This window comes from Buteo buteo, chromosome 1 (assembly GCF_964188355.1).
Source record: "Buteo buteo chromosome 1, bButBut1.hap1.1, whole genome shotgun sequence".
Lineage (NCBI taxonomy): Eukaryota > Metazoa > Chordata > Aves > Accipitriformes > Accipitridae > Buteo > Buteo buteo.
In genome coordinates, this window is record NC_134171.1 from 57350040 (window position 1) to 57421904 (window position 71865).

General features: G+C 48.2%; 1 protein-coding gene across 1 annotated transcript; it reads right to left on the reverse strand.

The window, feature by feature from the left end:
- Positions 1-22671: 22671 nt before the first annotated feature.
- On the reverse strand, positions 22672-60261 carry CXXC4 (CXXC finger protein 4). Its single transcript, XM_075058251.1, has 3 exons — positions 59447-60261; positions 59182-59365; positions 22672-23679 (listed from the first exon to the last, which is right to left on the reverse strand). Exons 1-3 carry the CDS (start codon positions 60259-60261, stop codon positions 23518-23520), a joined length of 1161 nt encoding a protein of 386 aa, XP_074914352.1. The 3' UTR covers positions 22672-23517.
- Between the last annotated feature and the right edge of the window lie 11604 nt (positions 60262-71865).

The following is a 71865-nucleotide window of genomic DNA, read 5'->3' on the forward strand; positions in this document are numbered from 1 at the left end:
GGGAGCTTTACATCCTGCAAATGCCTTCTTACCATGATGTGAAACCATGATGGTACATTGCAGTCCAACATGCACCATCACTGCCACATCAGCATAATGTGTTGCAGCAGTCACAGCCACTTGCGTGCTCTGGGGCAAAAAGGAACAAGGACCTTCTGGATACCAGGACTACTGCAGGGATTTCAACAATCCCACTAGCCATGGGCATATGCTGGATTTAAGGTGGCTGGGAATATGTCTGTCTTTGAAGATGGGTGGTGAGCTCATACAGCAGGTTTCTCTACACAAGGGATTCCTATTTATTCTCCTGAAGCCTCCAGTGCCACTGCTGCCAGAGACGATGCTCTGGACTAGATGGACAGCTGGTGGTGCTTCCACATCCCTTGGTATATCCCCTCCTTTACCTCCTCTATTTCTGTATTCCAGGTCTAAGTGTTTTAAGACACCTAGGGACGGAAACCACAAGGCTAGAAACAGCATTTCAGCCAGCTCTCAAATATTGTGAGGTTTTACCTGGCAGGTTCTGGTGGCCACCCTCCCACCCATGCTCGCCCTGGCCATGCCCAGGGTGCTTGAGCCATACAGCAGGTACCCATGGTCCCAGCAGCCAGAATCAGCCCCACAACTCATCATAATTCACCCTGAAATGCTAACAAGCAGAGAGCAGCAGTGCTAAAAGCCAGGATGAAAGCAAGGACGGTCTCTTGGTGTGTTCAGTCCTTGAAAGAAGGAAACATTTGTATTGCATTTTTGAGCTAATGAGCTAATGACAGAAAACTTTTCCCATTGAGATGAAAAATAAATAAATAAATAAATAAATAAATAAAAGGACTGTGGCCTACAACACTCATATCCTACAGCTTCAGGCATCCTATTCCTCTGTCTGTCACTTTTATATATGCATATATAAAGAGTGTGATAGCCTGCCACTTTCTACATATAAAAATTTTATAGCGGGCACCAGTGGCGACCACTATATTTTAGTGCACAAAAACGATTTCAATGAGGACACTGCCTTGATTTTGCCTTCTCATAGTTTCCCAGAACATTATGTTTAGGGATTAAGAGGTTGGTGCTTGTTCTCTAAGTGACGGTTAAGGGACAGAGGAGAGTGCTTTCTTCAAAGCAAAATTATTTCAGCTCTCTTTTTCCATACATGAACGAAAGAGGCTTTTTCCTCCATTATTTATAAGAAGGGTTTCATATTCTTACAGAGAGCTACTGTGTTTGGTTGGGTTATTTTTTTCTTTTTATTTTGAAACAAAAGCAGGTTTGATTTATAGGGATGCAATAAATTAAACTTGCATACTGAGGATAAGCCAAGGAGTTTTCTTCATCTGTTCTTGAGCAAGCATCTCTAAGAGCACTATAGCACATTCAGGTAGGAGCTAGAGCAATACTAAACTACTATGAGCTCAGAAAGCATACAGCAAAGGGCTTGTAAGGCCTCTCAGTAAAGCATTATTGGGGTCTCCTCCCCTTTCTTTTGTTTCATTAGCAGCAACAGGATTAACAGAGGTTTTTGTTGAAATCTAAAGAGAGGATCAAGGGAACACCAAAGAAAAGCCACCCATGACTGCTTCAGTAGCACTCCACCGCTATCTTCTTGAACAGCTCGGGGCAAGCCAAGCAATCCACACCTGAACTTCTCCCCATGAGACTGGGGGATGCTGTGCCTGTCCCATAAGCTCAGGGTGGACTGCTCTGGCAAATCTGGGCATGTTTGTGGGGTACAGCGGGTGTAACCATGCTGACCATTCAGCCATACAGGAGCTGTGAATGACTAGCAATGTTTGGGGTTTGACTTCCTTGTGAGAGGGTTTTTCCTCCTCAATGTATGTTACAGACCATTTAGGATGAGACAGTACTGAAACATCTATGTATTCTGTGACATGAGGGAAGGAATAGCACTGCTGAGAAAATAAATGCCCCCAAAGTAGGGTAATAATTAAAAAAAAAACAAAAAAAAAACCCTCTACAAAAGCCAGCACCTTCTTCCACTTCCCCAGAATTTCAGGTTTCGGCCCATCTATTTTATCCCCTTTACTCTCCCCATTGACAGTACAGAGCACTGCAGCTGGTACTGTAGAGTACAACTACCCGTAAGGTTGTTTTCCAGCTGCAGTCCAGACTGATTCCTTCCTTCCTTTTTGGAGTCTGTCATTCTCATCACAGATAAAGCAAAAGTGTGTGATTTTCAGAGACCTTCTGTGAGCTGACGGAGTTCCCCATCCTTGAAAAATCAGATTTATTTCTACGTAGGAAGTGCACGGGGTAGGCCAGCGTGGAAGATGAGCCTACTGTATGCTCATAACCTACTTATTACTGCTTATCTATTAATGAATAAGGCCTCAGGATGTCAGGTTTAAAACAAAAACAAAATTGATAGCTAGAAGAAATGAAAAAGAAAGTGAATTTTCAAAAGCACTTAGCATCGACTTCTAATGAGCACATTGATTTCCAACACTGTTTCCAGTGAAATAGCTCCAGTATATGAAATAGGCCATAAATATAGTGAAGATCTAATACTAAATTATGAGTACCTCATACCCCAGTCTTTAGACCAAGGCTGGAGCATGTGACTAAGTATTTGGAGAACCTTCTTCTTTAGGACTCAGCTTGAGGCACTTTGCATTTTCACAAATTGCTCATAATTTGGCAGCTAAGGTGGCCAGAAACGCCGGCTCCTAAAAGTTTGCAGACATTTCAGAAAAATCCTGGTGTTCAGACAAAACTGCCTGAGAAGACGGGCCATCCTAGATGGCAAAGGCAAGAATGCTGGCCGTCTTAGATGGCAAAGGCAAGAAGCTGGAAGATAAAAATCCTGCTCAACAGCAACACGCAGAAAACAAAGTCAGTAAGTACCGAAATAATTGTAAAAGGTCAGTGGTGTAGGAAGCAGACACTGAAAAGGAGAAAAAAATCTAAATAAATGTAAATCCATTCAGTTTTTCCTCCTACAAGACATTAAATATTTTCCAGCAGTGCTGCGTTAGCTGCTCTGTGTACCTGGGCTCCAAGGAGTATTTCTGCCTGCTCACATGGCAGCCGCTGTGGGACAGCAAACGGCCCCAAGCCAGGGATTTCCGAAAGGCAGCATCTTGCCGACCTCTCATGGTGCCGCCAACTATTCCTTTTTTGTCCCCAGCTAAACTGGGGTTGTGGTTTAGGTTGGTTTTTTTCCCCAGTGTCCCTTGGCTCTGAAATGAATTCCTCTGGGATTTGAAAGCACCAAGATGCCCTGACCTCTAGCTTGCACTCTCCAGTCAGACTGTCTTCATGGTGTGTTGCCAAGGTGTTGGCACAAAAGGCTCAGGATGGCCCAGAGCGAGGGGTTTGGGCTAATTTTAGGGAGGGTGGCATTGTGTCAATTGGATGGGTTTGTGTTTTCAGGGTATTATCTTAATTTGATATACTTAAGGCGTCTATTAAGGCACGCTGAGCCATCAAGACTGGGCTTAAAGCACTTTACCTAAAGCGATGCCAATTGAGAAGAGCAGAGAAAAATAAAGGTGACGGTCAGAGCTTGGCGTTCATAGAGGTTATGTGCAGGGACTGGGCATGCAGTATGCAAATGAGCCTGCTCCAAAATTCACCTTCCCCAGCACCCACATCCCCAGTGTGGGGGGCAATGCTGGCCAATTTACTCTGGCTTCTGCGAGTTTCTCTTTTGTGCCTGCAGGTACTGATGGATGGGACATTTAAAATCACTGGAAAATTAATAAATATTTGACTTTTTTTTTTTATACCTTTTTGTTCAGCATTTTCAGGCTTCACTTAACGGCTGGAATAGGTAGTTTATCAATTTTGCTTGCTTTACATCTCTTTACTTGGGTATCAAAAGAAATGTAGAGGAAACAATGGAAGGTGTGGGGATTTTGGGAGGCCACACAATAGAAGATGCTGATAATCAAGCTAGAGGGCGATGCCTGCTTTCTGCCTTCAAACAGTCCAAAGTATCTGCTCAGCTGGTTGGTTGAGCCCAGTTTCTCTCGAGGGAAAAAAGTTCCTTTTTTGTGGATGGGGCTGGGCCTGCTCTTGTGAAACATCTGCAAACAGCCCTGGCCCACGCGCCTACGCTTGCGGAAAAAATCCCCCAGGAAAACGAGGAAAAGAATGGATGTTTTCTGTCCTTTCAGGCAAAGATTGAAAGATAAATCAAAAAAACATAGCAGCAGCCACACCGAACATCTTTCTCCAGTCTTCTCTATCCATAAGAGGAGCTCTGAGGGTGGTCCCCCATGGGCGAAGCGCTGCCAGAGCGAGGTGTAGAGCATCCATCTGTGCTTTGGAGGCCCACAGGGGAGCCTCTGGAAGAAACCTGGGTGGGACGGAGGAAAGGGGGCCCGGTAATGAGTCACAGTGTGAATTCAGCTGTTGCCCATGAAAAGCGTGGCTGAGAACCTAATTTTTGGTGTTACTTTGCAACACTTTGGTGAAATACCACTTCCCTTGATGAAAACAGGCAGCGTCTCTGGACCGGCAGCAGCAGCCTCACGTGTTGCAGATTTACACAGATGAGGAGATCAGCTCAGCATGAGCACAGCGGGACCGGCCACGGGGAAAGTGCCCGCGCACCTCCTTGGCAACAAAAGCAGCTTCTGCCAGGTTAATTTTTAGCCACGGTGTATACTCACACGCTGGGCATATGGTGCCCTTCCCTGCTATTTTACCATCCTCAGCAAGCAAACATACCCTGGGCCAAATTCAGCCCCGGTGAATGGAGTTGCACCGGGGTGGAGCAGGACGTGGCCATGGAAAGGTTGTTTTAAGAGGCCGCTGAAGCAGGATGCAGCATGTTAAAGAGGGAAAGCGGGGCTAGCGGGACCAAAAGGCGGGGAAGGAGGGTGCAATAGCTCTATCGAGGCCACGTCAGCAGGAGAGAGGAGCATAAACAGCCGTGGAGGAAAATGAAGGCAACACATTTAAAGCCGGTGTGTATTTTCAAGGCAGAGCGAGAGACATCTACCGGTCCATGCATCCCCACTGCCAGGGCCCCCTCCCACTAATTACGGCAAGGATTCCTCTCCTTTCAGCTGACAGCCGGGAAGCGTAATTAGAGTCTAATAAAACCCTGAAAAGTCACAAATGCAAAAACGGGCTAAACAATAAACACTGCGGGCCGAGGAGGGGCAGGAGCATGACGGCCGGGTAATGCCTTGGCTAAACGGTGTGCGCATTGACACTGTCATGCTCCCGGCAGCCCCGAGCGCGCCGACAGCCCGCTGCAGACAGACAGCTCGAATTAATCCCAGGAGGTGTGCGTGACAGGCGAGCCAGGCAGACAATTAGAGTGAAGGAGGAAATTGGAAATGGCAAAGGTGTGAACATATGTCAAATTACAACTAAATGATAAATTACAATTCTGTCATTGAAATAAGCGGTAATTAAGAAAGATTTCAGCTTGCCCTCTTGGAGGAAAAAGAGGAGGAAGAGGAGAAAGCAGATTTTTCTCTTCCTCCTCCCCCCTTTTTTTAAAATAATATAGTTTGGATGTATCGGGTGTATTGTTTCCATCCATCGCGTACATGGGGGCTGGTTCAGCCTGCTTCTTTCTGACTGCGTTCGTGTACTTAAAATATAATACCTTTCTTCCTGCTCCCCCTCCCCCCTCCCCATCCCCCCACCTGGCAGAGTGATGGTGTCAGAAATGAGCAGGGAGCTGATAGCAACCGATAAAAACCCATACGGAGGGATTAAAAAAAAAAAAAAGCCTACCCCAACCCGCCCACCCCCCCGGTCTGTTTAAGCCGCCGCACTCTAATTATTTTAAACAAGCCCAGCGCAGCACAGCTGACAATTAGGAAACCCTGCTTGCTGGCTCGGGGGATTCATGCGAACCCTCCTCATCATCGCCGGCTCCACGTCCTTCCCATTTCGGCAGCCGCGATGGATGCAGGCAGGCGGGGCTGCCTGCCCTCGCAGCCCGCTCAGCCACGATTCAAACCAGCCAGGGAATCGCGGCTTTGGAAGGCGGCAGCCCAGCCCAGTTCGGGGGCCACGGTACCTGGGGCCCCTCTGGCCTCTGGGCACATCTGTGGCGAGCTTTTTTTGGAAATGGGATTTCTCCGCTACGCAACTGCTATTCCCCAGCCAGTGTTATCTGCGGAGAGCCCGTGTCAGTAGTTGACGGCGCTTCTCCCCACAGAAGGAGAAAGCACGCCCGGGTAATGATGAATGTTTAGCTTTGTGGTAGCACATTTGTCATGTGAAATTAAAATGATATTGTGTAAACAGCAGCTTTCGGCCAAAGATCTGGAGGTGCTGTGTAAATACAAGTAAGGTGGGGGTCTTCAATTATCCGCTATATACATAGGTAGACTTTGTCCCTCAATATGACCTCTTTATACATAAAACAGTTATTGCAGAAATTTATCTATTGACAATAATTGTTTAAAATCCACTAACGCCAGATTAGCATACAAATCAATACCAAATCTCTACAAAGCGATCAGCTCTCTTTGCGTTTCATTACATCTATTAGGTTTAATTAATCTGCAAAAGCAGTGACATAAAGATTTAAAAAAAAAGCAAGATAGGCTAATTACAGGTCAAAGGCTTTTTATATGCATCCTTATCGTTTCTTATCTATACGGCCATTATACACAAATGGGTAAGAGACGGCCTATAGACACATTTGCACATTTACCTTCTAGCTTCGAAATGTAAGTTTTTGCCCCAGACCTCTATACTTAAACAGGAGAGGAGAAGGGATAAAATAATTCGAAGAGTTAAATGCATCAGTGTGCTTCCCTGACAGCGAGGTTGGCGCTAGTGACCATCATCAGGGGATAAATCATTTTGCAGCCACTGCAGCCAGAAAGTGAAGTTCAGATCCTGGAGAGCTTAATTAGGAAGCATGTTAAAAGTGAAAGGGTGAGAGTCATGTTAATTATGTGGGGTTCCTCTTGGAGCAAACCCAGGCAGCAACTGTGCTGTAAGGCTAACATAGCATCATGTTATCCCCTGAATTAATCAACGCGCATTACTGGTATAACACAGTTGCTTATACAAAAACGCCATCCAAATGCAATTGCAAATTGCAGGTGGAAGCTTGGATTTGATTGTACTATGCTCCAAATGGTATTTCAGACACCAAGTGGTGTTTTATAAGAGCTCTCCAGTCTTGCCATGAACATGCAGCCCAAAGCTTATGACCAGACCCTGAGGACTGTTGGGGTTTTTTTTTCCACCCTTAGAATGGTCCATGGAATTGAAGCCCTATTCTTCGTTATCACATGCTAGAGAGCTTTTGATATGAGGCCCCAATGGCTTTATAGATGAGGAGCCCAATGAAATCTGCTTTGTCCTCTTGTTCAGGGCTTAAATCTTGTTAAAATTTTAATTGTGGGGTACATACATGTAACCTCTACAGGGCCTGCCTCAAAATTAATGATGATGATGATGATAATGATGATGATGATAATAATAATAATAAAGTTTAGCTAAAGTAATCCATCACTGATGGTAATTAGGATCATGGTGAAACTTCTAGCCGTGAAGACGTAGCTGCTGCTCCCTGAAGCCCTTCAGTTCCCCCACTTTGCCCCTCTGGAATAACCACCACCCTTGAGAGATCCTGAATTTCTGGAAATCTCTTCGTCAGGATAACCTGTTTTCAGACACTCACCCCCAAACATGTGTGGCTCTCTGTCAATTTTTCCTTTGGGAAGAAAACCAACAACCTACCAGGAGAGGGCACAGACTGGTTTCCCAACAGGTGCCCTCTCTGGAGTTTGAAGCGGTGCAGTTCCCCCTTACAGGTGTTTCCATGGTCATGCATTGATCTTCCTCAGGCAGCAAAAGGAGAGCTTTGAACATGGAGGCTTTTTCTATAGTGCTGGAGAACCCCATACCAGCACCTGTAAAAGTCCTAGACAGTATACTTGTGCACTGTCAAATCTTTTCTAGTGACAAAGATCGCAATGATATGTTTTCCCTACACACTCTTGGTTCAGATAGGGAAAAACCCTGTTTTTTTCATTCTTCTGTGGGCTAGTCCCACAAAATCCCTGCCCTATTAGTATTACTTACTACTCAAAAATTTTCATAAGTCACAGTTTTCAGCTGTGATATTAGTCCATCAACATCTGAGGTGCAATCAATAAAGTTTTACTAAGCAGTCCTTATAAATGATGTATTAGAGCAGTTCATGAAGGAGGTCTGAAACACTTCATCCTTTCCATAATGTTAAGTGTCAAAGAAATTAGAGAAACCAGTGGTATCAGCAGGGAAATGGTTGATTTGACTGGCGATGATGCCATGCCCTCTTGCTCTCTTTCTCCATCCACTCACCCCCATATGCCTGAAGGGTACGAAGGTCAGCCTGCACTTATGTTTCAAAAACACCACTTGGAAATTGACATACAGCTGATGTAGTTTCCAAGGTTTTCTCTTGGTTTATGCTTTAAGGGCTTCAAAATCTAAAATTCTGCCAGGAGATCTCAACCCACTGGGAATGCATGGAGTAGGTGCCAGGACAGGACTTCCGCAGACATTTCCACAAGAACCAACATCTCCTGATGGGTTTCTGCCTTAACCCCACCAACATTTGGTATTGCGTCACCAATCCTGAGACAAAAAATAAAAATCTACCTCTGCCCTTGTCTGCCTGCTGTTTGACGTGGGGGGAAGAATAGGAGGCAGGTAGCATCTTATGCATGTATTGGCCCGCTAGACGTATTAAAATGCATCATCAGACACCATCATTAGCTACTCCAAACACTGAGTTATGGCAAGGAAAGCAGAGCTTATATGCACAATGAAGGGAAAAACAGCATTTAAAGCCAGGAATATATTTGGCACTGATAGTACTCCGAAATCATTTGGCATGAGAATGCCACCCATTACATGGATGCGTCGAGTATGTTGTTCAACCCTTTTGCAGCCGTAGGTCTACAATTGGGTGTGATTATCACACATGGAAAATGGATTTGCAGAAAAGATGGCCTGTGACAAATATTAGACAATCATTAACTAATTGAGGCTGTTCCTTGTAGATTCAAAGCAAAAAGGATAAGAGCAACGCACTAATAATTCAAGCTATTTTGAGAATCTCTGAAGATATATTCCAAAATTAACTGCATATAAGGTAAAAAAATAAAGGAAACTGCAGCAAGAGACAGACCAACTATAGTTTACAAAATATTCTTTCCATGGTTTAAAAAAAAAACATTTTCTCTTTGTAAATACTTTATCTCAGCAATCTGTGACACTATTACTAATGATTTTCTACCCTGACAAAAGCCCAGCATTGCGGCCTTCAGGAATCTTGTATTAGATCACAGCTGTTTTTAGCATTTTAGAAAACCAAGTTTAGCTTCCATTTGAGATTAAAAGAACATAAAACTAGTAGTTTTACTGCTGCCATGCACATTAAATCACGTTCTAATAAGAAGCAGCTGACTGCAACAAACAAAGCGGATTCGGACAACTACAACCTCCTTCACTTTGCATTACTTTTAGAGATTGGAAACAGGCGGGAGCACATCAAGTTGGCAAATGTCAGGCACCGCATATATGTTTGAATTCATGAAAATGGCAGGCTAACTTGGAATATTGTTTTATGGATTCATTTCCTCCCTGTCCTTCCCCCAAACCTCTGCACCTTCAGGAAACCTCCTGTGATAGTGGCCGCCTAACTTTTACCATGCCTCTCCAGTCAAGCTGTTCTGGCCCTGACTCAGCTGTCTGCAGCTGCTGCAAATAGATTTATCTCCCTACTGGAGTTGCAGAAGATGACCAAAACACCAGAGTAATTTAGGATTTGTGGTCATCTGTATAATCTGATCCCCCCCCCCCCCTTATTTTTTTATTTTCAAAACTTACAGACATTTTACTAACCAAAGTAATGCTTCAGTCTATCTTCTTCCCACCAGTGTTCTTTGAACTTCATTTCATAACCATAATGCTATGGTAGCAAAAAACATCTGAAAAGGATACAGCAATTCGCAGCAAATTAAAAAAGCATGTCCCAGAGTCTACGCAAAAATTTATAGTCAGCAAATGAGTACGGAGAAGGCAGTACACAAATCATAGTCCTGATTCAGCAAATATTTGGCAGGTATCCTGATGTGCCCCGCAAGCACAGAATGAAATAGGATGGGGAAAAAAGCTGAAGGAGGAGATAAGCCGGGAGCTGTGCTGTTTGGGAAAGAAGCAAGACCATCTCCCATCACCTTTTTGAGAAAGAAGGAGGGCGCTGCAGACCAGTGGCGGATCTATGGTATGTCCATCAACGACAGCGGCTGCAATGTTCACCAGCGACAGCACCTTCAGCCCCGCTCTCCCCTCACACCCCTCAACCCAAAGCTGTTGTGCGGGGCCTGAAGACACCCTTAGGCATGACCACACTGTACCACCCATACAAGGGTGGGATCTGAGGTTCGGCTTTAAGGAGCCGGCTCTCCTCCAGCTGGGTCCCCCTCCACTGGGGAGACTGGCATGGAGCTGCAGAGCACGGAGAAGCTCCCACCCAGGGCAGCTGCATCAGCACCAGGTGGTGGGCAAAAGTGATGGGAGACCCCGTGGGACCCCCACTGCGACCCTGAGCTCATCACTCTGGCCCTGGGGTGCGTTCCTAGCCCCCTTCTCCTCGCTGGTTTGGGTCCCTTGGGCCAGGACCGCATGCAGAGCCCAGCACAGGGGAGTCTCCCCCTCTCTTGAGCCCACAGGTACCACACCAACACAGACACCAAGGGGTGATGAAAGCATCCAGAGTACCGGGCTCATCCATAACACTGCCGCTTCCCAAACTCGCAGGCAAAAGGGACTATCATTATCCACTCTTAACGAGGCCCTTAATGATGATCCTGTTGCTCGGTGACTGGCGCATTTCCAAGAGGTGCATATAACAATACATATCCGGAGCTGCTTATAAATCGGTGACCTATTCTAACTTATACTTGCTGAGGACCTGACCCAAAATATTTATTCCCTCGTGGAAAACAGGCACTCCAGGTCTCCTAATGGTCTCCCATGTTCCCAGCTGACCCAGTTTGGAGCGTGAGCTACACTCAGCCCCATTTCAGTGCTGAACTAGTTCCATCAGAAATGGTTTCCTTTAAAACTGCTGCTACCAAATGACACACTATGAAATGTTTAAATTTTTTTTGAGAAAGAGAGAGAGAGAAAGCGAGTGGAACTAATCAGAAAACATATACTGGGTAAACCGAAACGGGCATTACGTAACATCAATAGAGCTCCTAATTAATTCAGATTCATTCAGATTTTACAATCCTCTCCAGAACCAACATTTCTTTTCAGATGGAGGGGAGAAAACTATAAGATAATACAAAAATACATGTAACCACAGCTTCTGAGCATATTAATGAACAGAAAAGTAGAAAAGGCAGGATTTTTTCGGAAGAGCAGAATAGCATCTACAGTGATAGATGCAGGGTACAGCAAAATAGGTCAGTAAAGGGAAATATGTGTAATGAATTATATAGAGCTGTATGTATAAAAATGAATGTATTGATGAAAAGTGATTTTAAAATGAAGGCTCAGATACAAATCATTAGTCCTATGGCCAAGACTAATATGTATTCTGCTGTAATAAGCGATGTCATTACAAGTGAATAACAATGCTGTAATGGCCGAGGAGCCTTGCTGGGGGAGGGGATTGATTATCAAGCAGTTAGGAAACCTTTTCTCAATTATTCACGTAGTTTTAGTCACCTCGGGTGCTGGCAGAGGCCATTTCCAAAAGGCAGCGGCGATGCTGAGCAACACGAGGTGGAATTTCAAAGTTTGGAGCAGTGATGGGGACGCCTCTGCAAGGACTCCGGCAGGGTCTGGCCCACTGGAGCTGCAGGGGAATGCTACTGCATTGGGTGAGCTTGGGGAGCAAAAGAAATCACCCTACTCTTTGCTGGGCAACCAGAAAGGATCACTGAGCGGTCGAGGACAGACCATGTGGGAGAACCTCCGGCTCCATCCCCTGCTGCGTCCCCAGCGGGCTCACCCCTTGTGTGTGCTGCCAAAGCCTGGCCTGCCTGCCACAACCACCTCCTCTGCTTTTTGCACCTCTAATGCATGCCCGGCAGGCAGGCATCGCACACGAGCCCTCCCGCTTCCCCTCCTTCACGCCATCTCCCTTGGCACCGGAGCCCTCCGGCCCACGCAGCATCGCCGTACGGGAGTGACAGGGCCTGATATGTGCTGTCTTGCCGAATTGGCGTCTCCGCGGCCATGAGGGAATGGATGTGTAATGCTGCACTGATACCAGCCGAGCAATATAATGCGGTGCCGTTAGGAGCATTACTCATAGCTGATGAACACATACCTTTTCCAGTGAAACACATACATTCCAGAAAGAAATGCATAGATCATTTGCTGAAGCACATTTATTATAGCAAAATGTGTACCTCAACTAATGAAACGCATAGATCATATAGTAAAATGATTATGCTCATACCTAGCAGGCTCAACCATTTATTTATTTTTAACCAACTTATTTCGGTTAGGAGGCTAAGCACAGCCCTCCCCCTCCCAGGGATTAGCAGTTCAAAACACATTCTTTCTTCGAAAGTGTATTTATTTTCCCATGATACAAACCCAGGTTCCCATCCCAAGCTCACCAAGAATAAATTAGCAGGGAGCCCTCTCTTACAGGAGCTGAGCATCCAAGTTGAAGCCGGTTTTGCTATTGAAGATGGATTTTGTTACTGCGTATTAGCAGGTGCTGCATCTGGTATGCTTGCTAATTAAAAATGATGTCTATGTACTACGAAACATTTTAGGCACTCTCCTTTAAATGTTAGTTTTGCTGCCCACCTGAGACATCTTCTGCATCCTTATTAGCATCTTCAGCCAGAAATAGGTTGAGTCAGTGCCCCTCCAGGGTCAGCCATAAACCAGCTGTTCCCAGTACATAAATTCAGCTGGCTCCAGCTCATGCTTGCCCTGAGGAATGAAACGGGTCAAACACTTTGTTTACGACTAAGGAATCCCTTAGTACACACGTGCCAACCGTAACCCCAGCTCAGCTATGCTGGGAATGGGCGTAAATCCCGGAGTCATGTTATAGCACCAACATCATTCACACACTGACCAACTGGGAAAAAAAACAACACCCTGACTCGTCCCGTTACATGGGATCCTGGCAGCAGCTGAAGGATAGCCGGGCTCTTTCACAACTGCTTGTTTGATTAACGACAAAGCTCTATTTTGAAAAAATAAATGAGGAGCCTGTATTTTATTGGACTGTCCTTTCTTCTGCTGAATTGTATCTGTTTGAACAACCAACCTAGGGGAGGGGGTTAAAAAGCAAATTACTCTAGGGAGTGAGCAAGGAAGGGAAAATAGACCAACAAAAGCAAAAAGCGGCAGATCAGGTACGAAATGACTGCACTCAATATCCCTTTCTTTTTTTTTTTGCCCCTGAACTCCACTGGCTTCCAATTGTAGAGCGTATCGATTTGAATTTTTTTCATGTTAACTTTTAATTGCCTAGCTGCAGCTGCAAGGCAGCGCCTTGCTGAGCCCATTTCCAGCTACCATCCCGAGCGCCCCACCAGCCCCAGCACCCCGCGCTCTCCATCAATAGGAAATCAAGCGGCTGCTCACAGAATAACTCTTCCTACTTTTCGCACTTAGCAGCAAGGCTTTTTCAGCATGCTCGCGTGTCACCAACCTTCAGAGCAGCTTCGCCGTCCAACTATCAGCCCTGCTGGAGACTTTTTATCTTCCTTACAAACTTATCTTTCGAACATGCTTTTTAATGTGTAATCGTTGTTTGCTTCAGCAGGGGAGGCTTCCTTGGGGCTTATTGTGCTTAACTGGCCCTATTGTTGTGAGCCTTTCTGACAGAAGATGTTGCAAAAATACATGCGGGTCGGGCTCGATATTTGCGCTTGCATTTCATGGAGATAACGGCATTTTCCTTAAGTTATACGAGTCCCATTTCATTATTCCATGAACCTCTCAGTGAACCTCGGGCTTCACTGTATAATTTATGGTCCCTGATACAATCCAATGGTGTAATCTCATGATTTATGTGCTTCATTTATAATTTGATCATTTCAGTATAATATGTGTTTTCCTAGATGATTTATGTACTTTCTCCCGTAACGTATGTGTTTCATGCCATGATATACGTATTCATCAGCGTTATGCCCCTGATGGCACTTTCCCAGGCAGGAAGGTGGGACACCCCAGCCCGAGGCCAAGTCCCGAGGTTAATTGCAATCAATTCACCTTCCATGCAATTACACTTTCATCTGCACACGCCTGTGAAGTGAGCATGCTTAACGCTGTATCAGCGGGAAAGCAAATGTGCCTCTTTTCCCCTTAGAGCCAATAAAGCCAGCCGTGGCATAGGATTACAGGGGGGCAGTGGGGACGGTTTAGCCCTCCTTTCTAACATTTCCATTGAGAAGGTGCTGAGAATAATTAATTATCTCCCCGTTGTGCTGATTAACGCAGGTCTCGTTTCAGCATGTCTACAGAAGAGTATCCCAAACGCTGACAAGGCAGCAGCAGCCTGCTCTGATTTCAGGAGAGCATCTTCACGCAGCACAAAGCCCAGGCTGAAGGGAAAACTTTAGGACAACAAAAACACTCCCCTCCCTAATTCCCTCCACCCCAAAGTGAGGGCTGGAAGGAGCCCCAGGGACCACCCTGTCTGCTCACCCAGTGGGATCAGCTGTGCCTAAACCCTTCCCTGCAGTGGCCAGCCCACCACCCCCTCAAGTCACACACTTTCTTCCAACGCTTTGCACCTTTACTGCCCATCTCCCTCGATTCCAACCTCCTGGTCCCTTCCTGCCACACAGCCACGGCTCCTGGTCCTGTCCTTAGCAGGGAGAGCATCACCTCACACCCCACCTTTCTGCACCCACCATTTGGGGACCCTCAGCCTAAACAAACCCTGTTCTTTCCACCCTCCTGTGCAGGCCATGCTCCCTGGACTGCATATCACCCTCGGTGCTCTCAGCTGAACTCTTGTCAATTAATCCATATTTTTCTTGAACAGCAGTGCTCAAACCAGGGCAGACAATGCCAGCTGAGCCCTCGCTAGCACTGAGTGGTGCAGAAAGCCTCACTCGCCTGCGATTCCCCCCTTCACGTCACCCGGTGAGGTGTTTGCTTTTTCCACAGCCATGCTTCATGTTCAGCTTGGGATGCTCTCCAGCCCCAGGAGATCCTTTTTTCCCGTTGATCGGCTATTTCACTAACAGTTCCTCACCCAGGACGTGCGCCGTTTATTCCTACCTAAAATCAGTCCTTTGCGCTTGTCTTTACTGAACCACATCATATTTTCTCCAGCTCACCCCACTGCCTCCTGCAAGCATGTAGAACACCTGCCTTCCCGTGGGGTCCCTGCCTCTCGTCCCTCAACGCCTCTGCCCTCCCTTGCCTATCCCAAAAGGATTCACGAAAACGCTGTGGGGCACACAGGTGATGGCTCATCATGAGTGGCTTTCTCCCTTTCCTGGTCCACGTCCCCATGGCATCTTCAGGAGAGTGTGGCATGAGACGGTGTCAGAAGCCTCACTGAGAGAAGATATATGATATTCATTGCCTCTCCACAAGGCTTATTGCCCTGTCATAGGAGGAAATAAGGTGAGTTTGACATGATTTGTTCTTGACAAATCCCTGTTGGCTGTTACTTATCTCCGTGCTATATTCCAGAGGCTCATAAATAATTTGCTTGATTATTTGTTCCAGCATTTTTTCATGCTCTAAGTAGACTGACTGGTCTACAGCTCCTTGGCCCCCTTGGTTTGCCTTTTTTCAAATATGGGCACTCTGGTTATGCTCTCCCAGGCTTCAGGAACCTCACCTAGTCTCCACCAGTTCTCGGAAAAAAAAAAAATTGCCAACAGCTCAACAACTGTTTCTGTGAGCTCCCTCAGATCCAGTCTAGTGGAAAATATCCTGCTCTCTTCTTCTTCCACCCTATATTCAACCTCCTGGTTGCTGAGATGAACACTGTCAACCTAAAAAACGTTCATTGGCAATGACATGGGTAAAGCTGGAGGAAAAAAAAAAAAAGCTGCAGAGCGCTTTTGTCTTCTTGACATCACCTAATACTGGCTTTCCCACCTCATTTAACAGTGGGCCACCCTTTCCTGATCATTATGAGAAGTAACTGAATTACACATGGAACTTTTTTTTTTTTATGTCATTTGCAGGTTGTAACTCATTTTATGCTTTGGACTTTCTCATTTTGCCCCCACAGCGCCATGGTATTTCTTTTCTACTTACTGACTACAGCCCTACATCTCATAGGGCTTCATCTACCAAATCTTTCAGTTTATTGATGTCCATCACTGTTCTTTTTCTTTCTATGAGTTACGAACAAGATAATTTTATGCTTTGACTCTCCTAACCCAACTTCTAGCTTCACATTTTAAACAAAGTACTTCCTGTTGATAAAGTCTGCGTGTCTTCCTTACTTGCTGTCTCAAACACCTCTTTCCAGCACACCCAAGGCCACCTTGGACAGGTTGCATCGTACTGCATTCCCTTTCTGACAGAAGCAGAGGGACACACTTTAGCTGTTAACTTTCACCATTTTCCATTACTTGCCCTAATCTGAGCTGAAACTACACATAGGGTAGAGTTGTAGTTGATACAGACAAGATGATGTGCATATCTGCATCAGAATGTTTCCTTTGCACCTCTTAGAACTGCTCAATAAAACAATATATATATGGATGTATATAAATGCATAAATATATAATATATGTATATAAATATATAACAAATATAAATATATGGGTATAAAACAAGGTGGTAGTTTGAAACCAGAAGGGGTGGGATGCCCATGTGGACAGGGTATTCCTCCAGTACCAACGCTGCTCATTTTCAGACATCCCCGCCTGTGAGGTAGCGTGCCAAAAGAAATACCACGAAGCCTCAGCTTTTTACCACATGATGAGACAAAAGCCCAGAACAAGCTTGGTGTGTTAAAACCCAGCTGTGTAAACAGTAGGAAGCCGGCGTGTGTGTAGATGCATTTAAGTGTAAGCCAGATGTGAATCCAGCCATGGTGTAGCCCTTTCAAAGCCAGGGTCTGAGGAGCAGGGACTTACGCAGGCCTGTCTGCCCCACTGCCTGCTCTCCTCCTCCACACAGAAACTCAGGCCGTTGCATTCGTGTTGACCAACACAATGGTCTCCATCGAGGAGGAACATCTCTAGATTATCCCAAGACCCCCAAAAATCAGTTTGGGAGATTTTGATGGTATCTGCTGGGGACTCCCTTTTCAAGAGGGAGAAATCCTGAGTGGAGACTACTTCTTAGAAAAATAAAAGATCTTTGCTTAATTGGGAATGATGCAAACAGTATTCAGGTCTGCACTATAAAAATTAAAAATACAAAAAAAAACCCCAAACACAAAACCCTAAACCCCCCAAAACTCCTACAAAAAACATGCAGCCCCTCAAAGACTGCAATATACTTGTGGGGACCTGTGACTAGACCAGTTTTGTTAGATGATGTTGACTATCCCTGACAATCAAAAGCATCTTTCAGGAACGTAGTGCTTAAGAGATCATATCTATATGCTAGAAAAGCTCAGGCCACTTGTATCTGAGATTCATTACAGTACTGTAGAGGAAATAAATGTTGCCTGGGTACAAGTGTAGAGGGAACTTTGTCCATCTGAGTGAAAATCAGTCACCCAAGGACTAGTCTAAGGAAGCAGCCATCAAACTCCCACCAAGTCAGAAAAGACAAAGAAGAATTTATTAATTCCTGCCTCACTGGAATGAGACCTCCGAGAGCGTGAAGTTAGTCTGCATCCCCTATTTTTCCTTGGCCTTGCTCTCCAAGGGGCAATGCCACGTCTGGTCACTGTGTCACAGCGTCAGGGCCCAGGTACGTCCTGGCGTGTCACCCAGAAGTAATCCATCACTCAGCGCAGCCCGCAAACCTCTAGGTTTTAACAATTTGGGGGAAGGAGGGGGAAATGAGAGAGGGGAAAAAGGTGCATTGTGGCACATGCATACACACCAAGCACATGGAAGACGAGAATTTTAGAGAGACCTCTTTGTCGTGAGGATGTCTGCGTTCACAGCAAGGCAGCAGCCACCACAGCCGTGGTGGATGGCCGGCAACCCATCCTAAACTGGCCCGGGTGTCAGGAGCCACCCCAACGCCAGAAATGGCCCTCAACAACCGCAGGCAGCTGGTGTGGACCCCGGGCAGGGCCGTCGTCCTGCTGCTGGCCTGTCGGGAGTAACGTCACGACCACACGCTCCAGGAATGTGCCTGCCATCAGCCAACCAGTTGCTGGGTGAAGAGTGACCTCATACCTCAGTGCCCTGCCATCAGCTGTCCTGCGAGCTGCTCGGACAGGAGGTACCTCAAAACCACATGTCCTGGTCCTGGGTCTGCTGCTGGCCAATCACCTTCTCAGGGAAAAGTGATGTCACGAGCACATGCCCCGGTCGTGCGAAGGCTGCTGACGGAAATGACCTCAAAACCACATACTCCAGGTCTGGGTCTTTTGCTGACTTCTCAGCTCCTCCTGCAGAAGCGGCCTCACAAGCACATCCCAAAGCCAGTGCCTGCTGCCGGCCCACCAGCTGCGCAGGCAAAAGGGACCTCACAACCGCCAACACCAGCCAGGCTGCCCCTCCGCTCTCCAGACCACCCTGCACACCCTCAGCCTGCCCACCTCACTTTGACCTCAGCAGTCGCTTGGCCTCAACAGACTTCAGTCCCTGCACAGCAGCCGATAACAGGTCCGAATACAGAGTTTTCTCATTACTGACAAGGACCCATTTCCCGCTAGAGTACCAGGAGCTTCCTGACCGTACCCACCACCATCAGCCTTTACTCTCCAGTGGCACCTCTCCGGGTGTGCTTCAAGTTCAAGAGTGGCGCCGGGGAAGTCACGCACAGGGCTTGTGCTGTAAGAGAGACAGAAAGTTTTCAGATTAAACAGCTGCAGCCTTCAAGGATTTGCACGGTTCTCGCTAAGGAGCGACAAAGAGTGCTCCAGGGGATGAAGGGTGAATTTTGACAACCACAACTTAGGAACGAGCAAAGTTGTTTCCTCCAGACACAGAAGGAAACAGGGCTCTTCCGCAGAAGAGCCTGGCCAAGGGCCAGCAATGACCTCACCTCGGTATTCTGGGTCTGTTTGCCACTTAGATGGAGATCTTCAAATATGAACAAACAAAAAAAAAATCAAAATCTGAGGCGGATCAGGTCCCAAGTTCTCAGTAGCAAACTTGTTTTAAGTGGTGGATGGATGGACTGGTGCTGGGCTGGAGTCCTGAGTAAACTAAAAAGTGTGGCCAGGTATTTGAGGGGGTGTATAAACCTAAAATGTGGTTTTCCATTCAGTATCCTTATTGATACAGAACAAGCTGCAGTTGCTGTAAAGGCCCCCATTCCTAAACACTTTTGCATCAGGCACCCTTTCCACTAGTTTTTTAAGGTCAATGAATATAGTGTTTTCAGGTGTAATTTAAAGTATCCAATAGTAAACAACAGAGGATAAATCCCAATGTTTTATCTTGACAAAGATAATTAAGGGTTTATAAATATTTTATTTGACAAGTGAGGTCCTTGGCAACACCTGCATTGTGCCCAAGCGCTGACTTCCAGCTCAGACAAAGAACAAATTTTGCAGGTGGGACTTGGCTCCAGGCAGCCGCTCAACTGAGTAACCTCACTAGCAATGCAGATGTAACATGGGCCTAGTATTTTCCGAATGTCAAAGGACTGGGCTGGACACAGACAGGTCCCACCAAACTCTTCTGCAAAATAGCAGCACTTGGCACAATGAAGCACAACTCACAAGAAATGCTGAGTTTTATGGTACGGGAGGTTAAATCTGATGAAGAGACCTCTTTGCTAGTGTCACCATTTAAAGAGATTATTCTTAATTAAAATGCAAAGCATCATGAAAGATCTGATGGTGGCTAAGGGATTCAAACTAAGCAGTTCTGTTGCTCCCATCATAGCTCAGCCTTTAAGAAGCACAGAGCATGTTGGCTGCTTCATTCCACTTCATAATACCATGGAGCAGACATCAGGTTTGGAAGGTAGAAGACTGAATGAAGACTGTATGGTGACCACATTTTAAGTCTTCTAGGGCAGGCCTAGCAGCTCAGATGTGGTTGCAGTCATTGAAGCTGACCATAAGGAGCATGAATAAATGCATTGAGACTGTTCAGAAGTGGGTTTTGTTGAGGCAGGAGCAGGGCCATCTACAATATTATCATTAACAAACTGATAGTGAACCCTCTTTTTGTCTGATTATCTGAACAGATATCTCCTCATACCACGGCACAGATGTAGCACGTACATAGAGCAACATCACAAGACACACTGATTTAAAAATAACTCCAATCTTATGGCATTTGCCATTGGCTTTTTTCTGGAAGGTTGGTTTATTTGGTTATCTCCTGAAGGCTTGGCTAGCCCTTTTTTTACAGGCTCGAGAGGCCATGTGGCTAGTGCACTGCAACAGTGGCACTCTGGGCTTTTAACTTATCAAATCTGTAATGGAAATACCAGAGCCTTTTGCATTACAAACAAAGTAGCAGCAGCGAGAGATGGAAAGAGTTTGTCCCGTCATGGTGAAGACCTGCTCATGCTGCCGAGAGTACAAAGCAGAAGGCAAGAAACCAAAGCCATTCCAACACCGTTAAGCTTACAGTCTTTTTCCTTACAGTCTAAGTCTTTTCCTGCCAAAGGCTTATTTGCCCTCTGGAGAGAGGGTATGGGTCTGACTGGGACTGCTCAAAACCAGACACAAGTGGCTGAATGCAGCTGGTCAATAAAACCATAAAATGTCTCACCAGCCTCCCAAGTGACTGCTGGAGCTGTACAAGGAGACCTAAGGTTCCATAATCCACAAGAAGCATATTTCTTGTGGAAATTCCCATCGATCTTCCTGAGCCAGTACCAAGTTTTATCCCTTTCCTCAAACCCAAAGCCGGACAGAGCATCCAGATTACACTTGTCATGCACTAGAGCCACAGCAAAGCAATTGTTAATGCCCTCGAAGCTCTCACGAGAAGAAGGTGGTGGATCTACCAGTGGCAACTGAGCAGCCACCACCAGTAGCCTGTGAAGCACTGTGCCTGCTCCCACCAGTGCTTGGGTGCCCTGTACCCCCTAACAAACTTTGTCATCAGCTTTTAAGCCCTAGTCTGGGGGTCACAGAACAAGACCGATGTGACAGATTTATTCAGAGCCTTGGGAAAGCAGCCCTAGGTTTATGACCTGAGGATTCAGAGGACAACCTTCTTGATCTTGTACGGACCTGACCGTTGGCACCATTTTTGTAAAGCTTACCTTTAGGACAGGTAGGTGCATTGACTTCAGCGCAGCACCCTTGGGACTGGGAGCACCCATTGCCACAGAATTTGTGGTGCCCCTGGAAAGTGCAGATGTGACGCAAAGGGGTTTTTCAAGGCAGTGTACTTGTGCGAGCTGGAAGATATGTGCCACTGCAGTTTCTGACCACTGATGAAAGCCAGCCTCAGCACAGCCACCCACAGAAATGGGTGCTTGTGCTAACAGAGATGGGTGCTAGCCAGCAGTCCTCAGTGGGTGCCATCCCCCCTGGGGATGCCGGGGAAGGTTTAGCAGGGAACAAGACAAAAGCATGATGCTGAGGTGCTCATAACCATTGCACTTTTGAAGCACAAGGAAAGAAGAGTTCTGCTCTCTCTAACGACACGTCACGGCTGGTTTGCACTTTCCTCATAGACTATGAATCTTTCTCCTGACTGCAGAAACCCAGGAAGAAATAGATTTATCTTTGTTCTCAGGAGGCCTCCAAAGGCAAGACCAACAGTAAGCAAGTCTGTAAGGAGCCCATCCATAGAGGCTGTCATGCAGCACCCACGGAATTAGGAGCACTCATTGGCAAAGAGCTGGCAACTGGGTGCCCATGGAGAGTGTAGGTGGGCAGCAATGGGGTGATTAACATCACTCATCCTGTGTTGGTCTGGTCTGGAACTTTTTAAGTATCAAGAATGGAGCAGACAATCCATTCTGGGAAATAAATCCTATGTTCAAATAGCCAACAGCAAAAGCACGTATGACTTCACTGCAGCTTGCTATTCAAAGCAGAAAAGCCTCGCAAACAGCTTCAAGATGCACACGAAGGACAGAAGTGGATATATATTCAGTTTTCTGGATGGGAAGGACTGAGCTGCTCTTTGTGCTTCTGCTGGGGAGGACCCCCAGCCAGCTCCGGCCACTTGCACCGTAGCCACGACCAGTTGGTCAGGCATGATGACACCGGCAGCGGTCAGTGGACATGAGGACAGTGCACGCACTGGAAAGGCGGTACCCGACCCCGCACCAAACCCACGTGTGGGCCCTCCGCACAGCACCAAACACCTCGCTCCTTACCCGGGATGTCCCGGGGACACCCCGGCTGGGCCGTCGCAGCCCCCACGCCTGCTGTCACACGGGTGGAGGTCTGGGACCCAGGTACCCCTGCCCACCCACCGCCACCCAGCTCACTGCCGGGCAGCCCCCAGGGTACCCCACAGGCAACTGGGAGTCTGGGGAGAGCTGGGGCCAGCCCCAGCAGGGACCCCCTCCCCAGGCATGATGGGCCGGTTTCCTCCCCTCGTTTTCCCTGAGCTGCCGACTTAGCATGTCTCATCCAGCAGAAGAAAAGCCCGTTTCTTCCTTAAATGCACAGGGGATATCGGCGGTCCGGGTGAGGACACGGCTGGGGCGCGCAGCCCGGGGAGGGGGCAAGGGAGACTGGGCACATTTTATTTTATTTTATTTTTTGTTTTATACAGTGGGTCCTGGGGGCATCCGCCCCAGCCCTCCCCCTCCCGCAGCGCTGCCCCCGCCCCAGGCCGGGGAGCACGGCCTCGCCCCCCCCCCGAGGGTCCCTTCCCACCTCCGACGAAGAGCCAAACCCGGCCACCGTGCCCACCTCCCGCTTGCCCCACGCTGCAGGGGGGAGATTTGCGGGGGGGCGAGGGGGGAGTCCTTGCCCAGGCGCTGGGGAGCATTACAGCACCCACCAGGGCTTTTCTGATCCATTTGCTTCCCCCCAGCACGTCTTGGAGGCTTTATGGGTTTTCTCCCGCATGACACCCCATCCCCACGGGCGCTCCGCCGCTTGAGGTACAGGGGGGTACCTCTGGCAGGGAAACCAACGTCCAAAGAGCTAAAATTAAAAAAAAAAAAAAAAAAGGCAACTCGTGTCTCTCCGGCAGCGCTTGCAGCCTCTCCTAGCCCAAGGTGCAGCACCTTGCCGGCTTGAGGGATAGAAGCGGCAAAGCTGCTCCTCCCTTTCATTTGGCAAATTAGAAAACAAGCCTGAAATGAGTTTTCGCCTCCTGGGCAGGAACCGGCCGGTGCTCATCCTGCAGCCGCTGCGTCTCCCGGGGGGGAGCGCGGCGGCAGCGGCGGGTGGGTCGGGCTCCCCGCGGGTGGGAGGGTGGCCCGGGCTCCCCGCGGGTGGGAGGGTGGCCCTCGTCGCCCCACGCCGGGAGCGGGGACCCTGGCGTGGCAGAGGTGGGTCGGCGTGTCGCAAGGTTTGGTTTTTTTTAGGAGGGACTTTTCCTGCTAGAGGCACGCACAGAGGACCCGCTTGTACCGGTGCGGCGCAGGTGGTAGCGGTTTGGGTTTGATTCTTTGAGGCGGTGAGTGAAAATCCGGCCCTCGCTCAGGCGGGTTGGAGCAGTATGGGAACACTGGCCGATTACGGGGGAGACTGGAGAACTTTTCCTAAAAAAAAAAAAAAGAAAAAAAAGAAAGAAAGAAAAAGGGGGGGGGAGTCAGTGTGTTTCTGTCGCCCGCAAGACGCCCGTAAGCTTTTGTGTCTGTTTAGCTGCAACCTCCTGGTTTTCTTTGTTGTCGGAGCGCATTTCACTCTCGTGTCAAAGTGTGTCAACTCTAACCTTTCCCTCCGCAATGCTGGCACCCCTCCAGCCCCCAAACCCCCGCCCGGCCCCCTCCCGACACCGCGGGCTCAGCCAGCCACAACACCTCGCCGCATAATGAGCAGGCATTTCCTCCCCATCAGCATATGCAGAAAGGTAATTAAAACTGTTTAGGTATTTTTGTTGTTGTTGTTGTTGCTTTCCGAGGCTCAACAGCATAAATGCAACTTCTGCTCAATTAAGCGCTGGGATAAAAATAAAATAAAAGAAGGTCTTACGGCGGTTCTTTATTTCTGCACATTAAAACTGAGCCTGAGATTTACAGACGCCCCCTCCCACCCCCTATGGAAGGGAACCTTCAAATAAAGATGTCTCCAGCTGAAATGACCATTATTATCCACAAGCAGGCACATGTGTGTATATATATATATAATGCATATACGCACACGTACCTATATATAAACCCCAAATCTGTTTGTGCCTCTTCCTGCTAATGCTAAGGGTACGTTCCTCCCCATTACAACAGCATTTGCACATTTATAGGAGGAATAAAGAAAAAAAAAAAAAGATGCATGATACGTGCGGAGGAGCCTTTCCTCTGCCATCCAGAGAAAGAAGAACTAAAAGGATTATAAAAGTTCAGATTAAAATGATATAAAATCTAGCATTTGGCTCCAACACTAGTGCCTTGGTCCTCTGTAGCTAATCTGTATGCACTCTGTGACCTCCTCGCAGCGAACCCTGCTAAATATATTATTCCCACGGGGGCTTTCACTGCTGCTTGGTGTCAGAAATCAATATGTATGAGGCGCGTGGATGGGAATTTCTAATAGATCTGCCTGGCCCTGTGCTGCTTTTCAATATCTGCCTTGGACTATTAGTGCCGGCTCGGTGCCTGTGAAATAACCGAGATAATCTTTTAAGGTGCACTGTTAAGGTGGAACCTAAATGTTGCCGTTTCAATTAAAACAAAAATATATATATACATTCATAAATCAGTCGGCGCTGCGCGTAACCTGGTGTGTAGCCCGATTATAAACAATGATGGGGATTAAAGTATTAGGGCGAGTATGCTAATGTCTAGATTTCTGAGGAAGAGCTTAGTTCCTTTCTTATGTTTTTTATTAACGGAAAATTGCATAGATTCACGGGGCGGGGGGGAGGAATTAAAAGTGGAGGGAGCGAGGGATGGCACATTGTCTGCAATCGCCTCCATGCCGGCGGAGCAGTGGAGGTGAAAGAGCGAGATCGCTATATTACTGCAGATAACGCACCCATTTTACCTAAGAGACACCAGACCATGGTTCTGCAATGCTCTCCATTTTAGACTGGTTTGTGCACATTGAAATCATTGCCTGAGTGATCCTGAGTAGGGTTTTTTTTTTAATTATTATTATTGGGGGGGGGGCTTTTTTTTTGTTTTTTAGTTATTGCATATTTGCGCCCAGTCGTCCTTTCCCCTTCCTCTTTCGGAGGTGCTGAAGGCGGGCAGGAGAGCGCAGGTTGATGGGTCCCCCCCTGCAGACCCCCGGACCCAGGGCAGTGTGTCCCCCCCACGCAGGCAGGCAGGCAGGCAGCGGAGCGAGGCTCAGGTTTGAGAGCCGGCTGCGGGGAAGGCTGCATCCTGCTCTTTCATTCTCCTTCTCACTCTTTGTTTTCAGTTGAATGCACAGAGGAAGCTGTCTCAGCTCAGTGCACAGAGGTGCGGCGTATAAAAGCAATAACTTGCTAAAGGACCTCTCGCTGTCCCTTTTTTTTTTCTTTTTTATTAGGGGAAAGGTAACCACTAATACATGCATACGCTCCTCTGGCTTTACAGGCGGCCAGGCTGAGTTCAGCTCTGTGCTGGAGATGACAAGTGGAGAGTCACCACCCCAGAGGATCCGTTTTAGCCACGTTTAGCTCCGCCGCCCTTGCGAGGTTGTCACCCTACCAGAGGTTGAAGAACTGGCATGCAGCCCTGGTATTTTTCTTTCCCTCACTCTCCTCCCTGCACACTTCACTTAGCACGGCCCAATCCACCTGACAACTCTCCGAAATGCCCTCAACTGCTTGTCTGGCCTGAGCTGGAGGCAGGGGGTGGGGAACAGCAGCTCACAATTAAGGACGTGGCTCCGGGGAGAAGCACGGGGAGGAATGTCTTAACCTCGGAGCACTCGCCTGGTGTCGGCCCATCCGTCAGGTTAAAAGCAAAAGGCTCCAAAAGGAGGTTTTGTCCATCTGAATTTCACCACAACCCCCTGAAATGAGAAGACAGAGTGGAACCTGTTTGGTTTGGTTTCCGTAATGACTGTGCTTTTCTCCGCAGGTGCCATGACCCCGCAGGGTGCAGCCATGCTCCCAGAAAGAAAAACTCGTCAGTGTTACCTGAGAAATATGAACATGGCTTCTCAGACACTTGTCTGGGTCTGCTTCAGCCGCTCTCCTTCTAGTTAAGCAGTAGCGTGGTGCGCAGCCATGAAGTGAAAAAAACCAACAAACCACCAACTCTGGGTGGCTTTTGGAGGTTTTTTTCTTATGCTCATCTATAAATAAGCCACAAATCTCTCTGGTCCCTGAAAAATTCACCTGAATATACTTCTGCCTCACACACTGTATATAAATAGATCAGAGCTGCAAAGCTCAATTCTAGATTTAAAAATCCACCTGCAGATATTGTGGGTATTTACACCCAGGGAGCAGCTTGCCAGCAGCTCCTCTGGAAAACAGGACTGAGCAGGCAAGGCAGGGATGGATGCGTGCACATCCCGTCCCTGGTGCCTAAGGCCCCATCCCAGTGTGGGGGCAACACCGCCGGCTGCCACAGGAGCTAAATTCCAGGCGTGTACTTTGGATTAACTATCCCCTGCATCTGGAAAAATGCAAATGTTTATAAAGGGCTCCACCATCGCTGGCGGTTTTATCCCGGATGCCGAGAGCCAGCTCGCTCACCTCCTCAGCTCCTCGCAGTATTTATAATACAAACACTTCTAATCTAACGCACGCAATTCCCAACAGTTTAATAGGGCTGAAGTTCCCTTCCCGCCTCCCCTTTCTCAACCCATCAATTAGGTAGGTATATGTGAAAACAAACAACCTATGTGTTTTCTGCATCTCTAAGGAGGTGTAATGGTGCGAAGTGCTGGTTATATGCGTTTACTGATGGGAAAAGAGGAGCTGAGTGGGTCTTTGTAAACTGCAGGCTTGGTTTTTCCACGAATGCTGAAAAAGAGCAGCTTTTAGCAGCACAGGCAGGGCCGGAGAAGGAAAGGGCAGGGGAAGGGCTTGCACGCACACTGCAGCCTTGCAGGGTGACCATGGTGTCACTGGCAGCGGGAGAGGTGGGAATGAGACCCAGGACGGGCACTGGGCTGCAGCCCAGCAGGATTCACCTCCCCGGGTGTGGAAGTCCTTCACCTGTGTTTTCCTGATCCATTTAGTTGCCCGTCTTTAACTCTATGTTTACAGCAGCAGAGCAGGTCGTGGGAGTCTCTTATGGCCCGCAGCTGATGGTCACTTTTAGTTCGCATTGCTTCAATCTGTGTTGACTACCAGAGCTCAACTACAGACCTGAGTCCGTATTTAAACAAAGAGATTTTTTAAATTCATTTTAAAAATTCATACTCATACCTATATTTCAGAAAGATTGCACACCTCCAGTTCTCAAAGAGGCCTCCAAAGCACCAAAAACCCACATGGGGCACCATCAAACCAGAGAGCCACACGTGAAGCATCCCTTGGTCTTCTGAGTAAATCTTGTGGTGTAAAATATCACCGAGGTGTAAAATCAACTGTGCACATGTCGAAACAGCGTGTAAGCCATTATTGGCAAAAACACTTGAGCTGTTAAGGGTAGCAGCCTGCGGAAGGTGAACCAGCCGCTCCTCACGCTTGCCACTGTCCCGTGCCACATTCGTGCCATTGCAGCACCTGGGCAAATGCCCACCTAGGCAGAGCGCTGCTTTTCTGACCTTTTGCCATGACCTCTGCCTTATTGCCTCACAGCTCAAATTTGCAAAGATGGGATTTGACAAGAGGTGTCACGTCCCTTCCATCCTAAAGGCAAATAAATGTCCCTTTCGATCACGGCTGTCACCCGCCGCTCATTGCTGAGCGACACCCCAGCTCAGCAAATTACTCCTACCCCAGTTGCTGCCAGCATCTGAAATACAGTTGACTTGGAGACACTCCTGCATGAAGGCAGAACCAGAAGTAAGCCCAGACTACAGGTCCACCCTACAATACTCACATGCAATGTAGATACCATCAGCACCCACATAGAAAAATCACTTTTCCAGTAAGCACGACATTTTCAAAGGTGGGCATTATACAGCCACTTTGTTAAGGGAAACAGGGTTCAATCGACTCACTAGAAACCAGCTGGTGGCTGTAAGGGAAGGCACACTGGTGTGGACCAGCCCACTCGTGCTCTCTGCGCTGCTTGGCACAGGTTGATGGTTCAACACCGGGAGCGGTCGGTCACCCCTTCCCCGGCATGTGTGGGCACAGGCACGCTGCTGCCCACAGCCCTGCCGGCAACGGCGGTGGCCAGTGCCCCAAGGACTTGGGAAGGGAGCAGGAGAGGGGTGCTGGTCTGCAATAGCAGCCCGTGCAAAGACAGCAATACATATTTGGATCAATATACGGGCAATGAAGCTGGAGGCCAAGCCCACGGTGCAACAGAGACACCAGTGTGGGAGGCAGCCACCACCCAGGAGCAGCCCCCATTTATTGCTGCACAGCTTTGGCCTTTCCTTGCACACTCTGGGCAAAGAGGCTGCTGCTGCCTGGTGGAGGTTGACGTCCTCTTTTCCACTCTGCCCTCAGGAGTCCCCACCATGCCACGTGGACACCACTGCAGCTCCCCGAATTCCTCCTCTGGTGCCCTACCTAGGTGCTGCATACACCTCTGCGGGCCAAGTAAGAGTCAAAGTAAAAGCAGGCTTGAGAGCTGGTTGTGACAGGTGTCCATGAGAGCAGGAACGAAGCAAAAAAGTCACCAAAACCCGAAACAGAGAGCCCAGAGCAGCATCACGTAGCACAAAGCCTCAGAGTCAGCACAGGCGTTGTGTCACGCCGCAGCTCTCCCACGCCAGTCCCACGGCTGGAGCAGGGTGTCCCTGCAGGGCCTTTCCTGGAGATGTGGCCATATCCCTTACACCCCACCGGGCTCCTCAGCCGCTGGGAAGGGCTACAAGGAGCAACTTCACCTCTTGAGGGACCAGGGAGAGGCAGGTGCTCGGCTCGGGCGGCTGCGACGAGGGAGGAGAGCCCAGCTGGGGCCATGGGCACGGCCAGGAACCCAGGGGGACCCACAGGGGCATGGCCACGCACTCAGCACCCCATGCTCGCCTCCGCCATACGCACCCAGGCCGGGCTTGCCGGGCTTTTTATTTCTATTTCCTCTCCTCACGTCCTCTGATGAAGGGATCGAGAGACAGATTGACAGCACATTTCCCAGCACAGCAAGTGATGCTGGCATGCATTTGATTAGGGCTGCGCTCAGGACTTTTTTAGTACCTGGTTACCCCCCAAAGCTGCCGTGCCTTTATTTGTGGTGGTGCGTGTTTTAAGCAGTGTTTCAGCAGTCCTCCCCTGGCTAAAGCATCCTCACCAAAACCTCTCCTTCACTACCACAGCTCCGCTGGATGCCCCAGCGCCGGTCGTGATCCTGACCCAAAGCTGGGTTCCCCATTAAAAACCTCCCGGGAGCAGCTCTCCCGTGGGGCAGAGCCCCCCCGGCGAGGGGTGGCAGCAACCGCAGGCACAGCTGGGCTGGGGCTGGGCTCCCCCCGCTCCTGGGCCTCTCGGGAGGCGAAGCAATTCATCTTAGGCCTTCTCGGCAAATCACTCCTGTGACCACACAACGCGAGCTGGCCATTCAGGCTGAACCCTGGCCGTGTATTATCCGGGCGGTGAATCCCGCAGAGCCCTGGCAGCTCAGCCCGGCTCCCGCAGCTCGCCCTGCCGCCCAGAAAGCATCTCCCATGAGCTGTTACTGCAGCAAAGACAAAGCTCCGTCCCGTGGAAGGGAGGCAAAATTTTACATTTCCCCACCTCCCTCAAAGAATTATGAGCACAGCTGCTGCTACATTTCTATTTACTCCAGTGCAGTCCCAGCTGCTCCAGCAGCAAGCTGGGGGTGCCAGCAGAAATACCCCGGGGGGGAGCTCCCTGCCTTGCTGCAATCAATATTGGTGCATGGGTTTCCAGGGAGAGCAAGGCCAGACCTGATGGGATTGCTCAGCTGCTCTAATCAAGGTCTAACTTTTCCTTGGTCTTCCCTCTTCTTCTCCCCATAAGGAAATGGGGGTTATGGGGCCATTCCATCACAAGGGCAGAGGGGAAGAGAAGAAGAGGAAAGGAAGGGAAGGAGTGGGAACAGAGCCAAGTTGCATGGCGTATCTTTTAAGAAGTAAAAAGCAGAGTTAGAATAACAAACCTAATCTCCAGCCCAGCACTGCCTGTTAACACTCACACGTCCACACACATGACAAGCAAGTTCAAATCCTCTGTGACATGGTGGTGGCATCGATGGGTTCGACAGCAGAGAGAGTCTTTGGGCTGTGCCTGGTGCGCTCAGGCTGGCTGGGATGCGGGCACAGGAGCGGCTGCAGGTGTACCGGTAAGCGTGTGCATCAGCACGTGCCCACACAGGTATCTCTTTCTGCCCCTGCTTCTCTGCCTGGAAGTGTCCCTGTCCCCAAGCACCAGGAGCGGAGAAGCCGTGTCTGTACAGACCAGGACAGTCCCGTACTTCCCAGCTTGGCAGCTGCTGCCCTTCCCGAGTTAGCTGAGAGCAGACCCAGCCGCGTTCGGTGACCCCATGAGGCAGTCCCCATCGGCACATTTCAGGGCAGAGGAGCAGTTTCTCCTCTCAGCCCTGTGGGCTGCACCGGGGATGCTCAGCTCCTGAGGTTACTGCAGGTGAGAGGAGGTTCACCAACCCTGGTGGCTCTTTCCCTGCTTCTCCCCGGCTCCCGGCAGAGGTTTTGGACAGCCCAGTTAGGGCACGGCCTTGAGAAGCGTGTCACCAGGTTTCCACTTCCATTGGTGACTCTGGTACCCAGCTCAGCCACAATCTATGGGAATATGGCAATGGTGGCGTTAGGCACAGGCATGTCCCTGGTAAGGTCAGATGGAGAGCGGCTTTGCTCCCTGGGACAGTCCTCTCCGGCAAAAGTGGCAAAAGCACAAGTGGTAATGACAGTGTTTGAGAGAAAGGCACTGGCAGAAGGGAATTCAAGAGACAAACTTAATTCTCTGGGCTAAAAATGCAAACAGGAAGCATTTGCCAGTGCAAGTTTCCCATTCCCATTTTCCGCGGGTGAAGTCTGCCGCTCCCCAGCTGCCTCCTCCCTCGTCTGCAGGCAGAAGCAGGGGAAAGCAAGCAACACTCTGCATTTGGAGTAATCTAAGAAAAATGCCAACCTGCCACAGCCGCCAAGATTGCTTTTGCACAGTTCTCTATTCCAGGCTATGCCGCTACAATGTTTAGAGCCTGCATTAAGGACCACTGAGGCTTGGCACAGCTCGGTGCACCCACCAGGGTGAGCAGAAACGCTCGTCCAGCAGCAACGGCCAAATGCAGCATCCCTGGGTGCCAAAAGCCACACGAGTTTTGCCTCCCACATCTGTGGAGGGGCAGGAGCATAGTCCAATTCTGCAGGTGTGGTAATGGCTGCAGAAGGCACTTGGACACAAAAAAATAACTTGGGGGAAGAGCAAATAAAAGTCATCTCCCTTTGGTACAACAGACACCGAGAACTCCAACGCCCACTTTGTTTAAGCGAAAGATATTTGAAGGAGCAGTGACAACCTACAGGAGCAAGAACCACAGTGCTGTACATCGCACATCTCATGCAGATTGCTGCCAAGTCGGTGGGAAGGTGACACATCGCAGGGAGAACAACAACAACAACTTTAAAATAATAATTAATGAATAATTACTGACAATTGGAAAAAAATAAAATCCCAGTCGCTTATACAAATGAAACTTGGCTTCTGGAGTTTCTAGCGATAATAAATATTTAAACACCTTCCTTGTTTTAACATAAAGCAGAAGAAAAATGCAGCAACTGCGGTGGGGGCGGTGATGTGTCAGAACAGCAGCGTGGAGCGTCACATCAAAACACGGTGGTGGCTTGTGCCCGGGCGGCGGGGAGGGGGCTGTGGCACGCCATCACCCCCGGCAGGTTTCTTTAAACAACCACCCTGAACATAACCAGCCTCTGTGCGTAGCACTCCGGGGCGGGAAGGTGACGAGCTGGGCTGCCGGCTTTTTCAGAGGAGTCAGAGGCAGAAACTGCGGCAAACACGCACACAGTCCACGTGCTGGGCGAGCATCTTGCCCGCCTGCTCCGTGGGGCACGATTTAGCAACCATGGGGAGCTGTTTGCCCGGAGCTCTTGCTGTACCAGGAACCCAGCGGCTGTGCTTTCCCTCATACAAGCGGTGTTTTACGCTAAGGGGATGCCTACCCAAAAAGTGCTAACCCACCTCGGCTGCCTCCAGTCTCGCTGGTGGAGAACCAGCCTGGGTCTCCCCGTGGAGTGCTGCAGAATTAATGCCCTTCTTGCTCCCTCCTTTACTCCCAACAAAGCTGGTGGCAACACCTGCAGTTCTCATCGCCTAAAGTGCTTATTACAAGGTCCCATCTTTGGTGGTTTGTAGCTTTGTTCAGACCTTTAATTCTGCAGGCTGAAAGCTTCCAGGCAAGGCGTCTCCCTTAAGCTCGGTGTCTGCCTTGAGCTTGGTGTGCTTTCAAAGTCCTAGCACAACCAACTCAGCTGTTTCCAACAAAATAAGTAGGGAAAAAACTAGCTAGGGCCTAGCTTATTTTAACCTCTTTTGCAGAACCCTCAGCTCTGGCAGGGGAAAGTTTAGGGCACGCCAGTGATGGATCAAGCACGCGTCTTTTACTCTCTGCCCCTTAGAAGTCCCCCTACATTTGGTCAGCACCAGCATTTTGGGACAGAAGTAGCCCACGTATTCACTGCTACCATTGGAATCTGCATTGGCTTCTTGCCCCTGCCATGCTGGGGATGTGAAAAGTTCAGCATTGACTGCTTCAGGCCAACATCCCCCACTGTTTCCCCATGGAAATTGCTGGCGCGGGCAGAAAAGCAGCAGCCCCAGAGCACTGCTACCTTCCCCGCCTCGACACTTGCTGGGGTGCCGCTCCGCACCGCGAGCACCCTACCTACCTTTGCAGGAGCTCCAGCCTCCGGGAGCTCAGGCCTCCGCGCAGCCGCGGCCCCGCTGCCTTCCTGGGACGCAAACCACGCAGCTGGGGACCTGCCGGCAGGAGCCACGGCAGCTGCCTTCCTCAAGGGAAGGGAGGAGTTAAGGGAAGGGGCAAAGAAAAAAAAGAAGGAAAGAAAGAGTGAGCAAATGAGCTTTCTCCTCTGCTTGGCTTGAGGGAGCTGCAGTTTTCCCTGGCTTCTCTTCTGCTTTCAGCTGCTGCAATTCTAGCTTATGGTACTGGAGTAAGATGTGCTGGGTCACAACAGGGAAAAAAACCGATCAGCTAATAATCCTGCTCATGCTTCATCGTGAAAGGCAGGGGCCAGACTGGTGCCCCCCAAAGATCCCTGGCTAGGACGGCTGCGCCTCTGGCAGGTTCAGTGGGTACGGAGGCTGGATCCTGTCTAGTCCAGCTGCACAGTTCAGCGATACTCGATCTCACTGCTTGCATCCAAAGCCTGAAATTTGACAAAGTATTAGCCCTCCTTCTGCTATCAAATTCCTGTATGCTCTTTGGCAAGATTAAGGTCACATGTGTGCCCTGGGCCTCCAGTGGTCTGAAAAATTCAATTTTTATGCATGATGTTTGTGACACGCATCAGATTGACATATGGAAAGGATGCTGACTTCTTTACATCAGAGGACTACATGTAGTTTTGCATGGCATCAGGCCAACATACTCCTGGCCTTGCTGCCTCTCCCTGTAGAAATGCTATTCCATCCCAACGGTCCCCTTGAAGAGACCATTTAAAGGGTTACCAATTACTGCCAGCTTACTCACCTACTGAGATGCCTTAAACAGCTATGACATGAGAATTCATATTCCTTCTGCTTACTACACTTAGTAACAGCACTTCCAAGCTGTCTGAGTTTGAACCAGCCATCTAAGAGAGAAAACACCTCTACCACCGGCAGAGTCATTTCTGACTGGACTTTTGCCGTGCATCGCAGGTCGGGGAGCGTCGGACCCCAGGAGCGGGGACGATGCTGGCCCCGGACCTCTGTCTGCTGAGAGGTCGCCCGCCTGCACGTGCTCCGGCTGTCCCCTGCACCGACACACTGACTGCGACGAGCATCGCCCGGCTAGAGCAAGTGAGCCATACTGGAGGCAAATGCTCTGCTTAATTGGTCTCAGCTGGAGGCTGCTCTGTGCATGTCAGCGTGTTTAAGGAAGCAGGTCTACAGGAGAGAAGACACCAGAGTAACCAATTAGAGAAAAACCCCGATTTCCCTCCCCCCTCTCTCGCAGCCCTAAACCCTGAAAGTTTGTTTTATTTTAACATTGTTTCTCACTGTCAATGAAATCAACTCGAGAATAAGGTTTTGCTATTGGAATTTCCAAGTCTACTACTGATAGCACCTGTGGAGATAGCTACAGAGACCTGGTTAAATCAAGTCAAGGTTTGCACCTTCATGACTCCATTTTTTTTTTTTTTTCTGAAAAAGAGAAAAGAAGTGACACAAGGAAACTCTTCATCCAGTTCAAATCCAAGTTTATTAGCCTGTAAAAGTCTGTTTCCACACAGTAATCATAAGAAATGAATGAATGTTTATGGAGCGTAGCATAAAAATATACCGAGTCAGCCATAGGTTGGAGTTTATGATTGCTCACAAAAATTAATCAGCAGATCACATGGCATTGCATCAAAAAGGCAAATCGGTCCTAGGAATGCAAACAATCAGGATAAAAAGGCAAAACAAGTAAGAGCAGAATATCAGAAAGCAATAATTAGTTCACAGTTCCTAATGTGGGTGACAGATTTCTTTAGCTCAGGTTATTTGCCCACTAATTCTCCAAAACCAGGTTGAAAGCCAGTTGTTATAATTTTGCATTAAACAGTACATTCTCGGTCAACACATCCGCTGGTCAAATTCACTATTGATCTCTAGGTATGAATATTAAAAAGTAGGCACATAAGAGACTAGGTATACTCAACAGTCCAGCTACTTCTCCTAAAGCCTGGTGGCCTCAGACAATCACAGCTAGAAATCAGCAGCTAACGAGAGACACGTGAGTCGAGATATTCTAGTCACTCTCTGGACGTACAAACCTTCTCTCCTCTTAAAAACCCTCCAGCATGCTACCTGCTCATCGGATCTGGAGAGGGGCACCTCTCTCCTGGGCACAGCAAACCTGATCCCCTGGGAGAGCACGGGGTGTCGGACATCTGGCACAAACTTGTGCGTGTGCAGGTACCAGGGAGGCGGCGGTGGGAACGTCCCCCACTGGGTCGTGTTTGCTTTGGTGTTGATCTCCTGTAGGGTTGTGTCTGATTGCCAAGCTGATGTTATGGACTTTGCTCACAAGCTACATCTGACGCAGAGAATACCCGTGTTAGGAGACTGGGGCAAGCAACAGGGGTTTCTGACCTGGGCTAACTCTTCTCTCTCAATTTCAAAAGGAAAATGTCTAGCCAAAAGGAGATGTATTTCTCCTAATGTTTTGGGTTTTCCTGAAGAAGTGCAGAGGGTTAGTGTTATTAACTCTGTAAAGAGAGCAGATTTAAGGCAGTAAGGGAAGAAAGGTGTTTTCTTCTCAAATGTAGGATGCTTATACACATCATAAACCAAGCTGGGGAGAACTACACTGAATAATTAATCCAGGCTCTGGCTGACATCATGACACCTGCAGATCTTTCTACAAGAATTCTGCTGAATTATTTTGTAGCAAAGATCCTTGACTCTGCAAGTCAAAGGGGCCTTATACAGGCCAATGAACCCACAATTACAGCATCTTCTCTTATGGGGAAGTCATATTAGACTAAGAAGTACCCTCAAAGTTTATTGGGAAATTAACCCATTAAGGTTAATTTCTAAAACCCCTTTTTCAGGGAACGGGCAGTAGCACAACAAACTATTCCTGCTTATTAAATTGAGACTAACGTGACAATCCTTTAAATATAATTTGAAAACTTAGAAGACCAATGGAAATACTTCCCGAACATTTCAGCTTCTTTCGGCAGTCTAGATCCTTGTCTTGCAAGATTACAATCTGCTACGCGCTATCCTTCATTCTGCCTATCTTAGGCAAAACTGCCTTGCTGTAAGACCCAGCTGAGCGTGTCCATCCCAAAAACCGAATGGCAAACAGAAACAAAGCTACAGTGGGATCCTGACATCTTTGCTGATGTTCACCTTTCTTTCCTCAGATAGTTCCAGTGGTCTCAAACTTTATTGTATGTTCTGCAGTTATTACCGAGAAATGTATTTCTTACCTTTATAGATTTGGGGGCCATCTATCCATGCTCATTGTGCACTGGTGACCGAGTAGGTCCTTACAGTGAAGTAAGGTAGAACTTATAACTAAGTCACCTATATAATATCTTCCAATTTCATGAGCTATCTAGTAAAGCCCATGGGAATCTGTGGAGGACTTGAGCCTCCCAGAAGGCATGTTGCCTCGTATCACTAGACCGTTCATAATTTCAGACTTGTTCCTTGGAAAAATATGAGAGAGCACTGAAATGGCTAGCGGCAAAACCAAATTGAGTCCAACACAGCCTAGAAGAATTGAGCTTCCACACAAAAGAGTATTTTCCTTCCTTTTAATAGGCTCAGTAATGACTTTGTCAGTTTGGGCTTTGAAGAATTACCTGCTTGTTGTCTGGGGTTTTTTTTTAGATTTTTTTTTTTAATTAAAAAATAAAAGCTAGAAAAAGCTAGAGGTAGTTTTAAGCTGAAAGGTTCATATCTGGGGTGAGTATTTCTCTGGAACTGAGGGATGTTTTTCATTCAGACTAGTATAAAACAATACTCGAGGGGAAAAAAAGTTGAAAGAGAAAGCATTAAAGGAATAGGAACTCAGAGACCTCTTCCCGCTTCCAAATCGACCATCTCATGAAATGAGTGTATTTCCTCCCTGTGAATTCTATATTTAATCCAGAGAGATCACTGACTATGCCTGAGCAACCTGGCAGCCCTTTTCCTCCTCTTCAAACAGACCTCAAGATTCACTCTTGGCATTGTCTAATGAGTGGTCTACATCTCTCAAGAACATATATCCTTACGGATTTCGATAAGAGCAGAGAGGATCAGTGGAAAATCCACTTCTATTCCTTTCACTTCTGTTGCTTTCTTTAAAAAACAGAAGGATACACTGAGGTTCCCCCTGGAAAATCAGTTGGCACTGAAGGAATCTCACAGACCAAAGGACCTACCTCGTGTTTCAAACCCTTTCAAATCCTGTTTGGGCACCTAAGAGCAGACATTCTGTTTATTAAAGGAATATTCACAGAAAAATGACATTCCAAATTTCGCCAAAATCAGGTGATGTGCTGCCGGCACAGTCACGAACTTTCCCACCTATCCGAAGTTGCTGTAATGTCGGCAAGTAGTATGGGGAAATAAAATAGCGAAAGGAAACCATTTCCTTTGCTATGTATAGTTCATGAGGCAGGTAAAGAGCAGAACTTTGAACTGAGCAGCAGTAAAACAAAACAGAAGACATCATTGTCATTCTCTCACAAATCCTATTCGTAACCCCAAATACTCCAACGGCAACAGGATGATCGAATCTCAGGACTATTGTTTGTTGCAAGAGTTACAGATGAGATTTCACCTTCGTATGCTTTTCCCCATGAAGCTAACTGCTAATTTATCACATCACCCTCGCTAGTCCACTCTTTTTATACAACAGAGGTCTGCATTAAAGTGTTGAAGGCTTTTCTGCAATCTGTCTTGCTCCTACTTCATTAACCTTTTCGTAGCCTCAAAAGCTCAACGTAACATCCCTGGTCTTTAAAAAGGCAGTATTTTTTTCTGCTATTTTAAAAAATCCAGAGTACAATGTTACCTTCAGGTATACAACTTATGGGGTTTCCATCGATTGCCAATTGAGAAGGAATCAGTTTTGTAGCTATTGTACTGTCACTTCATAAGCATTCATTCCCATACACAAGACTGAGGTCAGCATTTGGACCTTCTTGCTCATTTTGAGGATTCTTTTTTAAAAGAGGTTTTCTTTGTTTAAGATCCCACAAACAAAACCTGTTTATGGAAAAAGAGAGATATTTTGAATACTAAAGTCCTTTATTCAACAACACAGAAATATCACAAAAACAACTTTACTGGGCAAATTGAATGTTTTTATACAGTTTTTTACATGCCCCATAAGTGATTATTTTTTTCATAAATACACTGTTTTCCAAAACTGTTTTTTTCCATAATTGCACAAGCATACATACACCTTACACAAATATCTATTAGAAAATTTAATAGATAACTGCACAGTTCAGAAATAGGAGAACACTGTGAAAGGAGTACATTTCTGTGGCCCGTGTTTCTGAAAAAACCCTCCTAGTTCCCTGCAATTGTGAAAATGGAGTACTTTCTAACATAGGAGCTGTCTTTTATTCACTAAGAATACAGTAGAGCTCAGCATGAAACTGCCAAATTTAATAAAAACAAAATCTGAAACATTTAGCTGTTACATGAGAACCCACTGTTTGATATCACTATGCATCTAACCATGATCAAAGACCCACTACTGCTTTTTGCTGAATGCATTCGACCCTGAATGGTATGTTCATTTAACTACTTTCTTTCTTCATTATTTGATTACAGATATAGCCCATTTAAAGACTTTATATTCTTTAACATTAATTGTAGGACTTACATACCAGGGGTTCTGTACAAAAGGGAGTATTTTCCCTCATAGGGAGGGTCTGTTATTAATTGACAGAATGGGTACGTGTGCCTCCCTTTCAGCCTTACCATTTTTCATAAGTTTATCTGGGGTATGCCAAAAATGCTTCTATTAGGCTTAGTGCTCACACTTAGAAGATGGCAAAAGTACGTTCTGCTTTTTTTTTTGCCACCCCCCCCCCTTTTTTTTTTGCATCGTGAGAATGAAAGACAGAGAGGAATACAACTTTTCACACTGGAAAATGGTATTGGACCTTGTGAAAAGCACAAATTTGGTAATTAGAACTTGACAATAATCCGATTGACAAATGTGTATAAAAGCGGGGGGGGGGGGGGTGGTGGTGGTGGTGGTGGTGGTGTAGGGCTGTGGTGGAGAGAGACAGGCCAGAAAAGGGATTTCCTTCTTCAAACATCACTAATTAAAATGGTCTATGCACACTACATCATATAAATACTGTTTCAGCAAAAGCTAAAAATCTGATGGTGCAAAGGAACAACATCTGAAATGAAAACCATACGGGTAAATCAAAGAAAAATCAACTCTTGTTCATTTTCAATAATTAACAGGTTTGCTTGTTTGTTTGTTTTAACAATTTTGAATTGACATGTAAAACACCACAATTACAATATACAGATCCATCAGTTCTTTAAAACAAAATGACAAAACAAAAAAAGAAACCACATTAAGACATGCAACATTAGGGTATTAGACAGTAAGTACATTGCTATGAATATCTTTGTACACCTAATGTAGCCTGAACTTAATTTTGCCTCTGCTTCTGTAAGAGCAATCACAGTTTTCCAAAAAGCAAGGCAAGCCAGATGTGCAAATAAGGCTTCAGTTTGTAAATCAATCAGCGTTTTGATAGAGAAGACCTTACAGAGCTCATATTGGTCTAGTGGTCAGTAACAGAGGCCCTAACCAAAAAGTCTCCAACACAAAAAAAATCCATACACGGCTGCCATACAAACAGACGTAAAGCTCATTGAATGGGTATTGGATGAAAATTCAACTGAGGATCTCTTACAAACTGCAAGAGGGGCACCATGATAGAAGCATTTCAGGTGTGACATTCCATCTCTGAAGCCATGTATGTGACGTCATACGACGCAAAGACATAGACACGTGCATTGACCCTAAGTTGAGGACGCAGGTGTAAGCCCAGCCCGCCCGCCACACTCCTCCAGTTACCCCAGGTCACCCACGCTCTGCCCAGCCCTGCTGACACACACGTGTGACCTCAGGAGGTTCCTCCTCCTCCATCCCTCAGTCTTCGCTTTCTGGGCCATTCTCAACACCCACCAGTCCTGCGAGCTCCCTCCCCTGCCAAAGCCGGCATCTCCCCCGCCTGCACAGGTCCCACACCGCAGTGTTCCCAACCATCCCCTGTGCTTCACCAAGTGAGAGTGACCAGGGGCCAAAGGCTGAAGTACTTAGCAAAAAACAGAGAAAGTGCTGAAACAATAGGAGATTTGAATGTGCTGTGCATCCTTAACCGGTTATTCCCACGCCCAGCACCTTGTCTGTGAAACTACTGGTAGTCCTATCTTGTACAAAATGATAAATCTATCAAATACATGGCACAACAGCATTGGCTTACTTTGATGGGATGGCCTTCTCACTCATGAGTGGTATGACGAAGCCGAGGAATAAAAAGTGATGATCTACTGATAATAAGTATCCCTAAGTTCAGTATCCTCCATATTTTTTATGACATGTGAGTTATATCCCTCTGTGCGCTGCCTTTTTGAGGAGCAGACATTTCCTCCACGCAGCTAGAGCAGGAAGAAGAACGGCGGGGCATTCTTCTGGGGGCCTAAGGGACCAGCCGTTCAGCAAAGCCAAGATCGGTGGACCAAGAAACGTGTGGGGAGAAGCGGCCTTTTTTTAAACATTTTAAAGAAAAAGTTCATTTTTATACCACAAAAATATCCAGGCTCTCAAATGAACACAAGTGCAAGTGAGACCCAAACCAGTCCAACTGTCAAAACTCACTTAACTGTGAAGAGCTCCACTTGGACCAAAAATATGGCATTCCACTTCATAAAATATTTACTCCATTGACTGAAAATGTTACATAAGAACTCATAGGTGAAGGGTAATTAGGCTGAGTCGTCATTTTTTCTAAGGTCTTGTACTCACTTTGTTTTGCATTCTAGAACAACCTTTATATAGACGACTGGTTTTGCACATCCGCCTATGCTGGGCACTCCACCTCAGAGCACAGTGAAAAGCGAGTCAGACACCAGACAGCATTTTTGGAGAGATACCCCTCTGTAAAGCTCCTTTGGAAGCAATGCAAGTGCACAAACCACTACTCTAATATAGTGCTTGAAAGATTAATCTTAAATGTTATGTCTTCCCCTCTTACACCACCACGACGGAAGGTAATTGCTAGATGCGTCACGATCTTTTTATCTTGGAAAACTTGGCATCAAGTCTCTATGGAAGGATGCATGGTAAAACAGTGCTGCTGTTGCTGCTGTTGCTAAACAACTAGCAAAATAATAGTTAAAGCTAGAATTTATTGCTCCGGATTTAACTCGCAGAACCACACCGTTGTGTACAAACCGTTAATCTCCATAGATGCTCAGACATGATTGTCTCCTTGTGTCTAAACACACAAAATACAAGCGGCTATCTGTACAGTTTACAGTACTGAAACACATATATTTGAAAATGAAGTATAGATATGTTACTTTTCAAAGATACATGACTTTATAGCAGGGGTTTACCCAAACTTTTTTTTTTTGTTGTTTTTACAGCCACTTTAAAAATAGACAACAACTTCACTAGTATCGCTAAGTTACATCAAAGAAAGAATCAGTGTACTGAATGTGAAGAAGCTGGCCAATTCCCCAGGCTCCCAGATTTTTGTCTTTTGCTTTTGAGGAAACCCCTATACATAAATGAAAATAGTATCTGAGTATATTCTTCAATGGTGGACTAAGCAGTTTCTTAAAACAAGACTTTAGCTTGCCATTCACTTCGGACTGCCTTGAAAATAAGATACACTACTGCTTAAAAGAACCATCGGAATGCTTCAGCGCTGGGAACAGGTGTTCTCTAAAAAAAAAGCAAGAAAACAAGTTAAGCTTTCTTTTGCAGCATTGGCATACTTGAGTTCTTCTAGTTGTTCTTTTCCTTTACATTTTAGGCATACTTTCAGTTATCTAGGAACAACACGATGCCTCACATTGCCTGACAATTAATAGAAACATCCTTTCTCCAAACACACACCATTTTAGGATCACACGCGATACATCGTACTCAGTATATAACACACCTAACGTGCTGTCTTCTCCTTAGTTAGTTAAACAAGGTAGTCATGGAAATGAAAACATTGCTAGAAAAAAATCTCCTGGAAAACAGACAGTGCTTTTAGAATAACCACACAGTTGTACAATGGTTTGTGCCTGTGCCTTGGCATACTGGATGCGCGGTTACGGCTTGGTGGGTTTGCAGGTTAGACACGTGCTTTGGCAAGAACACTTCTTTTCATAGGAGAATAACGAAGGCATTGAGAAAGCATGCTGTGTCTACAGATGCCATGGGAGCAGAGGTCGGCATTTTCAAACCTCAGGCCGGCCACCTCGTTCCACGTTTTAAGTTGCAATGCAGAAAGCACTTAAGCATATCCTTGACTTCACTTCAGTGAGGGAAACATCCTACTGACTTGGGGGGGCGCTGCCCATGTACTTTCTTTTGCACGCATGCTGGACCTTGGCTTACACAGAAGTAGTCTACTTGCAGAGTTGCCACCCTCCCTCCTTGTCCCGCCTCTTGTTCCTCCACAAAATGATAGCCACTTGCATTCAGGTGCCTCCATACACGTTTGAGTACAGGCAAATTCCCTTCACAGCCTTAAAGTACAACATACATGAGAGACTGAGGGGCTGAGCCTGCAAGGGCTGTGTCATTTCTGTGAGGTACTTCTTGCCCTCCATTTCCTTCAAAGTCAAAAGATGATGAGAGCGCCCTTGAACCCACACATCTAGATCCACACGTCCCTCCTCCAGAACTAATGATGATGCACTGACCAGGGAGGTGAGAACAAGACCTGAGATGGCTTTCTATGAGTCAGTCCCAGCTCACAAGTAGTTGTTTCATTAAGAACCGCCCACAAATAGTAGCATCACATCCAGTGAAACTCCCCTCAAAGCAAAACTCTGGAAATTTGCAAATAAATACTTGTAATGAAAGAGTTCTCACTGATTTTGCTGGTGTCATATATAAATACCATGTCTCTTTTGGAAGGACTTCTTTCATTTTTGTTTCAGGGAGGACCTTTTAAATGTTTTCCTAGTTTTTCCTTAAAAATCCAATAAACCATGGACCCTACAGTGTACAGCGTGCATTGTACTTGATGTCAGAATATTTCTTTCTGAATTCCAGGGAACTGCTTATTAGTATGGCAAGTATTTTTTGTTGAATAATTAGCTCATTTTGTGATAGTCGGGCTCAAGCAGTACACGGCTCCTCTTTTTGTAAAAGCCGTATGAAAGGGGAGCTGTTATTGTTATGTTTATCGCTCGTGCCCATGGAAATACCAGAGATGAATATACTTCCGCTGTGTCACCAGAATTCTGACCTGTAGTCAATTCAATACACTCTCCCCCTCCACGAATGCTAGGCTTTAATAAATCATCCAAAAATTAACTTCCAAAGACAATGAGCTGGTTTGTTGAATACAATCGCCCTGACCAGTATGAGTTTTCTTTGTGTCGGTGGTCTAAAAGTAGGAATTGTTCATATCCATCTTTACCAGTCCCTGTTCTGCCCCATTACATGTGTTTAGCATAAGCACAAGTAGTGACAAAGCACAGCAGCCCTCCTCCCCAGGTATGCCGAGGAGAGCTAATGCAATTGCTAGACCATCCGCACCGGTCTGTGTGGGCTGTAAGATGGCTGCTGAGAGCGAGGTATACAGATTTATAATTTATAAAGAGGTTGACTGCAGAAGAGGCTGGAGTTTGGAATGACAGGAAACAATCACACAACTAAATTGACCTCAAAAGAACACCCAAACATGCAACTGTATTAAACTCAATAGATTGCCTTCACCTGAAAACTAAACGTAATATTCCGCTGTGGGTCCATCTGCCTAAACACAAAACCACAGCCAGACAGAGAAATTTAAAGACATAGTGACTGAGATGGCCTTTATTTATTTTCTTGCAGCATCAGGTTGAGTTACTGTCAGACGTTGTCATATCAGCTGGAAGCAAAGGTGCAATGTCTGATTAAAAGGTCATTCAGACCTTTAAATACACAGAATAATATTTTTGAAGGGCAAAGCTGTGGTTTAATATGTGTGCTTTTGAAAAACTACAAGATAAGGAATTTTGCATCCGCGTACCAAGTTCTAATTAAAGATATACATTTACAATTAAATATCCATTGTGCTAACCCCTGATTTGGGAATGAATTATTAATCCACACTTAAGCAAAAAAGAAAGCTTTTAAAATTGAATAGGTGGATCAAGTTAAATCTAAACCAATTTATGTGATGAAATCCATAGATTTTACCACTCCAAGAGTCAAGGTTATTTCCAGACAAAAAGAGACCCTTCAACCCATTTAGTGGTTCAGCACACCAACATACAAGCTTAAGCGCAATGACGCTCTACCGCCTGGCTCTATAAATCCGGGAGTCCCAGCTGGGGAATCAAACTCTCGGCAAGATTACAGCGCATTTCTGGATCTCTGTGCTGCCAGTGGGGAATCGTTATCCTGAGTGACAGGAAAGACAGATCCCCCTGGAAGCCTGGGGAAGGGTGGTGAGGAGGAGAACCAGAGTTGATCAGCGTGGTTTTGCTGCAAAAGCCTTCATTGCTCCTGCCGGTCCAAATGCTCACAAATGGTAGGCTCGCTCCCAGGAGGATGCTCAGAAACCTGCAGCCCCGGCTTCTCCAAGCAGGTAATGCCATAAAGCGTAGCGCTCGAGAAAATTTATCCCTGCGCAAACCCAGGATGAAATGACCTCCACGCTTTCAAACTCTCTATTCTGTTCCCTTCTTGCCAGCTTTCACTGCAAAAGAAGTAGCTCAAACATTTCAAATTTGAAATTTTCATTGTTGCCTTGAAAAATCAGCTTCACAGAGGGAACCAAGCATGCTACATTTTTGGAGGTGGAGGTAAAAAAGGCAACTAAAATCAACAGAAGAGTGAAAATCCCCTCAGTTAAGCAGGAACGGAAAAAATGATACCAACGTATCTGTCCTGGTTGCCTCACGCAGAAACGTAAAAGCAGACCCTTGCTACATGTGTGTGCATGCACGTGCTGCCGACACATGAAAACAGCACACCGGCAGGTGCTGTACGTTCCTCACCAGAGACTCCGTTTTGACAGCTGAGCTCTGCATTTTCACAGCAAAAGCATTCATTGCAGAATGATGCCTCCCACGGCCCCCCGGCGTGACCGACCGACTGATGGAGCAAGGCGTGGGGTGCCAGACAGCAAGCTCTGCTCGCCCAAGGCCTGCCTGCTTGCCCAGCCCAGCCCCATCCCTTGGCGAGCTCATGCCTACGAAACCTGCTGGAGATGCCTCTCCCCTTGCCTCTCTGAGTCTCGCAGCTGCCTGAAAGATTTGGTACAGAGATCAGGAAAGTTGGCCGCTCCTGCTCGGGATGCTTCTGCTTGGGGTGCAGCCCAAATTCACAGCTGCCTAACCAAGACTCACTGTAAGTCATCTGTATTATTATTTTCTGCAAGGCTAGGGAATCACTTGGGTTGAAGTGAACCACATTCAGAAATAAAATAGGATAATAAAATATATCAGAGTGCTACATGATTATGACCTAATACTTTACCGATGTTAAAAGATGTTGCGTTATGTAAGAATCCTTTGATGTTTGATCCATGAGCAAAAATCCTGCTTTCATTGAAGCAAACTCACACGTTGGCTACAGCAAATTATTGGCCAGATGTGGCACTCCTCATTCCTTTTGAGGAGTCCTGGCTGAAACGATCCAGCTCAGCAGAGGCCCTTTGGGACATATATAGCAGCTGAGGTACGTTCAACAAGATCAGGGCTACTTGGCAGTCCTTAGAAAGACCTACACAACCACAGAAACAGACAGTGGTGAAGGAACTCTGTCCTTAATGGACCTCAAATTCACATGGCAAGGCAAATGAAACCAGGGGATTTCCCAAAACAGTGGGACTGGTGCTGGCCACATAGGGAAAAATGACCTTACCAAGGGTCTGCAGAGAAGCTGACGTGAGCTTCTCACCCTCGAGGATAATCCCTTCTTGAAATGCCTTCCACAAGAGGAGCAGTTTGGCACTTAGCCCAGCGGATGAAATTTGGCCCTCTAAGTTATATATGTGTGTATGTATATCTCAATATACACATATATGTACATCTATAGATTTATGAGCAAAGACAGAGAAATCTGGTGCTCCACGGTGGCCAAAAAGTTCAGCTGGGAAGTCACGGCCTCTGCGCGAAATGTAATTTGGATCAATCAGCAGCCCAGCCCAGCAAACACTGACCACCACTGGCCATAACTCAGTGACTGTACGCTTTTCTTCCACCTGTGCGAATGTGGGCGACACACCTAACCAGTCCCACAAAACTCACATGACTGCCAGCGAGAAAGCAAACTGGCCTTTCCTCCACGTCATGCCTTGTATTTCCAGCGCTGCAAGCTAATTTAGGTGTCAGCTTGATCACGCTGGAAAGGATGTCAAATATACACACAGCGTTGCTCATACATAAACAGTGCAGACTCTGGTGCAAATCCACATGCTCCAAAACTGAGTTTCCATCCCCAGTTTCCCTCTCCGGAAAGACCCCTCCCCAGCCAAGCGCTGGGCTGCAGGGCACGCGCGGCGGTACGGACCCATGGAACAGGGCCACGCATCTCGCTGACAATGCGCCAGCACCCGGCAGAGCGACGGATGGCCCGACCCGCTGAGCAACACCGTCTTCTGACCAGCGGGCAGGCACCTCCCTGGCGGCGGAGGCAGCCCACCGGCTGGTGGGCGAAGGATGCCAGCCACCTCTCCTGTGCCGGCCCGCTCTGCTACCGGTGAGTGCGGTCTGGGAGAGCATCTCCCTCTCCTTACGTGCCTAAATACTGAGCCACCCTGAGAGGAAAGCAGCCTTTGAAAGTATCTATGGCCCACTTTGTTCCGCTCATAAATATACATTACCTACAGCAATGACTTTGGGGAAAACCTCCTGACGCTCAGATTCAGCTCACACAGAGTCTCCTTCAGTGTTTTTCTTCAGGCGAGGAGGCTTGGGGGCAAGAAACCGGTGTGTGAATTGCATGTCCTGGAAATGCGGAAGGAAGGAAAAGGCAGAGCCTGGCACACGGCACGTTTCCCCCAGCCGCTCCGCTCCCAGCCTTGGAGGCACGCCGAGAGTCCCACCGCGCCGACAGCGAGGGGGGACGAGGCGCTGCTCCTGCGCGTCTCGCGGCTTTGGCACACGTGCACGCCGCGGGCATGGGAGAGCTCTGCGCGGGAACAGCCTGCGCTCCAAACCCCCGGCATCCTCCCACCCAGCCGCAGGCCCGTGGGAGGGAAGCACCAGCTCTGGACGAGGTGTGAAACAGTTCGCAGAGCTGCCGCTCCCCACAGCTGCCAAAATTCCTGGCTGCCCACCGACGCTGTGCTCCTGCTCGCTGTACGTGTTATCAGGCAGTAACAGATGTCCTCTAATAACGAGCTTATTATTGGACTCAGCAAATAAAAAGGGACACGTACGCCAGGTCAGAAGCTCGGTGGTGAGTTTGCTTCCACAGCCCACCTTGAAATATCTCTCCTATACCTGAGCCACGGGCCTGTCTCCCTTCGTACCAAGGATGAGATTTAACATTTATTTTAAAAGTCAGCTTTATTTGCTCCGAGAGGACATGCATCTGCGTGCTGGCAGTTATTTTTCCACTTGCGCTGCATATCTCTGAGGCCGTATTTGAGACAAACCAGATTAGGAAACTCATTTGACTTTCTCTGCCGTCAGCTCCACCAAGTGAAAAGTAAACCTCCACCACGGGACATTGCAAATAGAAATTTAAAAAATGTACTCCTAAGTCAGGGTCGTGTTTTGAAAACCCAGCTCCTCTCAAATAGCTCACACGGAGGTAACCTCAGGAGATTTCAGTGGGGCTAACTGGGGAATAAAGGATTTGTGCCCATGGTGACGGAGACCTGCCGCTGTAGGGCCAGATCCTGCCACTTGGACTCGGCATCAGCAGCAGGCAGTAGCTCCCCAACTAAATCAATAGGATTAGTCTGAGGAGTAATATGTTTCTCCACAGGAGAAAGAATGAGCAAACGTGTCCCTCATTTACATTCAGTACACACCGTAGTTTATTTTATATATTAATTTTTTTCACTTTCTATACGAGATTAAATTTGGGGAATGGGTAAACAATTTCACTTTTTTGATCTGAAAAAATGCATAACACCATTGGGGAAAACAGATGGCAAATACAGATCAGAAATCATAAGGAATTCAGCCTAATGCTGTCAAAGAAAAACAGCTCAGTCCCAGGAAATGGTACTGACGGAGCCCCTCTCCATGCCGGCGAGCACCTACAGCGAAGAGCAGCCACGCTAGCTTGCAGCGGAGCAGCTCACATGCTCCACCATCGGCCTTGAAATCCCTGAGGGGCCACCTTGAGCCGCTAAGCATTGCTCGCACCGAGGCTGGCAGGCACAAGCGTCGCCCCAGGATGCAGGCAGAGCCCTGGAAAGGAACGAACCTCCTCTCCCCTTCCCTCCCAGGCTGGGAGTAATTGGCTGCGGTCGCCTTCCAGCACACTCCCTCCCTTGTGCCAGCGCAGCTCTTTTGGCCAGCAAGCCGAGGGACGGAGCCAAGTCTCCACCTTTGCCGTCCCACTTGCTCCCGAGGGGAGCAGCTGGCTTGGCCGCCGGCTTCCCCGTGCCTGGCACCCCACGTGCGGGGCTGGCAGCGCCGGGCAAGCCGGGGTCGGGAACTCCTTCTGCCGTCTGCTACCCTGCAGCCGCGTTCCAGCTGGCCATGCTCCGGCCTCAGACGGGAGCTCCTAAAGGCTTTCTGGCACAGGCAGCAGGGAACACATTGGAGGTTTGGGTTTTCAGGTTAGGGGTCTCTCATACCTCACTGCCAAAGGGATTCACACTTCTTTCCCTGTTCCTACGTCCCTCTTGAGCAGTTCTTGCAGTTCCTTCAGTTTTTCAGCTATTCCTGCACCTGAGGATGGAGCTGCTAAGCCTGCCAGAGTGCCTATTCAGCTTATGTGACTATTTTGCTTTTTTAATTTATTATTTGCATTCCAGCGGCATTTGAAGGCCTCAGGCAGGATAAGGGATTGTTCCTGTTGGTACTCCCTGCCCAGCCTCTCAACCAGTAGGTCTGGCCTGTCTCCTGCTTTTTCAGGGACAGGAAGGGCTCGTACAAGCTCTAACACAGTGTTACTTCAGAGCCAAGACTGATGCTAAGCAGGTCAGAAAAGCTGTCACTCAGTGCTCCCATACTGACTGTGGGAATTAGTATCAAATAGCCAAACATTTTATTAGCATAAAGCAGAAACGTCTGTTGCTGAGAAAAGTTTTATACAGAAATTCTTGGATACAGGTTTGTTACTACCATGCAACATAAAACCCAAGACCCTACAATGCAAAAGACAAAAAATGAAATATCCACACCACTGCTCAGCTTCTGCTTTCACCTAGGACTCGCCTGGTTACTTCTGCTGACTCTTCTCTGTCAGACATTATCAACTAGAAGTGTGCCTGCCTTCTGCAATGGATGCACCACGTGCATACACCTCCCCCTGTCTCACACACACACTGCCATTCACCTTCTCCCTAATCAAATCTCTGTGAAGACCATCCATCAGTCCCTATCATTTATCCTCCCCACACACACAAGCTCACAAAACAGAATTATTCTTGTTAATATTCATTCCATTAATGAGAAATCCCTGCTGGTTCATCATCCAGTGGTACAAGTCTTTGCACTCACAGGCTGACATCTCTATCATCCTCCAAACTGCTGCTCTGGGGTACAGTAATCTCTTACGGACTGGTCTCCAAGCAGAGGGGAGGCACGTTTCTCAGGACCAAACCTACATTTAAATCTCTTTCCCCTAGAGCTGCTGGGGCTTCAGCATCTTTTTCTCCTGCATGGAACCTAAAATCAGCTATGATGCCTCATTGGTTAGCTAACTGCTTCTGTCCTTTGGGATTCTTCATACGCTGTTGAGAAAAGAGCCAGTGAAAAATATATCCATTAAATGCTCGACCTCTGCTTGCTTGTTTCTTTTTTCTGCAACACTTGCAAAAAAAAAAAAAAAAAAAAAAAAGAAATTCACTCAAATGCAGTAGTACTCTGCTACCTGGGTTGAGGGAGGATTTCCAGCCCCTGCCTAAGACTCCTTACAAGCGCCAGCTTGGCTCCCTCACAGCCAGTGAGCAACACATATTGTCCGATTAGATGCAGGGAGAGGAGCAGCAAAGCAAACTCTTACACAGCAGGTCACCACAATTCCCGACTGGAGGGGAAAACATTAAAAGATTGCAAATGGCTCTGAACCCCATTCATTCCCGGGAATGTCTTCTGAAATTTTCAAGGATGACAATTAAGACCCATGTCAGTGATTATTTTCATGACACTGTCACCTCCACTGGACTTTGACCTCCAATTTATTTTACATCAGCTTCCAAGCAACCAGTCAACTGTGATCTCTGCCTCACAGAGCCCAGATGAACTGGTGATTTAGGGGGAACAGGTTACTAAGTTTGTGTCATCGAGTCCTCACTCATCCACTCCCTGGTGGCTAGCTATTCAAACCCACGACTCTTTCAAATATATTTTCTCCTCTTTTGCTCACTCTAAAACCAACAGCCTTTGCTTGACCAATACCACTCACTTTGGAGATCACGTATTTAACAACATATACTCCTTGCCTCTCCTTTTCCATTTCTGACGTCTTTAACTGCACCACAACAATCACGCTCTGCCCTCCCCGTACCTTCTACACAGGTGGCCAGAGCTCTTCAGCTCTCTTCCCAGCCTGTAACTGCCAAGGTTGCTGCACCACCTCTGCATCCCCACCCAGCAGTTAGGATGTGCAGAAGGATGGATGTTACTGAACCACAGTTGTTTTGGGGGATTTCTTTCATGACGATGGAGCAAATTCGTTGTGTTAACGTAGTGCAGACTGACATGCTGTCAGCATGCTCCAGCTTCCCTAGGACACGCAGTACAAACCACCAAAGAAACCTCTAAGCCCAAGCAGTCCCTGTGCAACAAATCATCATTTTCAGCCTTTCATTTGCAAGCATCCCCTCCCTCTTTCACATTTGTCAGCTTGTCTGGATGTATGCCTTTATCATTTCCTGAGCTCTTGAACAACTTGTTTGGCTCATATGACTCCTCCCATACCACATGCTCACCCCAATACCCAAATTCTCTCCATAAATTCTAGTCAATTTAAAAAAATGAATTAAAGAAACTGGATTACCCTGTCAACAAGGGCACTCGGAAAGCCCTGCTTACGCTCATCAAGGTCCCCTTCTGCTGTATGAAGGCTTGGCCTTTGCCCATAGAAGTGTTGGGAAGATGGTTACTAGTGAGCTCTTCAGCTGCCTCACCTGAATTACTAATGGAAAACCTCCTGCTCATAGCAGCAGATACATTCCACGGTCTTCCCACCAGGAGAGAACTCACTGTCATCTTCAGCACTACCATCGTACCCTTCCTGTCAGCAGATCGGCCCTGCTGCTCGGTTGGTCTGCCCCACGGTAACCGAGTCACTCCTACGGAGGAGCAGGCACCCCCCACCGAGGCTTTGCACGTGACAACCAGCCCTCAAACACTTTGCATCCTTTTCTGTTTGAGCACTCTGCAGTTCTTCTTTCCTCCTCCTCTGTTCTCATCTTAAGTGATATCCAACCTGAACTCCCTAGGATTTCCCACCATTTTCCAGTGTTTGTTAAGTTCCTCCCTCCACCTCAAATTTTAATACTGCTTCTCCACTTCCTAAACCACTGAATAATCTCTCTCATCTCTGTACAAATAACTCCTACTCAAATGAAGTCTGATACCAGCCAATGAGGATCCTATATAGAAGTACAACAGAGACCATGGCCACAGCAGTCTGGAACTGAAAGGAATGCTGTCCTGAGACAGGAAAGGTGCAATGTTTTAAAATGTCCAACACTTCAGAGACTGAGATAAAGGAAAATACGGAGTAGAGCAGGGGAAAGAATAACACCCTATGGTGAGTAAGGGAAAGGCATTTGATGAGTTTGCTGCCCGCCAATAACGCAGTATCTAGCATGACCCAGGCTGCCTTTATCCCTTTTATGTTCTCATATCTCACTTGGCACTGGAGTGTCTGGTTAAATAGGAAGGAACAGAGAAACTCTGGAAAACAGCAAAAAAATTCAACAGGCTTCACGCATACCTGGCTATTGATTTTTATAGTGTTAATTAAGAGGATGCCTAGGAGTTCCAGGGAGGAGAAAATATTTCCCATAATGTCTGAGAGTAGAAGTTAACAAGCCTGCTGGGATCTTTTTAGCCCCTGTGGAGCTAAGGCTTCAACATTATTAAATGGCTGTCGCATCTAAAGTATGGTGCAACATAACTCAACACACAACAGAAAGCACAGGATGCTGAAATGGGGGATGACTTCAGATTACACCGCAGAGTAATTCAATTTCAGGACAGGTGTTTGCATGTGACTGAACAAGATACAACTGTGGAAAACAATAAAGGTACCCAAAAGAAGAGAGAAGACAGACACAGCAGGCTGGGCTCCCAAATAGCAAAAAAGCGTCAAACGAAACCGCATGCTTCAAGACACTGTGGTTCAGTACGATCATTCAAAGTAGATGAGCTATCAAAAAATACAGACGCTACAGAAGCAGAGAAATGCTTTCTTCAGATGGTGGTACTCCTCAGAAAACATTGTATCTGCGGGCAATTTTTAAGCACACAGTCAGTAACTCAGGAATTGTTAGCAACCCAGGCCAAGTCCCAGGGACTTTGTTACACTGATACGAGTTACTTTCTTATTGCTCCTAACTCACTTGGGTACATCTGAAAAGCTTTCAGCTTTAAAGCCTTTCCCTACGCAACCAGCAATCGAAAGGATTATGCCATATTTGATGAGACTTTAAGGTGTACATTCTAGGTTTGCCTGCTTAGAAATATTTCACCAAGCCTAAAGCTTAAAACCCATGCATGTTAAGAGTCAGAAGACTACTAGTTTTCTTTATACAGATCCAAATTTTTAGGATATTTGGAAAGGACTTGTTCTCAGTCATTGCTATGCATCAAATGCATGACACAGCATACAGAAATTAATATCTACCTTTTGTTTAGACCACATTTCTTTTGAAACCAAAAATGCAATACTAAGTTGCTCTTCAAAAGGGACTGCTTTCTGACATGCTAATTCATCCTCCAAGTGAGCAAGGTCTTCCCTGACTTCAGTAAAGGTGTTAGGTGTCCACCTGGCAAACAGAATTGCATGGAAAGTAGCCCCAAAAACCAGTAATATGAACAGGCAGACAAAAATTGAGACTGTTACTTACTGTTACCCACCCCCAACTGGCAGTATATAACGTGATATTCACATATCTACCAGCTCGAACGTGTCTCCCTGTATGAATAAGGCATGATGTGTATAGCCTGTAACATTTTGTACCAACACAGAACTGCTAAGATTTTCCAAACGTGCTGTAGCTGGCATAGGAGTCCAAGTCATGATGGTTCTGTCCACCTTCAACTGACATACATAGTCCAAAGTGACTTAGCCAATTTAGGGGGGGGAAACAGAAAAAAGTACTTATTATGCTAATTACTACTCTAGGAAAAAAAACTGGCTTCATTCATCATCTTTCTCATAACACATGCAACTTGTCCAGCCTAAACAATACGCAGAGATTTCATTATGTCAGCTTAAAAAATTAGACTAACCAATCAGTCACGACACTAAAATCCAAAGCCTGGCACAGAATCCTGACACCCCAACTGTATAACCTGTATTAGTACTTAGAAAAATGTGCAAGGAACTATTCAGTGCAATCAAAATGCAGAACCACCACAACCAGTTAACCTCTTTTACCATACGGACAATTTCACTGGCAAACAATCGTAGTTCAACGATTTAAAGCAAGCAATTTCCAATGCAAGTAGAAAGCAGTGTTTCTATGAAAGAGGCTGTTAAGCCCTTGACTGGCCTACAAGTTTGCTGAATTCCTTGAAATTCTGTTCAGTTCAGTACCAAATCCCACCACTCAGAGATTTCCTTAGGCAGGAGAAACTTCGCTTTTGCCCCCCTTTAACAAATTACGCTGTATCAAACAGCGGTTTATATAATATATATTCTAAACTGAATGCTAACATCATGGGGTTTGGGTACTTCCTTTGCTTTGTAAGTAAGTATCACATGAGGAAAAGGAAAAAACAGCATATGAAACAGTAAAACAGATGACATCCAACTCAACTTCAGAGGCTATCCCTTGTGCTCAGTGATTTGCCAGAACTGTAAGGAGACCAAAAGCTCAACTCCGCTGGGCTCTCAAGGCCCTCCTCAACCCCATGTCTGCAATGCATTCCCGCCTTGCAAGACGTGATCCTAACGCAGAAGGTCAAATAGGTTCAACGAGATTCCCAAGCGGCAGAGATCGTGCGCCGGTGAGGAGAGACGCCTGCGGCTGCTCTGGTCTCTGCCAGAGGAGGCAGCAGGAGGCCTTGTGTTTTCCCCAAGAACCTCCAGAGGTCAAAAAGAAAACTCGTCGCGGAATGTACGTTTACCCCAGCCATGTACAATCTGGATGAAAGTGACAAAACCCATTGCAAAATGCTCAACAAAGGTCAAATCTCGTCCTGCCTCTTGCCTCCCCCGCTCCCTGCCAACAGCACCACCACAGGAGGGACCGTGCGCCGTGTTGGGAGCCCCGAGCGAGACCACCGCAGTCAGCCAGCGAGGGGTCTCTTGGGGTGCCAGCAGGTAGTTCCAGCACCAGGCATCCTCAGGGTGAAGGGGAAAACCGGCATTCAGGGCCGATCAGGGCTTTACAGCCGATAGGCAACGTGAATTGCGCTCGCGACAGGCTGCGGTTCTTGCTCCAGCTGTAAACGCCCAGGGACAGGAACTGCTTTTTTGCCCGCTTGCACGGTGTTTAACACATGGGGAACCTCGGCCAGATGGAGGGCTACGAGGCAGCAGCAGGCAGGTGAGAAACACTGCCATACAGCAACACTGCAGCAGAGAACGGCAACGCAGGCTACAAGGTGGTCTTTCTTTCCACCTTCCAGCTAGGCACTTGCATGGTGTTAGCTGCCTGCTCCTTATCAAGCTTTTCAGTTCTCCCTCACGCTACTCAATTCCATCGTGCCGTCGCTTAACTTATGCATGTAATTTAAAGCTAGATAGACGGCAGGGAAATTGCTTCCTCTGAGGCCCATACTAATTGACCCCTATCCACAGAGCTCAGCAGTCTTCCCTTAACAGTGCTCACACGTGCTACCACAACACGAAGTGCAAGTTCGGAGGTTGCCAGCGCAGCCTCTCTCCCCCGTGGCAATGCCATATGGTGTTAAGATTTTCAGGATCAGATGCCGTTCCTGCTGAAATCAATCATCACAACCCTATCCCCAGCGAAGGCCATCTCAAACTCCCGCTGGCTTGAATTGCGACTCAGCGAGGTGCCTCGGATTTGGATGCTGGTATTTACTATTTCAGGTCGGTATGCAAACGTTTACTTTAATAGCGCACATATCAATTAGCGCGGCTGTTACGAATGAAGCGAGTGGCACTGGCTATGATGACAGCATGCCCAAACAGCGGATATTTCACATTTGGGCCGAACCCTTCAGACCCTGTCAATGCGAGTCAGCCCCTCTGCCTGACTTTGCTGCCACGCTAATGAAAGCAAGGAGCAGGGCAACTGAGATTCATACGCTGAATCGGGATGGTTTCCTTCAAAGAGAGGGGGATGTAAAGTAACGTCAGGCTCCTAATCTTCATAACCTGCAGCAGAAGTTATAGACGCATATACCAATCAGAGGAAAATAAGTAGTCTCTATGGGTAAATAAAGATTATGTCTCTTTAAACCGACTGTAAATCTGAATGAACATAGAATATACATACACAAGTAGGCAGCGTGCAACATGACGTCAATCTTATTTTTATAGATTTATTATTACCGTACATAAAATTTCCTAGTAATAATAACATTCTATGAAAAATACTAGAGCATTGGGACACTTTTAAGGTGGAAATAGTACAAGAAAAAATAGGAAAAAAATAATTCAAGCCTTTAAAAAAAAAATGCTGGGAGGGAAGCATTCCATTAAAAATGCAAGGGTCAGGGACTGGAAAGCATTCATGTGAATCTGTCTTCAACTCCGTGTACTAACCTTGAGAGTTATATCCTATGCCTTCATTGCACCAGCAGAAGAAGAGATTTAAAGGCAAAAGAGAGAAATGGTTTCCGTGGGATCAGCCAGCTTACTGTTTATTGTTATTATTCTCATTTTTCGTTTATTTCGTTTTTAAACACAGTTCCGCCTCTTGCCTTGAATCACCTCCGCAACTTGCAGCCACTGTTGAGCACCATTTTCACAAATCTTACAAGCGTGTAGCGGAATGCGAGACCCTCCATCCTTGTCGCGTTTCCTTGAGACCGTGCCTACGGAGGTGACGGGGGATCACCCACGCAGCGCTGTCGCTTCCCCGAGAGCGCAGCCCAAACGAGCCCCAGAATCTGGCTCCGCAGGGAGGCTGCCGCTGCCCTCGCCCACCCGCAGCCACCGCAGCCAGCGCTGCTCCTGCTGCTGCAGTGCCCTCATGTAGGCCCTGTCACTCTCCAACACCCTTCCAGCTGGTGGCCTTACAGCCAGCGCACTGCTGCTGCACATGTGCTCTAGGCAGCCCTGCCGTCACTCTTTATTAGTTAATTTAAATTGAAAAGAAAAGAAGAAGAAAAGGAAGAAGGCATAAGAAAAACAACCATGTAAGAAGGTTACTCAGTTTGGGCACTCTTCCTCCCCTACTGACAAACCACATTTTTGTAAAGAAATGAGCCACATCCCATGACAAAACTTTGTGATGGGCCACGACCTGCAGAGAAGTGATGCCTCACTGACATCTCCACAGTTGGGAAGAGAAACCCGTTTCCTTCGAGTCACGGTACAGCAGCAGAGGAGCTTTTGTGTTTATCTGTCTGACGGAGCACAAACAGGAGAGAGCGAGCAAGCGGGGGGAGAGACAAAATGAAGAAAAGAAGTGAAAGCAGGTGGTTATGAGAGTACACAAGTGGCTAATAAAACCACGGTTTTTACTAGTCACAGTGGTTAAACAATTTTAACGGGCGGCATTCTCATAACACGCCTGAGCAGTTTTTAAGGCTGTTGAACACCTCTGTCAGGAGCAAGGAAGTTCTGGAAACCTGTTCAGAGATGCACACACCCCCATAGGAAGATCTGATAACGTACAAATTCGTTTCTTCCAGAGATAGCTCACTTTCTGCACGAATCGATAAGCCATCAGAACCAATCATTTATCACAAACGTTAAATCCCAGCAGCATCCTGGTTTGCAAGCCTAATGAGGGAACCTGGCACACAAAGGCACCCCCAGAGCTGGGTGGTGCGGGGGGGACTCTCCACGTCTCTGGTTCAGAGAAGCCTCTTTTAGGCTGTACTCAGCACTATAATCCGTCATTAACAGACCAGGGCATTAAGTATCTTCTTTGCCAACTTGCAACGAAACGAACAAAGGCACATTATTGAGCAAAACAAGAGTTGAAAACCCAATCTAGCTTCTGGCACCTAGCAAGTCCATCCGGGTTTTTGCGTTAGTGATGCTGGGTCACCATACATTCACGAAAAAGAGCTAAGAGGATGCAGAGCTACAATTCAAACTTTCAGCAAGGACAGTTGACTCTTGCAGGGAGGAATTAATTAGTTGGTTTGATGAGGCTGGTCAGGAAAGAGTTAATGGTATCAGCCAGATGTCAGTTAAACCCCGAAATGTTGCTTTTGTCCCATGGCAGTATCAATACCAATGCCATTATCTCCATTTATTTAACACAGACCAAATGAACAGGCTCTTGGTGCAGCCTTTTCCCTGGAATCCCTCATCCCACCTCTTCTGGGAGAGAACTCCTGCAAGCAACGAGTAAGGGAATAAACCACTCTGCACACACGCACACACAGGCACGCATGCACGCAGAAAGAGGGAAGTTGCAATTTCTCACTTAGTTGCTAATTTCTGTGACTACAAATCCTGATGTCAGCTGGCATACACTACTCCTCTGCACTAAATCCATCGTCCCCGACACCTTCAGATGCATCCGATATCTGCGCCTAACCAGCAACACTGTAATTTTAATAATGACTGAGGATTAAGTATGATCACTAGTCTTTCCTCTGGCTTGTTTCCCTCGCCTAACGCTATCGACCAACTTGCCATTTTCCTCCCGGTTGTGTGTTTTGGTTCCCACCGTCTGTCTGTCTGTCGTCCCCGATAACACTGACCGAAGTGTCTGCCACACGGGATCTGATCCGCCTGTCTCTCGTATGTCTAGCAAACCTGAAAACCTGTCGTTACAGCTTTGGGAAATGCAATACGTCGTCAGTTCCGAGGACGCGTCGTAAGAACAACCGCCTGTAGAGTTCGGTCAGAAATCAGTTCAGCCATACCTCTGCTATTTTTCCATTGTGTTTTATGCACCACGAGCGGGTTATTTCGTAAAAGATATTGCCAAAGAGATTACTTGGGCACGTTTCACCGACCACCGGCGGGCTCTACGGCCAGTCGTCTGTCCTGGACAAACTGCTACCAGCCAACCTGGAGGTGAACTCGCCATTACTTTCCCCTGAACTTCCGACGGCGGGAGCCAGGCGTCCAGCTAAAACTTTCCCTTTCCCACCTCCCCGTCCCTACAAACCGCCCCGAATCGTCACGACCGCCGTTAAAAAAAAAAGAAGACAAAAAAAACCAAACAAAAAACCAAAGAAGATGAAAAAGAAACCAGGGACAGCCAGCAGTCTGACAGAGAAATAGCACGGCAGGTAAACCAGGCGAGCAGCGTCTCGTAACGGCCACGGGCTGGCGGGGAGGGGGCCGGCGCCCCCCGGCCGGCCTCCGGCTCTGGAAGGCTGGGCGCTGCGGCCCGCGGCGGGGGGGGCGGGGGGTGGTCTCCCGCGGGGGCGGCTCTCCGTCCCTCCCCGGCGGGGCCGGCTGGCGGGGCCGGCGGCCGCGGCCGTCGCCCAGCTCGGCGGGGCGCCGCGGGGGGCGGCGTTTCTCTTCCCGGCGGGGCGGAGAGGGGGGCGGGCGGCGGGGCAGCGCCGCGGGGGGCCGCGCCCGCGGCGGGGGGCACCCTCAGAGCCTGAAGGAGGCCTCGGAAAAGGGATGCTGCATCTTGAAGCTAGACAAGAAGCACTGGAGGGGGGGGGGCAGGGGGTTGAGGAGGGACGGCGGGAGGCTGGGGAAAAAGAAATCATCTCCTCTGACCTCTAGCGAAGTGCCCGGTTTTTTCTTAAGCTCTTCACATTTCCTAAATTTGCAGATCTGGTGTCCCGTTTTGCGGTTCCTGCAACTGCTGCAGACTCCACAGTTGATGAGCCGCTTGCAGGGCACGCACACCCCGCAGCGTTTCCGCTTCTTCTTGGCGGGGTTGCCCGCCCCGGCCCCGGCCCCGCCGCCGCCGCCGCCGCCGGCCCCCCCTCCGCCGCCGCCGCCGCCTCCGCCGCCCCCCGCGCCGGCGGCGGCGCCCAGGGCGGAGGCGGGCGAGGCCGAGGCGTGGCTCTGCGGGCAGTCCGCCAGGTTGGCGATCTGGAAGGCGCTGTCTGTGACGGCGGCCGAGGCCGCGGCGGGGGAGTGCAGGGCCGTCATGACGATGACCCCGGGGGGCAGGGAGAGGCCGCCCAGCGCCGGGATGGCCGAGAAGGTGCCGACGCGCTCGGGGAGGTTCATGATCTCGGCTTCGGCGGCGCCGCACTTGAGCTTGTTCATGCACTCGCCGGCCAGCGGCCGGCAGTGCTCGGGGGAGAGGGTGGAGAGGAAGTTGCCGTTCGCCATGGGCAGGGCGGGCTGCTCGGCCGGCGGGCAGCCGGGCTTGCCCAGCCGCTGCGAGTCGCTCCGGTGGTGCATGCCGCCCCTGCCGGCGTGCAGCGAGGAGGCGGCGGCGGCGGCGGCCGCGGAGGCGGAGGCGGCGGCGGCGGCGGCGGCGGAGGAGGGCTTCCTCGCGCCGCCCGCCGCGCCGCCGCCGCCGCCGCCGCCGCCGCTGCCCCAGAGCATGGCGGTGGCGGCGGCGGCCGTGGCGGTGTCGCAGTTCCAGGGGGACATGCCGATGCGGGCGGCGGCGGCGGCGGCGGCGCTGGGGAAGATGGGGGTGGTGATGCGGGCGATCTTGGCCGCCTGGGGGAAGGCGCCGCCGTTGGTCTTGTAGAAGGTGGCGAAGGAGCGGTACCTCTCCATCTCCGAGTTGTAATCCACAAGGCTGTTGAGGGCCCCCTCGGGCAGGTGGCTGTCCTTGGGCAGCCCCGGCGCCTCGGGGTTGGGGCCGCTCTCCACGCACACGTTGGTGTTCATGGTGGCCGGGTCGAGGGGAGCGGGGGGCGGGGGGGAGGGACGGGGTGAGGGGACGGGGGGGAGAGGGAGAGGGACGGGGCGGGGGGGCGGGGGTCGTTTAATCCTCCTCCTCCTCCTCCTCCTCCGGGCGCATTCCCGCCGTGGGTGCCTGGCCGGGCAGCCGCTCCTCCTGCATCCTCACGGGAGCTGCGGCAGCTGAAACACAGAAAGTCGTTTCGGAGGGGGTGCGCGCGCGCGCGCGGGGGGCGCCAACGGCCACCCCGGGGCGGGGGGGGCGGACACAGGACACACGAGACGACACCACACGACACGGGTGGGGGGGGGGCACACGCCGCCGTGCCCGCGGGCAGAGGGCTTTGAGGGGGCGGCCCAGGCGGAGCAAGCCCGGTCCCGGGACAAGCCGGCGGCACCGCGGGAGGGGACGGGGGGGGGGGACGATGACAGGGACAGGGGACACGGCACGGGGACCGGGAGCTGCCCACCTACCATCTCCACCGGGGAAAATGAAGCGGCAGGGGAAAAAGGGGGGGGGGGTGTAAAAAAAAAAAAATAAGGAGGCGGGGGGAGGGAGCCGCCAGCTGCCACGGTGTCCTTCTGCGCCCGGCGGTCATTAGCTGCCTGCCGGCACAGCTGGCTCCGCCGGGCGCTGGTGGCGGCGGCACCGGCCCTCCCCGCCGCGGGTTGGGGAGGGGGGGCTGCCTGCGGGCCACGGGGGAAGACGGGGCTAGGTTAAGAAAAAAATTTAAAAAAAAAAAAAAATACTTAAGGCAGGCAATTTCACAGCTTGTGATCCCAGCGCCTGCAGCTGTACTAAAGACGGAGTATTTATCCCAACCTCTCGGGAGGATTCCCCGCCACCGCCGCCGGGGGCTGCGCAGGGAGGGCTGGGGGGGGAGGACACACACACGGACACACACACACACCCACGGACACCCCCCCCGGCACGGGGACAGCCCCTCCTGGGGCGCCGCGGGGCCGGGGGGCTTGGCGGGAGGGCCAGCCCGGGAGGGCACGTCGCTGTACCTGCTGAGCTAGCCCTCGGCGGGGAAAGATGGCTTTCTGCTTCAGGGTTGGGAAAGTTTAGGAGGGGGGTAAGGACGCGGGGCTCGTTTTATTTCCCACCGCCCCCCCCCCTCCACCCCCCCGGGGAGCTGAAGGGGGGTATTTTACTTTATGGCAATGAGGAAGGTACGTTAAGGCAGCCTGCGCGAACTAAAGCAAAACATAAACATAACTTAAAAAGCCCTCAGTTTATGAACACTGGCTCTTTGTTTTCCAGATGCTCTACCTGAATAGTTTAGATATTTCCAGCATCTTTTCTGATGTAGGGCTATCGATCAGAAACGTTCACTTGGGAGACACTCGTGGGGCTACGTCTAGTTTCCAGACTCCGGTATGTTTAGTTCAAAATGGTTATCAATTACGGCAATTACGATCATAATTAGATTAATGAACCGTTTGCAGCCCAACCTACCGAGTGCAAAAACTTCGTCTTCTCCCGACGTCGTGCACTAAAAAACGGGCTTTATGTAAACAAATCCGGATGAAGGGAGCGTAAATCTACAGAAGAAACCTCTCCCTCGGCTGCAGCAGGGACCGGCGGCCGTCTTTCCATCGGAAAAAAAAAAGACCCCCAGCCCGCAGGAGCCACCTCTGTGTTTCCACGTCAGGGAAAAACCCAGGCTCTCGCTGCCTTCAGAGGTCTGGTGGCAATACAAAGGCTGCCCCGGAAAGCTCTAGGCTAAGCGTCGTCTTGTGGAGGGATGCGAAGGATTTGCATATAGCAAAAAAGAAAAAACAACCGAAAAAAAAAACAACCCACCAAACCCTCTCCCGTTTCCAGAAAGGAAAACCTAGCCGCATGTCCTCGATAACAACTACTCAATAAAACTAGTTTTGCCAGCCATGTGTAGGAAAGCCACGCATCTGGTAAGGAATAAAACGTTAGCGTTCAGCCTTTTATGCCAGAAGTCAAGTAACATACGCATTTTCTTGCACTATTCCCCCCAGCGTTAAAGTGGCTTCTCTCCACAAAAGCTTCTCTCGCTGGCTACCTTTTCTCTCCCCGCAGCCCCCTCTCGGGGTTTATTGCCACCAGGAGCGAGAAAATGATGGTGCCCACCAACCGGGTCATTATTGTTTAATCGATGCATCTCCGGAGCATGAAAAGGGTACCCGAGACGCAGTTATTGATTTCTCCCAACCCGCCCCCCCACCCCCCCTTAGCTATCGCCCTCATTTCCACGAATGAAATAAATAAAGAGCAATTGCTAGCCGGGCTTCGCGATTCTGTCCCTGCTTAAGCTGAATGTGACCGTACGTGTTCAATATTGCATGTCTGCTCTGCCAAAGACAGAGAGATCAAAGGTCATATTTAACATTCAGGAGGAGGGGCGGGTGCAGATTAATTAATAAATTAATATAGCGGCGCCTTTTATTGCCCACGTCTAGCATTAATCTACTTTTACGATCCCAGAGGACAAGAACAAAAAAAAAAAAAAAAAAAGCCCCGACAAAAACACGAAATTAAGAAAAAAAAGAACCCCCCCTCCCCTAAAAAAAACCCAAACAAACCCAAACAACAATCCACGACGGATAAGGGGGGAAAGGAGAAGGGGGAAAAAAGCAAACCGGTCACTTACCAGGCTCTTTATTTGGGGGGGCTTGAGCGTGCAGACGCTACCAGCCTGTCTGCCTTTAATTAGTTGCACATCAGTCCCTAACACAAAGAAGAAGAAGAAGAAGAAGAAGAAAAATATCCAGATGTGCCTTGGCAGCTCCTCAATTACAACTTTGATACTTGTAAACAAACTGCGAGGGGCGGTGGGGAGGGTGGGGGGGGGCGGGGGGGATAAATGAAGCCGCCGATCCACTAAACAAATACCTGTAAGTGGCTTTTTTCCCCCCTCTCCCTCTCTCGCTCGTTGCAGAGAAAGGAGGAGGAGGAGGAGGAGGAGGGGGGGGAGAGCAGGGAGGCGGCGGGGGGCGAGGAAGGAGCAGGCACAGAGGGAGTGTGTGTGTGTGCGTGTGCGTGTGCGCGGTGGTCTCCTCTGCCGCCGCGCTGCTCGCCGCCCGTCTCCCGGCGCCCGCCCTCGCACACAGCGCCGGGAGTGCGCGCGTGTGTCTGTGTGTGTGCGTGTGTGTGTGTGTGTGCGTGTGTGTGGCGGTGCGGGGGAGGGGAGGGCGGGGGCGGGCGGGAGGCGGCGGCGGCGGCGGCGGGGCGATCGCCGCCGAGGTGAGGGAGTACGCGGGGATGCGGACACCCGCCGCCGGTTCCGCCGCCGAGAGGCGCGCACGGGCCGCGCCGGGGCGCAGCGCAGCGCAACGCTGGGGGCCGCCGCCGCCGCCGCCCCCCCGCCGCCGCCGCCGCCGCCGCCTCCCCCCGCCCCTTCCCGCGGCGCGGCTCTGCCCGGCGCGGCGCGGCGGGGCGCTGCGGCCGGCGGCCGCCCGGTGCGGGGCTGCCGGCGGGGGCGGGGCCGCGCCGCGCCGCAGAGGGGAGGGGAGAGGAGAGGAGAAGAGAAGAGAGGAGGGGAGGGGAGGGCGCGCCCCGCCGCGCCGCCCGCTTCGCCCTTTCACCCTCCCCGCGGGCGGGCAGGGGGGGAACTGCCGGGAAAGTTTGTGCCCCGGGAAGTTGGCGGGAGACCCCCCCCGCCTCCCGCCTCGCCCCAGCCCGGCAGCGGCGTTGCCCGGCGGCAGGCTGGAGCAGGAGGCCAGAGCGCAAGTTAGCGCACGGCCGCGCAACATTTCGCGTTTCGAGCGCGTTTGTGTGTCCCCAAAGACTGCACACACACACACCCCCCCCCCCATTATTTTTGCAGGCGCGTGAGGTGCTGCGGATTTCAGGCACGTTTAGGCGAAATGGCCAGCTGAACCGCGGATGCTAGGCAAGCGCCTCGGCAATCGCTGGAAGCGCTTTCCCAACCTTTGCCGCTCCCCCTGCGAGGACGCCTGTGCCGGAGAGCGGGGGGTGCGTGGCACCCGTCCGTGCAGGCCCCGCACACCCCGCACCTGGGCTGCCAACGCTCAGAACGCCTCTCTCCGCAAGCCACTGACATACGGATACTGCATGCAAACACAGAGCAGTTCCTTAAAGAATTTCAACAACTAAGTTTTAAAAAAAAAAAAAAAAAAAAAAAAAAAACCCAGCCAAACCCACCTGCCTTCCCCGGAGTTCTTGCAAGCACAAAAAAGGGCCTATAGTCGCTGCATAAATTATGCGTCGCAAGTTTTTTCATCCAAGTCCTCTTGGAACCTCCAGAGCAAGCACTGGCACTTCCAGAGCCGTGTCTGCAGCCTGGTGCAGCCAGCGCGGGCACTAAGCGGTTAAGAAATGGATGTCTCTGCCAGGGAAATCATTTTAGCCATTTGTAAATTACAGAAAAAGAAGGTAAAGTCGTACCATTTCACTGGCTTTATATGTAAGTAAATGAAGGCTTTATCCACAGACTGAAGTTTTATTTCCTTCCGCTCCGATCTGAATTCAAGCTCGGGGTGCTCAACACTAGGGAATTACCCGCAAGAAAGTGCCGCAGGAACTTTTTCCCAGGAGCAGTAAGAAGAGGTGGATTTCGACAGCGGGATTTGGTGAGGACCAGCAGCCTCGTGGTTAATACTCCAACAAGTGAGATGGACTGGTACAGAAAAGGGACAGTTATGGTCGATTGGGTAGCTCGCAGATGTCCAAGAAGTCACACTGCTGGCATTTATGTTATGGATGGGTAGGTATGCTTTATTCAGTACCAGTACAGTTTATCAAACTAATAATCTGCCTCTAACTGCATGATGTGCATTTTAAAATACCCCCAAACATGTATTTACATAATAAAGCATAACCTCCCGACTAGCTAGCATCATCCCTTATGACAGTTCTGCTGCCTTTTTCAAAGTCTTTTCTGTTTTGATACATTTTAATATGAACTTATGGGGAAAAATACAAATGAGGAGAAACGATGTTTCACTAATGTCACAAAGTGACAAAAAACAAGCGCTTTTCCTGTTGAGGTTCATTCCCTACCACTTTTCTCCCAAATTAGTTGTCAAAAGCCATACGCAATACTCCAAACACTGAGGACGCTTTTCAAACACAGACTTCTCATGAACTCCAAACTTCCTTTAATCACAACCCGGGTCTCACTTAAGCAATTCTTTCCGAGTTAATTTATTACTCTTGAAGGAGTTACATTTTTAATAACCTAAAAGAGGAAAAGGGGAAAACTCTGATAATCTTTTCTCATGCATAAGGAAGACTGTTTCATGTATTTTTTAATTGTCTTGTGAATTAAATTGCAGTGCTATATATAACCTTTCTGCTCCAGCCTGGAAAACTTGTACACTTTTCTGATATTGGGGAAGAAGTGTGGAATCCAATTCAGATGGACTTTCTCTGAAACCTTTTGCTCAGGAGAGGTTTTTTTGTCTTCAGATATGAATCTGTTTTATGCTGCAGTCTGCCCTAAGCCTGGGAGCCAAGAAGGACTGGAAGAGTGGAAAATATACAGGTGTTTATCGGTGAGGTAGCCAACCTTCCAGCTACAACTTTCTCATGATGCGTCTTAAGAAAGCAATTCCAGATTGTCCTTTTCACCATAATCTGTGCTTTGATGGGAGGGAAAGTTAAAAATCACAGGCTCTGTTTTTCGTCCAGAAACCATTCCTATTTTATTTGTAGCAGGAATGCAGCGAGAGCAGTATGTTGCAACATTGTGAACACGGGGGCTGCTCTGCCTTTTGAAATATTAGAGTTGTTCTGAAAGAAAGTTGCAAATAAAGGAAACAAACTGAAATTCATTTTCTGTTCTTGTTCATTCTGTGACTGGCTGTAGTGTGTATCTGCAAACTGGACGCTGTCAACCTACCCTGATCCATCGGTATTATAAGCATTGTGCTAGAATTAGAAAAAGAAGGTGAGGCAAGCTCTTGGGGAATGCAGCAGTTCATCACAGACTACCAGCTGGGTCTTTTTTTCTAGTATATTACTCTTTCCTTTTGTGTGCTGGTTTCCTAGAGCTCCTAAAGCCCACGGATCCACTGTCGGGGCTGGACTCTCGCCCGGCTGCTGTGTTCGGGTTCCCTTCCGCTGAGGCCAGGAGCTCTAAAATGTCCCTGGCCGCACGTGCTGCGACTCTGGCTCTCCCCTGGGTGCTCCTGGCACGTGTCCTGAGCAGGCTGCCGTGGGGGCATGAGGCTCTGCTACAGAAAGGCTGCGGATGGGGACTGGAAAAGCACCTGCCTCTGCTCCCCTTGCTTTCTCATTGGGACATCTTCCGCCTTGCGCTGGAAGTGGTGGGTTTTCATTCAGGACCGCATTCCTTTACCTGCCCCCAGCTCTGTGCCTCACTCCTTGACAAAAATGGAAATGGTGGCTCAGCTGTTTTTCCACCCTCAAGACACGTGTCTGCCACAGCCTTTCTTCTAGCATCAGTCTTGTGGGTGCTCTGAATGTATGGTTCTCCCCTTCTGGGACAGGAGGTAAACTGAAGAAGAGATGCATGAGCTTTCTCAAAGTTCCCAAACCAATTTCTGCTTTATGTCATTGGTGCAAGAAACACGTGGAAATGTATGGAAGTATCTTGTACACTGTCTACAACAATAATGCCACACCTGCACCCTGTTGCCTGGAATCCCTGATAACTCTCTTAACATCCTCTGAGCTACAAATTATTCCATGGACTCTCTGGGACCTGGGCTCCGATCTAACCTGAAAGCTGTCTGTTCGCACTGCCTTGATACCAAGCCTAGCCCCTCTGAGCTGCGGTTCATCTGTGGCTTCCAGCAGTGCTAGGCACCTTCCTTCCTTCCTCTGTAGATGCCCACCTCGCTGCTGGCACATATGTACCATTCCTCCTTTTGATGGCTGTGGCCAGGTACCTCCTGAACACCTCCCGCGTGCCTGCCCCCGCTGCTTTCCACACATGCAGCCCATCCCAGCTCCCTGCCAAAGAGGGATGCCTCGCTGCTTGCCAGCTACTGTGGAGTTCTTGCATCAGTACAGGAAAAGACCAGGCATGACTAGTTTTTGTGTGCTGTGAGAAAAGACACCTGAGAACTGCTGTAATGCATAATCTGCCAGCAAAAATAAGGTTAAAACCATCCATTAGAATGCCTTGCTTATCATCCAGTATTACTGAAAACTGCTCTCCTTGCTTGTTTGAAAGGAAATGCAGTGATTACCCCCCTATTACAGACACCTACAAATATTTACTAAAATAATGTAGCAGAGTGATTTTTTTTTAAAGTTGTCACAGCTTAAATATTCCCATTACTTTGAATCTGGTTTGATTCTGCTTCAAGTACAGCTGCTTTCCTGCTGCTTCCTAGGCAGGAGTCCAGGTTGCTGATCTCCAATTATGCTGACTCCCAGAGGGCTCGATCCGTCGCTGATGCAAGTCAATGACGCAGTGCTGCGTTCGATGGGACACTGCCAGTTAAGAAACAGCAGTGCCCAGGAAAAAGAAAACCCGCAGCGATCCTCATACCCTCGATGCTGGGATCCTCACGGCACACAGACTGAGAGCTCCAAAACCTGAGTCCAAAGAGCTGGCTACTAAAAACACCTGGTTTTTTTTCAGACCACCTCAGTATCTCCAGATGTCTCTCCTCTGTGAATGATTGCCCACGCGTCGCTGCCACAGTTTCATTTCTTTCTGGTTCTTAAAAACCTGCCCTTTATTGGAGGGGGGCTGGAGTGGCTTTTACCCTGTGAATGCTGTCTGAATCTAAATGACATGCCAGAAATGTCATGCCAGCAGCTAACAAGGGGGTTTAGAATAAGCACTCCCTGGCCAGTACACAGCAAGCGTGGGCTTGTTCACCTAATCAGCTTTAGGGCTCCTCAGTACTAAGGGGGTTGTATTCTGTTTTTGTCAAAGAGCACTCCTCTGGGGCACCTACTCAGAAAGTGTATTTGTTCTTTCGGGGTTTGCATGTCGCTCCAAAAAACTGTAAGAAAGGTTAGTATCACTGCTGCTAGTTCGGGATGCCTGACAGTTTGGTTCCTTTTCTTTCAGGCCCTATTTTCAGATACTTCTTGATTTGTCAAGTTTCACCTCTTTGGACTAAAAGTTCCCTGTTTGAGATAAATGCCATCTCTAAAACTGTTCAGCTGGTTTCCAGACTTCATTCTTAACAAACACATTTTCTGTGCTAAAAGAAAAACTATTTAAGAACTACTTTTCTAAGGAGCTCTAATGCCTTTGGACTTAGAAGCAAAAGTTTGAAATTTGACCATCGTGAACATACCTCATTCGGCCAAATTGCACAAATTTCTAAGCCATAAGAAAAAAATCTTAGTTCACACATAAGAGAATTGTTAGAAGCGCAGCAGGGAAAAATTCTCTGAAGTGTCTCTTTTTGGCTGATCTTTGAGAATGATTCCCTCTGTAAACACATTCCCTGCAACTGGAAATGCTAAGTGATCTGACAATAGCAAAAGGTAAGCATCTGCCACAGAGCATTCAAATTTAGTGATCTCTTTTATCAAGTTATCAAAACAAGGGTGACCCCACTTCCAGAGTGTGGAGACAGACTAGTTGATGTTTGAGAAGTACACAGGTACCACAGAGAGAACCTGTAGAAATTTTGGAATACAGATGTGTGGAGTTGGGGCAACTTTGTGAAGGAAGAAAAGACTAGTGCTGAAAAGGCACCACGGACTAAACGAGGAAAGAATCCTGCAGGAAGACAAGTATGCGATGAGGCAATTAAGAGCCTGATCAGGTGTATGTATCAAGCTGGTAAAGTAAGGCTTGCATGGATAAACTCAACTCAGGCATCTCCTAGCTTTTGAGCACCTCAGTTTGTGACCTTTGCAAAGACTCTGGAAGTTTATACCTCCTTGGTTTGGCTGCTTTCTGAGTTTTGGTACTCGTCTTGGCACTGACAGATTTTGCTTTACCTCTGTACTTAAGTTTATGATGAGGGAGTTCCATTTTCACATTTAATGAATCAGGGAGAGTAAGGATTTCATTAGAAAGCAGAGTTTTGTCAATTTAACATCAGCTTCAGATGAATGACAGTCACCTTGAGCCAGATTTTCATTTCACATCATGTGCATATCGCTGTGATCAAGCACCTCTGGTAGGTTATACCAATGAAAAATCAAGCTCATGCCACTATTGACTGAGCCCTGACTTTGGCCCTGGGATGCCCAGGATAGGCACATCAAGCTATTCCAGGCTCTGTTGGACTGGAAAAGCATCTGAAACCAAAGTAGTAAGTAAACACAACTTTTTTACTACCTCATAAAACAACAAAAGAAAAACCAGTATCTGCTTCAGGTGATTTCTATAGGAAGGGAATTTGAGTGAGATTTTTCTCTAGAGAAAAGTCTTTTCTCTGTAGTTGTGATGCTGCATAGCTTTGGTCCCCTTCTCGTTGAAATAGCCAGAGATTCTGTTATCATCTCAGTTCTCACACCCTGACAAAAGGCACACATGTATTTTACTATCCAGTTTTGTAAATGCTTTGCTCCCCTCATCTGTTGTCACATTTTCGCTGTTAAAGGTTCAGGCTCATCTGGAATAATCTTATATTTTTCAAATACTTGATTTCACACAATACTATTATTTATGGTTAAGGCTTCATTGGGAAGAATGACAATCAATCATGACTCAAAGATGGTCTCAGTGCCAGGAGCACTCGTATCCTTCTACAGGCCATCATTCTGACTTGCAATAAGCACCAGCTGGCAGTGGATGGTCATTTCCCTTACTGTCCCCTGAGGTCATGTTAATCAGCCCTCGGCTTTACTGTCAGAAGGCACAGAAATGGGACTCCACATGCTGCACAGTGTAGGACTGACGGATGATACCAGAGAAGTACTGTTGATCCTCTATCAGTGCCCCCAGAACTTGTTCCTTTCTCTGATTTCAGAGGTATCCACAGATGAATAGGGGTGCGGAGGCCAGCTGGCTGCTCCACACATCAGGTGGTTTAAAAGATGCTACAAGTAGCTGGATGCTGACAGCACAGTGTCCGTCATCTAGATGACTGCAAATAAGCACCTCCTTTGTAAGGGGGGGATGTTCAGCAGCAGGTATCGTCTCACAGAAAAGGTAACTGCTGAGGTTTAGACAATACCAGTTTCCATCAGTTTATGACAGTCACCCCAGTTCCCTGAATGCTTTTCAGTATTCACCTACTTACAGCAGTGGCCCCAGACATTCAAGAAAGAGGATGTTGGGAAAGGGAAATGATACTCCAGATGCCAATGGGTGGTCAGAAGAATACATTACATCCCAAGAATGGCAACAAGATGTGAGCTACTGGACTTGGGAAGGACAATAATGAACACATTGGAAAGCAAAAGAAAAAAACCCTGGTAAGAGCAGTGGAAGAAATACAGATAAACTGTATTGTGAGGATTTAACAGGAAAATCAGGGCGGAACAAAACACAGAAGGCACCACAAGGGAGATGATCAAACTTTCTTGTTTCAACAAGATAGCTACCCTTTCTCACGCAGCCCCATCCAAATGTGCAGTCACACAAATATTTTAAGCTGCTCTCTCATGCCAGCAAGAGAGTTGTTATTATGGCAGCCAGTGCAGCTCGGCCTAGATGAGCCCCCAGAGAAAGCCCTCTCACCTCTCACTCACTCGCTGGCGTGCCAGCCAATTCCCTGCACACCTTACTATGTGCTCTGAATGACGGTTATGCTTCAGTTAGTGCTTCAACCCTTTCTGGGTGTAACTTTAGCCCCCTTGAGCAGACGCACACCTGCTTTACACTGCGTCTGCAGAATGGAAGAAACAAGGCCCTGAGTACAGAGATCTTGTTAAAACATGCTGTAGGCAGACCAGGAGATTTTATCAAGCAATTGAACAAGGACCCATATACCTTTGGTCTTGAAATTCTGTCTGTTATCCCTGCTCTGCTGGATCCGCTTGATTCCACGTTGCAAAGTGTTACCCTAAGCAGGATGACAGAAATGCACATTGTTAATTAATGTTATTATTTTATTACTCTCAGTACTTCATGGCCCAAGACATTTTAGCTGATAATTGAGATCAAGCAACAGGGTTATTTCTTTCATACCTAGACTGTATGTAAGTATATATATATAAAAGCTATACAAATACTTTAGGGTAGACATCACGCAGTATGTAGAGTTTTCCTTAACACCTCTCAAGCCCACTTAATATTCAGGTTTGCTGTTACACAAAGCAATAAACTGACCAAAAAACAATTGCCCTTATATAAAGCGAACATTAAGGCTTTAATCAACAATGCTGTCAAAGTATTTAGAAGAAATTAGTTTATCATGCATAGCAAAGATGGGTTTCTTGAGACTTCTAATGAAAGCTGATATAGCCATTATCTGATTACTGTAACATACACTCAATCATTAATATAAAAGTCCTCTTTAATGATCTTTGTTTTATGGCCACAGCCATCCTAGGAGGAAGCCAGGAGGTGGGAAGGGGAAAATATTGCTTCTTGCTTTTGTTTACGCCAGTTCTAATGGGGTTGTGACACTGAAGAATGCTAATTTGAGACTGATGTTTATTTCTTGGCCCTGATCACAAGACGTGGGTCAGACTTATGAGAGGTCAGCAGTATTTGATGTCCTGAGGGCAAAATGATGTTATTTGAGATTAATTCAGAG

Bases quoted from the DNA above. Each gene is read 5' to 3' on its own strand.
- CXXC4 (XM_075058251.1), bottom strand. From the start codon at position 60,261: ATGAACACCAACGTGTGCGTGGAGAGCGGCCCCAACCCCGAGGCGCCG. The intron at 59,366-59,446 runs CCTGGGCGCCGC...CGGCGGCGGCGG, and splicing joins TCGGCCTCGCCCGCCTCCGC to GGCCGGGGCCGGGGCGGGCA. The intron at 23,680-59,181 runs GTCAGAGGAGAT...TTTTTTTTTTAG, and splicing joins AACCGGGCACTTCGCTAGAG to GAAAAGTTCTCCAGTCTCCC.